Source organism: Nuphar pumila, chromosome 5, assembly GCF_984573655.1.
Source record: "Nuphar pumila chromosome 5, dmNupPumi1.hap1.1, whole genome shotgun sequence".
NCBI lineage: Eukaryota > Viridiplantae > Streptophyta > Magnoliopsida > Nymphaeales > Nymphaeaceae > Nuphar > Nuphar pumila.
In genome coordinates, this window is record NC_143253.1 from 109,503,426 (window position 1) to 109,575,514 (window position 72,089).

The 72,089-nt window shown below is 38.4% G+C and overlaps 1 protein-coding gene across 2 annotated transcripts; it reads right to left on the reverse strand.

Annotated features, from left to right (window-relative positions):
* Positions 1-20,796: 20,796 nt before the first annotated feature.
* Positions 20,797-60,280, reverse strand: LOC149838082 (protein ROS1A-like). Of its 2 annotated transcripts, XM_090006358.1 has the most exons (20): positions 60,164-60,280; positions 59,027-59,940; positions 56,568-58,937; positions 55,576-55,666; positions 54,786-55,482; positions 53,639-54,232; positions 52,686-52,765; positions 52,525-52,609; positions 52,346-52,437; positions 52,176-52,244; positions 51,930-51,966; positions 51,758-51,840; positions 48,865-49,302; positions 48,741-48,777; positions 48,583-48,640; positions 48,351-48,490; positions 48,127-48,192; positions 47,504-47,618; positions 47,356-47,394; positions 20,797-21,516 (listed from the first exon to the last, which is right to left on the reverse strand). In XM_090006358.1, the coding sequence occupies exons 2-20, from the start codon at positions 59,628-59,630 to the stop codon at positions 21,362-21,364; spliced, it is 5,850 nt and encodes a 1,949-aa protein (XP_089862484.1). In that variant the 5' UTR covers positions 59,631-59,940; positions 60,164-60,280; the 3' UTR covers positions 20,797-21,361. The 2 variants fall into 2 exon arrangements, 1 of the variants encoding a protein (XP_089862484.1); XR_016431933.1 differs by lacking the exon at positions 48,583-48,640 and having other exon boundaries at positions 21,044-21,516.
* Positions 60,281-72,089: the final 11,809 nt, after the last annotated feature.

The following is a 72,089-nucleotide window of genomic DNA, read 5'->3' on the forward strand; positions in this document are numbered from 1 at the left end:
CGAAATTCTCATATTGGTTCATATTCATAGGGTATGACTAAGTTTTTATGATGGTTGTCACTGGCCTACCACAACCCTCCTCCTTTATCCGGGCTTGGGACCGGCAGTGTATAACTAAACAGTTATACACAGGCGGAGTTTGCTCATATGTGTTATAAAGTAGTAAAAAAACTTTATATATGATTTTATCATGCTCATATGTGTTCTAAGGCAGTAAAAAAATTGTATATCTGACAGGCACCAGAGCTTATATTAAATGCAGACGAAGTTCCTCTGTCCTGAAAAAAGTTGCACAACTCATTACAGACAATGTTGGGAATGACTTCATTTAAAAAGTACTGCATTTTATCCTCAAGACGCTGACAGACACCATCCCAAGACATAGTAGGGTCATTAGGACGTTGAGAGTTGATGCTGGTGGGAGAACTCTGTGGGCTCGGACTGCAGGAGGCAACGACTGGTGTGGTGTTCATGTTACTCCCAAACCCGAACACACGAATGTCATGCAATACATTCAAATTGTTTCAAATCATTCACATCAAGTATTTCAATACATTCAAATAATTCAAATCAAGTATTGCAATACATTCAAATCATTCAAATTATACACATCAAGTATTGCAGTAATACATTCAAAATATTCAAATCATTCACATCATGTATTGTAATAATACATTCAAAACATTCAAATCAAGTATTGCAATAATACATTCAAAACATTCACATCAAGTATTGCAATGATTTGGACATGATATGTTATTTTCTTGATCCTTGAAATACAACATATAGTGATTTGGACAAGCATCTATCTTTTTATATCTCATATCTAAAGCGTTGACCATAACTTTCGCACGATAGAAATTTTGTGACAATTTATCATCTTTGGGCAACATACTCTTCACAATCATGCACAAACGGTCAAAACATGATTGACTCAAATTATACTCAGACTTCAAATTTATTAGTTGAAGAACTGCAGACAAGATAGTGTTACTCTTGCAACCGTTCCAAAGTGGCTCATCAGCATCTCTAAGTAAATCATAAAATCTACTAGTTGTATCGTTTGATGTTTCTTCATCTACTACAGTTCTTACATCACTAGAACCCAAAGCAGAACCGAGTTCTGTTCCTGCGGCATCAAATATCAAAGCCATATATGGATTATCGTGCATCATATTCATTTGTGCATCAAAATTGTTTTTAAATTCTTCTCCATGAAACATCCAATTTTGATAATCACTCACAAAACCCTTCCTGTATAGGTGATGTCTAACGTCATTGGTTTTACAAATCGATTTTTCTTATAAATCTTGCAGGGACACCTAATCCGACCTGTGAGATCCACTGTACTGACACTTGCAGTTGCAAATTCAATAAAACTTTCAACACCATCCATATATTCATGCGATTACTCATTGTCAACTATCCTACAGTACATTCATTTACGGTTTGCAGTCATTTTGTCGTATGATGTTACAAAATGTATCCTAACCAGTTAAAAGAGAACCATTAGAATGCTATGATGAAGAAAATATCAAATTTATCATGTAATATATGATATCATACAATCACAAGAATTATGATGATGCATTGATAACTTAATATTTTCATGTGCAAACTATTCATAACATGATACATTAATTTGAAGCATACTTTCATTATACAATTTCATATGGAAGTCATAATTAAATTGAAAGTAACTACATGCAAGCATGGATACAATCACATCAAACATTGCAATACATGAAAATCATTCATATAAAAAAATATCAAACATGTACCTGCAGCAAACACACTTCAATATCTAGCTAACACTACAAGAAAATTGTTAATTAGCGACGGAAATTAGCGACGGATTTTTCCCGTCGCTACTTAGCGACAGATTAGCTAGAGATAGAATCTGTCGCTAATTTGCGATGAATTAGCGAGGAAACGACTTTTATCGCTAATCTGTCGCTACTTAGCGACGGATTAGCGACTGCATGTTTTTGTCGCTACTTTTGATTACAAGAACACCATTTTAGCGACGGATTTAGAGAGGGAACTCTGTCGTCGCTAATCCGTCGCTAATTAGCGACGGCTTAGCGACAGAATATATTCCATCGCTTTTTTGGTATTTGGGTTTCGCGACGGCTTAGCGACGGAATTTTTCCGTCGCTAAGCCGTCGCTAAATGTCGCGTAAATCCCTAATCCCATCCCTCTTTCTCTTTTCCCTGTTTCGCTGTATTGCTCCCTCCCGCCGCCCGTCGGCTCTCGCCACCGTCCGGCCACCGCCGCTCGCCAGCCGCCGCTCCCCGTCCACCGCTCGCCAGTCGGCGCTCGCCAGCTGCCGCTCCCCGTCAACCTCCCGCCACCGTCCGGCGAAGCGCAGGTAATATTCTTCTTCTTCTTCTTCTTCTTCTTCTTCTTCTAAACGCAGGGGGTACGCCCCTTCCCTGCCGGAAACGGAGGGGGTTTAACCCCCTGCCGTGCTTTCCGGCAGGGGGGGTCGACCCCCTGCGTTTCCGGCAAGGGGGGTCGACCCCCTGTCGGAAAGGCATGGGGGGTCGACCCCCTGCCGGAAACGCATGGGGGGTCGACCCCCCTGCCGTAAAGGCACGGCAGGGGGTCAACCCCCCATGCCGGAACTGCCTTTCCGGCAGGGGGTTTAACCCCCTTCCCTGCCGGAAAGGCAGGGGGTTTAACCCCCTGCCGTGCTTTCCGGCAGGGGGGTCGACCCCCTGCGTTATGCTGCCTAAGTGACTTGTCAAAAAAAAAAAAATCTGTTTTTGAATGCCTATGCTGCCTATATGAATCGTTTGAAAAATAAAATCTGTAGTAGGAATAACATGCTGCCGATGTGTATTGCTTTTGAAAAAAACAATCTGTTATGAGATATATTATGCTGTCTATGTGAATTGATTTCAAAAAAATCTGTTTTTTAATGCATATGCTGCCTATGTAAATCAGTTTGAAAAAAAAATCTTTAGTAGGAATACTATGTTGCCTATGTGTTTGTTTTTAGAAAAAAAATTTGTTATGAGATACCTACGTTGCCTATGTGATCTGTTTTGAAAAGAATTTTTGTTATGGATACCTATGCTGCCCATGTGATCTCTTTTTAAAAAAAAAAAAAGTTATTATGTGATCCCTATGTTGTCCATGTGATTAGCTTGAAAAAAAATTTGTAATATGTGTATATAAGATGTCCATATGGTTTTAAGTGTAGTTTGCATATATGTTGTCCATATGGATTTTAAGTTGAAATTTTTTTTGTAATGTATATATACAAGTTGTCCATGTTGTTCAATTTGTTAGTTTGTTAATGTCTACTGGTAGTTAGTTTTACTTCAATTTGTTTTCTTGAAATCTGGTTAGTTAGAGTATTTCAATCTATTAGTCTTTTATAATTATATTTTTCTTAGATAGATTGGTATTTAATGTTCTCACAATCAGTTAGTTAGATTAGGGCTATTTGAATTCTTTATGATAGTGGTGGTTAAACGGAGTTCACATCTTTTCTAGTAAACTAATTGATTGATTTACTATTCCTTTGCTAAGTAGTTCAGATTAGAAATTGTCTATGACTTTATGTTAGTCGACTGGTTCAACATGTTATAGCTGGTTTGTTAAATTAGCATCTTCTAGTTAGATTTGGCTTAACATATATACTATTTTTCTTTTCTCTTCTTTCAATTAGTTAGAGTTGTTTTAATTTGTTTTAATTTTTTTAGTTAGTGTTTCATCTTGTTTCATGATTAGTTAGTTTGTTACTTAATTTGTTTTGTTTTTGTGCAGATTTTTCAACGGAACCAACTCGTGCTCGGCCACCTGTGGTAAGTAAATGACAAAAACAATGCAAATCGGGTAAATACCCGTGGTGAGTAAGTGATGCAAACGTATCACATGTTATTTAATTTATTGAATGCAGCACTTTATTGTTCACACACTCACTTAGTTGTTGATATCTAGGACTGCTTTGTTGGAGTTCGGAGATCATGCTGAGCATGATTTTAATGTAGAAATATGGAAGTGTTCTTATTTTTGGAGTACGGAGTCCATGCTAAGCATGGTAGTAGTTAGTGAGATATTGAAGTGTGTTTGCTGCAGGTACATGTTTGCCATTTATTTGATATGAATGATTATGATGTATTGCAATGTTTGATGTAATTGTATCAATGTTTGCATGTAGTTACTTTCAATTTGATTTTGACTTCCATGTGAAATTTTATAATAAAAGCATGCTTCAAATGATTGTATCATGTCATTAATAGTTTGCACATGAAAATATTAAGTTATCAATGCATGCATCAAAATTCTTGTTATTGTTTGACATAGTATATTGCATGATAAATTTGATATTTTCTTCATCGTCGCATTCTGATTCTTTTTTTCTTAATTCGTTGGGATACTATTCGTAACATCATACGACAGAATGACTGCAAACCGTGAATGGATGTACCGTAGGATAGTGGACAATGAGTTATCGCATGAATATATGGATGGTGTCGATAGTTTTATTGAATTTGCAACGGCGAGTGTCAGTACGGTAGATCTCACAGGTCGGATTAGGTGTCCCTGCAAGATTTGTAAGAATAATCGATTTGTAGAACCTCATGGCGTTAGACATCACCTATACAGGAAGGGTTTTGTGAGTGATTATCAGAACTGGGCGTTTCATGGAGAAGAATTTAGAAACGATTTTGATGCACGGGTGAATGTGGTGCACGATAATCCATATACGAATTTGATATTTGATGCTGCAGGAACAAATGTGGGTTCTGCTATGAGTTCTAGTGATGTAAGAACTGGCGTAGATGAAGAATCACCAAACGATGCAGCTAGTAGATTTTATGATTTACTTAAAGATGCTGATGAGCCACTTTGGAACGGTTGTGAGAGTCACACTATCTTGTCTGCAGTTCTTCAACTAATGAATTTGAAGTCCGAGTATAATTTGAGTCAATCATGTTTTGACCGTTTGTGCATGATTGTGAAGAGTATGTTGCCTAAAGATGAGAAATTGCCACAAAATTTCTATCGTGCGAAAGTTATGGTCAACGCTCTAGGTATGGGTTACAAAAAGATTGATGTTTGTCCAAATCACTGCATGTTGTATTTCAAGGAGCAGGAAAACGACATATCATGCCCGTCATGTGGGCATCCTCGGTTCAAGCCAAAGACAAAAGGCAATGGTAGCACGAGATCAAAGGAAGTTTCATACAAGTCGCTCCGCTACTTTCCTATCACTCCTAGATTGCAGCGATTGTATATGTCTTCAAAGACAGCTAAACACATGAGATGGCATGCAAATAAAGTTCGACACGATGAAAACAAGATCACGCATCCTGTTGACGCTGAAGCTTGGAAGCACTTTGATCGTACTCATCAGAACTTCGCAATGGAAGTGCGAAATGTTAGACTCGGTCTATGTACAGATGGATTTAATCCATTTGGGGGTAGATCAGCTCCATACTCATGCTGGCCAGTATTTGTAACTCCATACAACCTTCCACCAAGCTTGTGTATGAAACGTCCAAATCTTTTCTTGTCTCTGTTGATCCCTGGTCCGACCTCACCTGGCCAAAATCTTGATGTATATCTAAGGCCATTGATTGATGAATTAAAAGTACTGTGGGATGACGGTGTTACCACGTATGATGCCCACAAAAAACAAAATTTCAACATGAAGGCCGCTGTTCTATGGACAATCAGTGACTTCCCTGCATATGGTATGTTATCTGGTTGGAGCACACATGGGAGGTTGGCTTGTCCGTACTGCATGGAGGATTCCAAAGCTTTTAGATTGAGGCATGGAAGGAAGCTTTGCTGGTTTGATTGCCATCGTCGATTTCTACCCAGCGATCATCCGTTCCGACGTCAAAAGAATGCATTTACAGCAGGCACAACTGAAATGGAAGGTCCATCCTCAAGATTGTCTGGCATAGAGATTTTAAGAAGATTGCGATACTTTCCAGATGTATTAACAGATGCCCGCAGTCCTACACCCTTCCGTGGATTTGGGAAGGAACACAATTGGACAAAAAAATCTATTTTTTGGGAACTACCGTATTGGCCGACCCTATTGATACTACATAATTTGGATGTGATGCATGTAGAGAAAAATGTGTTTGATAATGTGTTCAATACAGTAATGAATATTAAAGGAAAAACGAAGGATAATCCGAAGGCCCGTATGGATTTAAAATTAATATGTAAAAGACCAGAATTGGAACTCAAAGAGTATAATGGCAAAGTACTGAAACCAAAGGCGAAGTACGTGCTCGGACCTGATCAAATAAAACATGTATGTCAATGGTTGAGACAACTGAGATTTCCAGATGGATATGTCTCTAACATTGCTCGGGCTGTGAAGATTGACGATGGACAGTTATATGGGTTGAAGAGCCATGATTGTCATATCTTTATGCAACGATTGATACCCCTAGCATTCCATGATATGTTAGACAAACCTATATGGGGGGTATTGTCTGAGTTGAGCGGATTTTTCAGAACATTGTGCGCATCGGAGGTCATTGTATCAGATGTAAAGAATCTCGAGGACTCTGTCATCACCACTGTTTGTCTGTTAGAAAAGATATTTACGCCAGCATTTTTCGATGTTATGGAACATTTGATCATACATTTGCCATATGAACTAAGGGTTGGTGGCCCTGTGCAATATCGATGGATGTACCCATTTGAAAGGTATATGTTTTTTTATATTTGTCTCTTTAATGACAGATATTTAAAATTTGAAATGTATATTCTTGTCAGATGCATGTTCGACCTAAAAAAAAGGTTCGTAATAAAGCAAGAGTAGAAGGCTCTATTTGTGAGGCGTACACTTTAGAAGAGATTTCAAATTTCTCATCTATGTACTTCGAACCTCATATTTCAACACGTTACACATGCCCGCCCCGTAACGATGATGGAGAACAAGTAACTGTAGCTGACAAGCTGTCGATATTTCAACGACTTGGGCATGCATTTGGTAGTTGCCGATCAAGGCTATTGACAGATCGAGAGCAAGATGCAGCACACATCTATATTCTTTTTAATTGTTCAGCGATCGACCCATACATCGAGTAAGTATATGTATATGCAACTCAATTATAAATCCTTTTATGTTCTATATGTGGATACATGGCTCGGTAATATAAGTATTTGTGGTTTGCAGACGATTTGATCTGGAGTTGAAAAGCAAAGTTTCACATCTCACTAATGCAGAAGTACAAAAAGAACGTGAAACTAAGTTTGTGGAGTGGTTGAAACAGTTGGTAAAGAAGCTAACATAAATTTTGTACTTATAAACAACACTAAGTTACTTAATTGATCGTGATCACAATAATTGTTTATGTCTGTGCGTAGGTTCGCCATGGTGATGTTAAAGATCAAGGAATATGTGATTTAGAAAATGGTCCGACCAAAGTTGTGCAATGCTACAACGGGTATATCGTAAATGGTTATCGATTCCATACAAAAGACTACGGTATAAACAAATCAACGATAAATAGTGGCGTGTGTGTCAAGGGTAGCAGCTACGGTGAAAATGAACATGATTACTACGGTGTTATAGAGGAAATAATGGAGTTGACTTACTTAGGCATGAATAACAGGGTTACGGTATTCAAGTGTCATTGGTTTGATCCAACTGCAACAAGACTCGACAAAGCTTCAGGCATTGTGGAGGTGAATCATAAATCCAGGTTTGGAACATATGAACCATTCATATTAGCCTCGCAAGCTCAACAAGTTTATTATACTTCATATCCGAGTATAAAAAAGTCAGATAGAAATGAATGGTGGGCAGTTTGCAAGGTGAAATCCAAACTATACCCCGAGTATGATCAGTTACAAGAAGATGAGTTAGCTGAAGACAGTGATTACTATCAATCAGATGATGTCTGTGACTTCGCTTATGGTCACGATGTTGCGCATGATATGCATGTCATATCTCCATTGGCTGATGAAACATTCATAGAGGAATGTGATCCAAATGATGTACCAAGTGGATGGGCAAACAATGAAGAAGAAGAAGAAGAAGAAGAAGAAGAAGAAGAAGAAAGTCAAACTAGTGACGAGGAAGAATTCTCAAGCTAGTGAGCAAAATCTTATACTAGAAACCTCTATTTAAATGCATTGTAATACTTGATGTGAGTTGTATTGCAATACTTGGTGTGAATGATTAAAAATTTTATTTCAATGTATTGTAATACTTGATACGAATGATTCGAATGCATTGTAATACTTGATGTGAATGATTTCAATTATCTGAATGTATTATAATTTATGCAATTAACGAATGATTTGAATTAGTGCAATACTTGATGTCAATGATTTGAATTATTTGAATGCATTGCAATGCTTGATGTGAATGACTTGAATGCATTGTAATACTTGATGTGAATTATTTGAATGTATTGTATGACATATGTTATTTGTTAGAATATGGTTCGTGGAGGTTATATTAGTCGCTCATCCAGTAGTTGTCAGGCTCAGCCTTCATCTTAACGGGCTCCTGTGATAGGTATATCATATAACTAATTGGATGCTTGATTAGTTCAAATGCGCATTCTGAGAACTTGGTGTGTATTTTTTTACAGATGATGTTGCGCCTGTACACGACCCACCTACACCAGTTGATCGCACAAGTCAACAACCAACACAGGAAACAGGGTCTTCACAGGCTGGCACAAGAAGACTCATTCGAATAGTGTATATCGATAATCGACCGTAAGTATTTTGTTTTCAATTATTGCATATCTTTTAAATATTTTATATTGATATTTACTGTGTAACAATTCATGTGCAGCACGAGGTTTGAGCCACAAGAAGTAGTACGGGAGATTAGGAATTCACTTCTTCAACATCTACCAGGACCAGTTGCTCAATGGAAAGAGTACCCAAAGGAGGTATTAGACAGATTGTGGTCCTCATTCATGGTATACAGTTGTTCCTCATAGTTAATGTGTTTCATATTTAATTTATTTAAGCAATGTCTACTAACTTTCTGAAAATATTTGTAGGCTTCGAATCGCTTTGCAACTACGGTGGAAGAAAATGATGCAAGGAAGGTGTGGCAGAAGGTGGCTGCCAATCGATTTGCAGACATGCTGCACACTATGAAGACTGCAGCAAAAAAAGCATCTGGCGTAGTAGATGATCCATTATTGTGGAAGGGCCATGGTCCTATTACTATCAGGAGAGATTACTGGGATGAAATGTGCGATATGTGGGCGGAAGATGCATTTAAAAATCGCTCTGCGAAGGCTTCACAAAATTGATCGAAGATGCCCGAAGCCCATCTACACACAGGTGGATCTAAGACATTTGGGAGCCACCTAAAGAAAATGGTAACTCATCAATATATAATATTAATTTTATAAGTATAGTTGCAAATTTGTGTACTAAATCTTTTGTCATTTAACTTCGCAGGAAGCAGAAAAAGGAGGCAGTGTACCATATAAGGATGTGTTTGTAGAAACACATAAACGGAAGACCACGGGAGTCTTCGTATCAGAGAAGGCGAGAACGACAACGGTATGTATTAATTCTATTAATAATCATTGCAATATATATGCAAGTCATCATAATGTTATCATTAATTATTAATGAATACTTTAAACATTATTTTGTAGGAGGCATATGAGCAACAAATGGTAGAGCGATATGGTGAAGACGCTACTCAGCATCCATCATTTGATCCTACAGCATGGGTGACTGCAGCAGGTGAACCCAAAAAAGGTCGCGTGTTCGGGTTTGGGAGTAATATGAACACTTCACCAGTTATTGGTTCTTCCAGTTACGGCTCACCAACTTCTTGCGCCGACATAAGCTCCAAGCAGCCGACTATTCTTTCCGGTGATGATGTACGCGAGATCATTAATGAATCACTGAATAACTACTTCCAATACACCGTCGCCCCCTTTCTCCGAAATGAGATCAAGGCCGCTGTTCAGGATAGGGGATCTTCGATTCCAGGTCCCTCTCAGGTATAATCACATATATAGTTTTTTTGACTATCTTAAAGCACATCTGAGCATGGTAGAATCACATATAGAGTTTTTCTAGATGCCTTAGAACACATATGAACATGCTATAATCACATATTCAATTTTTTTACTGCCTTAGCACACATATGAGCATGATAGAATCACATATAAAGTTGCTTTGCCTGCCTTAGAGCACATATGAGCATGCTATATTCACATATTCAATTTTTTTACTGCCTTAGCACACATACGAGCATGATCGAATCACATATATAGTTTTTTGCCTGCCTTAAAGCACATCTGAGCATGGTAGAATCACATATAGAGTTTTTTTATATGCCTTAGAACACATATGAACATGCTATAATCACATATTCAATTTTTTGACTGCCTTAGCACACATATGAGCATGATAGAATCACATATATATATATATATATATATTTAACTTTTTGTCTGTCTTAGAGCACATATGAGCATGATAGAATCACATATAAAGTTTTTTTGATTGCATTAGAACACATATGAGCATGCTATAATCACATATTCAGTTTTTTGACTGCCTAAGAACACATATGAGCATATTATAATCACATATTCTGTTTTTTGACTGCCTTAGCACACATATGAGCATGCTATAATAACATATAGAGTTTTTTAACTGCCTTAGAACACATATGAACATGTTATATATCATTTATGATAGAATCACATATAAAATTTTTGGCTTTGCCTGCCTTAGAGCACATATGAGTATGCTATATTCACATATTCAATTTTTTTACTGCCTTAGCACACATACGAGCATGATCGAATCACATATATAGTTTTTTGCCTGCCTTAAAGCACATCTGAGCATGGTAGAATCACATATAGAGTTTTTTTAGATGCCTTAGAACACATATGAACATGCTATAATCACATATTCAATTTTTTGACTGCCTTAGCACACATATGAGCATGATAGAATCACATATAGAGTTTTTTTATTGCCTTAGATCACACATGAGCACATGATAGAATCACATATAGTGTGTAATTTATTTCATTATATTTTGTTTATCAATACTGACTGTTCTTTTCTTGTGTAGGCTGCTAGCGATAATCAGGGTAGTGGAGCTGAAGGGACAGATAAAGACAATGAACAAGAAGATGCACAAAATCTTGGCGATGATTAGAGGACTTTGTTGAAGAAGTTCTATTTTTTTTATTTTTCCTAATTGTAATTGTTGAATTGTAAATAATTAAACTTCTTAGTTTTAAGGTGGAACGATTAATTATTATAGATACTTGTTATATGAATTTTTTTGTGTGGTTTGTTTTTTATTTACAGGAAATATAAATTGTACAGGAAATATAAATTGTACAGTTCTCCGTAATTAATTTTTAAATAAAATTTTTTTGATTTTTTTTCGTTTTTGCGACGGATTAGCGACGGATGATTCCGTCGCTATTCATATTAATCTAGCGACGGCTTAGCGATGGAATTAAATCCGTCGCCACGCCGTGGTCGCCGTTTAGTACCGGCGGATTGGCGACGGAATATAGCGCTCGTTATTCCGTCGCAATTAGCGACGGACTTGGCGACGGAATTATTCCGTCGCCAGTTAGCGTCGAAATATTCGCGACGTAAGCATATTGTCGCCGCGTTGTCGCTAATCCGTCGCTAACATGGTTAGCGACGGATTAGCGACGGAAGGTGGTCGTCGCTAATCTACTGCTTTGTTGTAGTGTAACTACTATCATGCCTAGCATGAAATCAGTACTCAAAAAATAAGAGCACTTCTATTCTCGTACATTAAAATCATGCTCAGCATGATCTTCAAACTCCAACAAAGCAGTCCTAGATATTAACAACTAAGTGAGTGTGTGAACAATAAAGTGTTGCATCTAATAAATTAAATAACATGTGATGCACTTGCATCACTTACTCACCACAGATATTTATCTGATTTGCATTATTTTTGTCACTTACTTAATACGGGTGGCGGGGTACAAGCGAGTTCCGTTGAGAAATTTGCAAGAGACACTGTGTTAAAATGAAGTCACTCCCTACAGAAAAAAAAAACAAGGCAAGGTCGCCCCCTTGCCGGAAAAGCAGGGGGCAACCCCCTGCCCAAATAAAAAAATGAGGCACGGGGGCGACCCTCTGCCGAAAAAAAAAAACATGCAGGGGTCGCCTCCCCTGCTGGAAAAAAAAAGTGGCAACAAGGCAGGAGGGTCGACCCCCTACCTGAAAAAAAAATGAGTGGCAAGAGGTTGGCCCCCTGCCGGAAAAGCAGGGGGGCGACCCCCTGCTCGAATAAAACAACGAGGCACGGGGGTCGACCCCCTGCCCGAATAATTAAACAACGAGGCAGGGGGTCGACCCCCTGCCGGAAAAAACAAAACGGGACAGGGGTTGCCCCACTGCCGAAAAAAACAAACAAGGCAGAGGGCGACCCACTGCCCGAATAAAAAAATGAGGCAGGGGGGGCGACCCCCTGCTGAAAAAAAAAAACATGCAGGGGTCGCCCTCCTGCCAAAAAAAAAAGTGGCAACGAGGCAGGGGGGTCGACCCCCTACCGAAAAAAAACGAGTGGCAAGAGGGCGACCCCCTACCCGAATAAAACAATGAGGCAGGGGGGTCGACCCCCTGCCCGAATAATTAAACAACGAGGCAGGGGGATCGACCCCCTGCCGAAAAAAATAAAACGCGACAGGGGGTCCCCCCCCCCCTTGCTGAAAAAAACAAACGAGGCAGGAGGTCGACCCCCTGCCTGAAAAAAACAAAAAGTGGCAGGGGGTCGCCCCCTCTAGTCCAAAAAAACAAACTAGACAGGGGGTCGACCCCATGCCGAAAAAAACAAAACGCAGGGCAGACGCCCCCTGCCGCAAATAAAAAAAAACTGGGATTTACCTGCGGCGGGCGGGGGGCGACGGACGGCGAACCGCGAAGCGACGGAATGGGGAGCGACGGGTGGTGGTTGGCAGGTCGGGGAGTGCGTCGAGCAACGGAACGGAGGAAGACGGGCCGGGCGAAACGGGGGGCGACAGACGATGGTCGATAGGTCGGGGAGTGTGCCGGGCGGCGGAGGATGGCGTCGAGCAACAAAGGGTTGCATCGACCGGGTGGGAGAGACGAAACAGGAAAGAGGAAAATGGGCTCCGATTAGGGATTTACGCAAAAAGTAGCGACAGATTTGACGACGGCTTAATTCTGTCGCAACTCCATCATAAATTTATATGACCCCTTAAAGACGGAATATTTCTGTCGCTAACTTTGTCGCTAAGTAGCGACGAAAAACTATCTGTCGCTAAATTCGTCGCTAATCGTTGCGTGTGTTGCGACAAAAAAGGGTCGTTGCTAATCCGCCACTACTTAGCGACGAACCTTTTTTCGTTGCTACATCCGTCAATATTACAAATCTTAGCGACAAATAAGTTTCCGTCGCTACATCCGTCGCAAAGTGGCGACGAGAAAAATTCGCCGCTAATTGGAATTTTTCTTGTGGTGTAAGCGTTTTATTGAACTTCAAACTACATGAATAGCCCAAACCTGATCTATCTTAAATGGGGCATCCGACCCAATGTTCCCCCTCAATCACCGTAATTTAACACTATCTTGCCACTATTCATTACAATAACCAAGACCAATGGGGCTTTTTTCATAAGGAATTGGGAAACCACCCCTCAGAACAAAAGACCTATTCGCGCTGGCTAAGGCTGCTGTGCTTATGGTCCCTTGCCTTCAGCGAGTCACTCAGCTTCATCTGAGAAAAGCTTATCCTTGCTTATTTTAATGTAAAGAGCCAACACTTAAGCCACGTTTGGAAGCAAGAAAAACTTTGATAGAAAAAGAAAAAATTTCCTATGAGAAGTTTTGATATGATAACTTTTCTAAATGAAAAGATTTCTCTTGTTTGTGTATCATGAAAAAAAATCTTGGATCGTCAATGGGTGGTTTCTCTCTAGAAGAATATTTCCTATCAAAAAGTTCACTTTTTAGAAAAACTCTCTTAGCAAAAAAGTTTCTCTCGTTTGGAAGGGTCAAAAAATTCATACAGATTTTTCATTTTTGCATCACTTTTCCTACTTGTTTCTCACTTCCAAAAGTGTCCTTATGAGAATGAAAATGTGACCGCCAAGCAGTGGCGGAGCCATGGGTGGACGGTTGCCCACCCTAGGATTTTTTATCAGACCCGAGTTGGGTCTGGATCCGAGAACCCATTAGGGTTAAAATAGTAGGGTCACAGGGAAGGGCTTGCAACACCTTTCCCTGCACCGCCCTCCCTCTTCCTCCTCACCTCCCATAACGGCCATCGTCGACCGTTGTGTTACCAATGGTCGTTGACTCCCCCTTGTCCTCTCTGTTTCCTTCCTCCACTGCGATTTCTGGCGACCCGATCCCCCGTGCTAACCCCTGCCGCGACTAGCATCGGCACCTCCCGCAGGTAAACCTCTTCTCTTGTTTTCCTTTTCTCATCCGATCGGGGTCGCCGGAGGACCGACAGAGGGTCGGTGTCCTTTGCGAGAGCCTTCCCCTTCCCAACCTTCCCCTGTGATGGTTGGAGGTCTGGTGGCCTCTGCCGGAGCCTCCCTCTTCCCCTGGGGTCGTCGGAGGTCCGACAGAGCATCAGGTGTTCTCTGTCAAAGCCTTCTCCTTCCTTCGTGACGGTTGGAGGTCCGGTGGCCTCTGTCGGAGCCTCCTCCTTCTCGAAGGTCTGACAAAGGACCAAGTGTCCTCTGCCGAAACCTCCCCCTTCCCCTGGGGCCATCGGAGGTCTGACAGAGGACAGGGTGTCCTCTGCCAGAGCCTTCCCCTTCCCCTGTGAGGGTTGGAGGTCTGGCAAAGGGTCGATGGCCTCTATCAGAGCCTTCCTCTGGGGTCGTTAGAGGTCTGACAGAGGATCAGGTGTCCTCTGTCGGAGCCTTCCCCTTCCCCCATGAGGATTGGAGGTCCGATAGAAGGCCGACGGCCTCTGCAGGAGGCTCCCTCTTCTCCTGGGGTCGTCGGAGATCCAACAGAGGATTAAGTGGCCTCTGTCGAAGCCTCCACCTTTTCCTTCGGTGGTTGTCGGAGGGCCGACAAAGTCTTACTGCCTCTGTCGATCCCTCCCCACCCATCTGAGGTCGGTGGGGGTGGGGGGGGGGGGCTAGCAGAGGTCCTGACCACCTCTGCCAGGCCTCCTCTGCCCGTTTTGTATCTCCCACAAGACGGGGAGGGTTCTACCCCTGTTCTCGTGCCTGTCGGCAGGGGGCTTTGCCCCCTGTCTCTTTTATCTTTCCGATAGGACAAGGGGGCTCACCTCTGTCCTCAAGCCTGCCGGTAGGGGGCTTTGCTCCCTGCCCTTTGATCTTTCCGGCAGGACAGGGGACTCCACCCCCTATTGTTTTGATCGTAGTCACGGACAAAGCCCCTATAGTCATGTGCTGAATGCTTTTCTTATGTGGTTTTCTTAAAACGTGCAGAAATCGAGTTTGAACTTACTTGATATTACTCCATATGAGGTAAACTTATTATTTCATGTAAGAGGAAGATCCAAAGATCATATCGAGTTTGGATTTTAGAGAATTTTATGATACCTTCTCTAGAATTTTACTTTCACTTGATGATTGAGAGCTTTAGATTCAGTTCATATCATGTTGTTGATACTCATTACTTAATTACAAAACATACTTTGATACTTAGCTTCATAGAAGATTGTCATTTTCATTTTGCTCGATCCTTTTTTGCAATGAGATTTGGCTCATAGAACATTGTTGTATTTTTTTTTTTTGCATATGAATGGACAAGTTTATAATGAAAAGGCCAATCTTTGATAAATCTTCTGTAACTCGAGAAGGAGAACCAAGTCAGAAAATAAGAAAAACAGAAGTTGATGAATAAGAGTTACCTGCAAACCCTGCACTTCGTCCTTTTATTTCTAGTTATTATCCTAATATCCAAGATAATGTTCATAGAGCATATATGATCTGAGGTCCTTGTCAACTTCGAGATTGTATGTTTCAACTAAACCATAAAAAATGAAGGTTCATTCCAGCTTGGTATGATGAGTATAAAGATTGGTTGGAGTATAGTACAAGTAAGCATAAAGCATATTTTTTGCAGTGTTATCTTTTCAAGCCAAAAAGCACAGAGAAGATTAGTGCAGAGGCATTCATATATGAAGGATTTGATAACTGGAAAGACAATAAGAGGTTTGATAAACATGTTGGAAGCTCTAACAGTTTTCACAATTTAGCACGAATGAAGTGTCAAAATTTGATGCGACACAAATAACATATTGATGCTATACTTTATAAACAAAGTGTTCGACTGAAAGATGAATATAGATTCCGCCTTTGGGCAACTGTTAATGCAATCAGATACTTGTTAAGTCAAGGATTGACATTTCGAGGGCATGATAAAGCTGAAGAATCTCTTAATAGAGAAAATTTTATTGAGTTATTGAAGATATTTGCAATGATTAATGTTGACAAAAAATAAAGTTGTATTGAAAAAGTGCTCCAGAAAATAACAAATTGATATCTCCTGATATACAAAAGGATATTGTCAAGGCTATTTTTATACAAACCACAAATGCTATTACCATGAAACTTGGAGATACTTTTTTTTCTATTTTACTTGATGATTCTCATGATGTGTCAACTAAAGAACAAATGGCTATTGTTTTACAGTTTGTTAATGAAAAAGGTCGAGTCGTTGAGCAATTTCTTACTCTTGTGTATGTTTTTGAAACAAATTCTATGTCACCCAAACAGGCAGTTGAAGAAGCATTTTGTAAGAATAAATTAAGCATATCAAGTTTGCGTGAACAGGGTTATGATGGAGCAAGTAATATGAGAGGGGAGTTTAATGGATTGAAAAGTCTTATATTATATGAAAATACATCTGCATATTATATTCATTGTTTTGCACATCAACTTCAATTGGCATTAGTTGGTGTTGCTAAAAAAAATCATTGCTTGATGTACTTTTCAATATATTAGGCATGTTGTCAACTTTTTTCTCCACTTCATGCAAGAGATCTGAGCTTATTCGAGAAGCATAATTTATGCGAATTGTTGAAGCACTTGCATTGGGTGAACTTGAAACAGGATGAGGTTTAAATCAATAATTAAGTTTCAAAGGACCTGGTGATACTTGGTGGGGTTCTCATTACGATGCTTTAGTTAATTTACTCAGTATGCATTCTTCTGTTATTCAAGAGTTAGATTTCATTGCAGAAGATACATATTCAGAAAAAAGTTCAGATGCAATTATTTTATATTATCAGTTGCAAGATTTTGAATTTGTTTTTTGCTTACATTTGATGTGTAAGCTTTTGGAATAACTGATGACCTTTTACAAACACTTCAGCGAAAAGATCAAGACATTGTGAATGCTATGAGTTTAGTCACTACATCAAAACAGTGCCTTTAAGGTTTAAGAGACAATGGATGTGACTCTCTCATAAATAAAGTGTCCATATTTGGTAAAAGATTTGATATTTTGATTCCTGATCTAGGGGACTCATATACACCTCAAGGACGACCAAGACGTAAGGTTGAAAAGATCACCATATTGCATCATTATCGTATTGATGTATTTTATGCTATTATTGATTTGCAACTTCAAGAGTTGAATGATTGTTTCACTGAAGCAAATACAAAGCTTTTCCTTTCAATGGCATGCTTGAGTCCAAAGAATTCTTTTTCTGCTTTTGATAAAGATAAGTTGATTCGTCTTGCTGAGCTTTACCCTAAGGACCTTTCTAGAGTAAACATAATTAGACTTGAAAATCAATTGGATATATATATTGCAGAAATGAAAAACAGTTATCAGTTTTCAAGTTTAAAATCTTTAGCAAAGCTAGCAGAGATGATGGTAGCAACTTAAAAGCACATTATATTTTCTCATGTGTATCTATTGATTAAGTTGGCATTAACTTTGCCAGTTGCAACAACAAGTGTTGAAAGAGCATTTTCAGCTATGAACAATATCAAAAGTCGTCTACGTAATAGAATGAGAGATGAATGGATCAATGATGTTTTGGTTACTTACATAGAGAAGGAGACATTCAATACCAACAGTGATGATGCAATTATGAATTGTTTTCAAAATATGAAAAATAGAAGATGTCAGTTGTAATTTCATGAATTTAGTTGTTTGTATTTCTTAAGTGAACAATCTTTATTTTAGTTTAAAAGTACAATTTAAAGTTTTATCTTATTATGTTCATAAATTTAGTTGTTTGTGTTTGTAACAATTGTTATTTTAATTCAAAGGCTTATTAAAGTTTTATCTCTCCACGAACGACCAACAAAAGATTTCTGGCTCCGCCACTGGTCCAAATAAATGGATCATCCTTCAAGACCATAGCATTGTCCCCGAGACTCAAAGTTTGCCCACCCAACGAAAAACTTATGACTGTGCCACTGCCGCCAAGGCCCTTTCCACTGCGCGAAACCTCTTAGAGCTTGACTCCTTGATTACTAAAAATAGGCGGTCCTTCGCCATATCATATTGAATATAATTGATCGTCTCTAATGTGAAAACTATACATTTTTCCTTGGGACCTATGAGTGCTTTTGACGCATCATGGTATAAGGATTGGAGATCCTCATATCTCTAGTCTGCCTCCTCTCGAATTAGAGATTGGAGGAGCTTAGATGTTTGAGCTGTTGGGGAGATCTTCAATCTTCAGGCAAGCCAGTTGGAAATGTGTAGAGCCCACTAAGGCTGGCTAGCAAATTGAACAAACCGAACATATGGTGCTCAAGCTCGGCTCGTGCGTTATTGTGATGTGCTGAATCAAGGTCGAGTTAAATGAGGCAAGTTCAAACTCACCCCTTAAAAAACAAGGGAAAGCTAATTCAAAAAAACAGAAACTGGACTCCAAAACCTACAAAGCCAAGTCTAAACAAGCTCATGTACAAAAAATTGTTTCAAAATTGTAAGCAATAAGTAGGGATGTCAATGGATCAGATATATGTGATACCCGACTGATTCCAAATCTGATTAGTCGGATTTAGTCAATAAAACTAAATCCGATTAGTAATCAGATTCAGATTCAGTTTAAGCTTTCACAACTGAATTCGAAGGATATCGTATTTTGACAGATATCCAAATTTGCTTACATGTATTTTTTTCAATTTGGTGTCTGAGTCCGATTAGCCAATATCCAATTACTCAAGTTTGACATTGGCTACATCGGACCGAATCTAAATTGTTTATATCCCTAGCAATAGGATTTAAATTCTAAACTTATTGGTTGAAAGTGAACACCTGAACCATCCATATTCTATGATAACAAATTATATATAATACATAAGCATAGGTCCTAGCCTCAGAGTTTTACGCTGCCGGCACGACGGCCGTAGGTATGGCAGGCTGAACTAACATGGTCAGGTAACGTTGGTCCACTTGAATATTCGGGATGATTCACGACTCCGAACTGAACCATAGTGAGGCCACGCGTGTTTTTATCAAGTGAGATGTGAGGTGGAGATTGAGCATAATGGACGGTTTTTGACTTATCGCTCCTTTCCTCATTCATGCACTGCAAAGCAATAGATGCACGAGATTTGTGGGGGGCGGCATCATCAACACAATCTGGACCGTCCATCCGTGCCGTATTTATTCCTTCCCGAGGGGCGAGCCAAGCGGTGAGAAATGGAAACTTGAAATCAGTTACAATAAAAAGGGCGGGAGGCGAAGGCTGGCCATCCTTCAGCCTCGCAAAAAAAAAAAAAGGCCGAGAAGGATGGCCATTGGCCAGTGCGGTGGACGTTGAAGGATGGAGGAATTCATTTCCTTCCCCGGTCGGGGAAGAACGAAGAGAACAATATCAAGCAACGCACCGGAATTCATCATCGTGCGTATGTAGCACATTTTTAATTCATGGAGTCCTCTAGTTTGATGCAAGAGAAGTCCCCTCTCCCTGCACTTCCTCTTATAACTGTCGGTTGCTCTTTTTTACTATCAGAGATCTTGTACACTTCCTCTGATTTGGAGTCGACCGGGATTGCTCTCGATTGGCGCATGGGGGTTGCCGTTGCCTTATCACGGTTGGGGCACAGAAGGCTGGGTGGTCCTGTCCTCAACCAGGAGTTTTAACTTGCAGGGAGGCGGGCCCATTAAGTGACCTGGTTCTCGGCGAGAGTTTTCCTTGGTTGTAAAAAAAAAAGAAAAAAGAAAAACTATAAAGGATGGGTTTCGTCGTATGGATTTCCAACAGGGTGGTGAGCGCAAATTTGGCATTGGATAGAGGCGTTTGCAAGAAGGGCGACATCACAACGGAAACTGGGGCACGAATGTGAGTCCTTTTTCATGTCATTCATGCAAAGAAAGATAGTCTATTACCTAAAGACATAATGGTTAATGGTAGTTAAGCCCGTTTTCTTAAGTTGCTCAGGCCTCTACAATCTTATACGTTTTTCATTTATTATGTCAACACTGCCAATTGCGTTGATTCGTGGAGAAATTTATGTTGGCCAATTGCCCACATATTCCTAGCATGTTTTTTGTGATGATAAAACAAGCTTAGCATGCCTTTGATATAGTTTTTGGACGAGAAGCCAATCACTCTTAGCATGCTTTTCCGCTTCCTGATATTCATGCATAATTTGGAGTTTGTATGTCATGCTAACCTGAACAGTACTATCACGATTTGGTGCAGAAGCAATAGAATCTGTATAAATCATTGGAACTCTTACTTTTGGTTGCAATTTAGTCACAATACTATATAATAAACATGTCATGCTGCTAGAAGACGGTAAAAAATAACACTGTTCGCCTATTAGTAATTTTATGTTAAGTTTTTTTTTTTGTTGGTTAACCTCATGCGGAGTTACAGGTGCAACTAAAAAGAGTCAATTCATTGATCACAACATCAAAACATTCAGCCTCCAAGCAACTTCTTCAAAAACTCACATTTCATAACTCCTGTTTTGTCCGACAAACAAGAGTTTTGCAATTTGAACCCATAGGCCATAGCGATAGGGAAGAGGAGACAGTGTTGCCACAGCTACATTGCATGCTTATTTTTATAAGAGCAAGAACCTGCTTACCAGAAACAACAGGTACATCTTTGGCATGAAGACGAGAACAATATGGAAAGAAACTCATCTGATTTATTCTTCTGTTTGTACAAATGATGCTCTCACAATGTCACCTACGGGATACACTGTCTCGCACTTGTTAAATGCCTGCGAAACCCATTCACTGAGTTGGACTATGAATGCTCTTTACAGAGCGTGCGCTTAAATAATGAACAATATACAAACCCCCATGTTCCATGGGCCAGGTGGTTGAATGGGTAAATATTAATTGGGCTTTTGGTGAACCCTTTAGTTGGAGTGTGTTGTAAACCTGACAGCTTTGTTTGCCAGAATGCCTATTATTGGCAAACATTTTGCTTGTTCAATATGTCATCCCAATTTTGTTCTGCTGCTTATCTAAATCTCTTGCTGTCACCTTCTTGTTTCCGGTTTGCTTACTTGCTGGGAAGTGTAACCTGGCCATTAGAGGACGTGGTGCCCGGGTTTTCTGGTCGAATCCTCTCACGCACACAAATCCTGCAGAATGAACTTGCCACGTGAGACTTCAAACAGAAAATGAATGCATAGAGTGGTTGTCCATCATCTGGCCATCCGGTGTTAGGTTTACGTCTTCATAAACCAACATGGCCTCTTTTTGTTTTATTTATTTATTCGAGCTATCTTTTTTAACAACAAAAGTTCCTTTTTGTATGTACATTAGTGCCAACCAATTCAAAAGTTAATTGTTTTTCAGCAGTCTCTCCCATGAATTCTGGAGAGGGGCAATGAACCTGTAAAAATATTGTGGTACTTTGCCATTCAACCATTAGAAAAAAAATGTTGGCTGCCAAAAATATGTACCAAGAAAAAATTATTGATGTATGTGATTTTTGAATGAAGTTGATCCCATCATGCACATTTATATGTGTAAATCTATCCCTATTATCATTCTCATTGTGGTGGATTGCTGCTTGGCTAATTAATTTTGTTTCCCACTCTTTGTTTAGACAGCATTATGTCCCCATTGAATTGTTCTAGGATAGTCTTCAACTGTTTGTATCTTGGCTTCAAAACATTCTTTCAATATTTGGTCAGTGTTGTGCTAAAAGTTGATTATGATATAATTTAATATCCGACCTGTTTCATTCTTGATTTCTAGATTGAATGAATGAGTTTTAACTGGCTTACTTTGATGTGGGTAAGACTGAGCTAGTGTTTATTTTCTTGGATAGGAAAGCTGGAGACAACACTTGATCAAATACTAGATCATGATGTAAAAGGGACAGTTTCATCCTACACTAGTTGATTTGCATGAGTTAGGTTTGGCTTTTCTTGTACATGTACATTGTAGAACACTAGAGGGCATTGCGGAGATTGTATTCAGTCTTTTGAGTTTTAATAAAAGTAAAAAGGGGTTATCTGATGCCCTAAACTTTGTCCTTTGCTCTTCTTTTCTTCCTTTTATTCCCTCTTACTTTATTTTTCTCCTATTTTTTCTGCTGCAGGTACTCAAAAAAGTTGTTCAAGATGTATATTCAGCATTCTTGAGCTGGTATCAAAGCCATATGGGTTTTTGAGCTGAGGTAGGGTTGACTTGCTGCCATGTGACGTTAGCTGGTGAAGTCATGCCTAGCCTGAGGGAAGAGTATTAACATTGGTTATGTTTGCTTATGCTTAAATAATAGGATTTTTTGGGATTTGTTATATTTCCCCCCTTTTTATAAAGATTTGGTGAAACATAAATTTTGCATTGAATATCCTACTACTAGACCAGATTTGGTTCTCTCAAGGTTTTGAGATTGTAAACAGTTTATGCCTAGGTATTAGGGCTGGAGATGGTGTTGTTTACTTGATAGACTGTATGGAAATCAAGTGGTATAAGAAAGTTGGTGGAGCGGTCATGTTTGAATGAGTTACAAGCTTTTTGGTGATGACAACACCTAAATGAAGGTGGAGAAGTGCTGGTTGTGTGAGAAGGGTCCTAAAGTGAGTTGTGAGGGCCTAGGGCATGCGTGAATGTGCTCCAAGGTAGGAGAGACCAATGTTGTAATTATGGCATTGAAGCTCCTATAAGAAGGGCTGACAATACGGGTGTATCGTACCATATTGTATTGTATCCTAAGATATGGAAAAACCCCATTTTAAAAATCACAAAAAATAAAAAAAACATAAAAAATCAGGGGAAAAAATCAAATTTAAGCATTATGATTTATGAACAACTAAACATGCACATGCATTATTATAACATGTGAAACGATATTGTAATAAACTAACAACTAACAAAACAAATGGTTTACTATTAAAAAGTCACATTAGATAACAAACAAAAGGAAAAAGTTGAGTAAACAAACTATAACAATCATATAATACAAAAATAAAATGAAATTTAATTCAAAAAATAAAAAATATGACCACAAAGAGAAATAAAACATATTTAAGTAGTCAAACTACAATATCAAGTAAACTTAATTATGAAATAAATTGAGCATCAATAAATATGTAACAATTATCAAATAAAAAAGCTATAATTATGATGTATCCATTACATATATCAAAAGAGTATGAAATTAAACATTAAAAAGTAAAAAAAAAATGTCATTTCTAAGTAATAAGCATTAAAAAATGAAGTTTCATAATGTCTTTCATTAATTAGTTTCACATATACAATAAGCACAAGAGTTGAATTATGTGTGCTCTTCCATAATAATACTTCTCTTTTTTTTTTGTCTTCACTAATCACAATAAATTAAGAAGAAATTTCCATTTTTTTTCTTGTTCATATAGCATATGAAATAAGTGAATATAACTAATAAAGTCTTATTTATGTAAAAAGTTCATTAAAAGTGAAAAGGATCCAAAATAAATTACTTGAAAAATTTCAACAAAAAAGTGAAAAGGTAACCGTATCTTACACTATGGCATGTATCATACAATACAATATGATACGATCTGATGCAGACTGATAATCGTAAATTTTCTGATACAGGGGAAATATCGTATTAGTTCTCCTACTGATACATCGATAGAGCATACCGTATCATACAATATGATACTATATTGACCAACACTAGGAGAGGCTAGTAAAAGTTGAATGTCTAGTTGTCCACTACTAATGCTTCTAAGAAGTCCATTGTGTCAATGGAAAATATATCAAGTGTGTCAAAACCCTTAAATGGAGGATCACCCACTCTAGCTTTGAGATCATCAATGCCATGACCATGGTTCCACTCTGTTAAGATATCAATTAAAAGAAGAAAGCTTGGTTATATTGGTAAGAAAGTGAAAAATATCTGATGAAAAGGGTCGTATTCAATCCATAATACCATTGATTGGGACATTTATGAGTTTTGAGACAACAAAAGAAATGAGATGTTGCTTTTGATGCATATTCAAAAAGGTCAAATGTGGCTAATAAATGTGACGAGAATAGGATAATGAGATGCAGGCAAAGTGGTCAACCATTAATTGTGTACTACAAGGAGCTTAAGAAGCTATTGGAGCAACCAAGCCACTATGATAGAGTGAAGTGTTCACATAGTGTTAAGGAGCATAGGGAGGAATTAGAAGAGCAAAAGGTGTTTGATTTCTTGTGTGAGATGGATAGTGATTATGAACATGTTAAGTCAAACATCATAGGAAGAGAGGAGCTACCATCCCTCAGGGCTGTGTATACCTTTCGTCAAAGGAAGGAAGTCTAGAAGAATTTAATGATATCTAATGAGCCAAATATGTAGAGATCCTCTTTCCTTGGTGATTATACCTCTTTTAGAATGCCAATTGAGAGAGACAAAGGAAGAGGGTGAGCACGTGTGCGAGGGAAGCATAGCAAAGGTTAACTTGGTATGGATGAGAAAGATAATTAAGTACACTAATTGCAGAAAGAATTGACTTGCTAGAGACCAATGCTAGAATGTAGTAAGATGGACAAGTGGTAGAGAAAATCTTGCATATTAACACTTTTACAAGGACCTCAAGTCACATGAAGGATATTCATGGAGATGAGATTATGACCTCAAAAAGAAAATAGAAGGGTTCGAGTTGAAAAGCATATCATGTCATGCGCAACAAGTTATTAATATCTTTGTACAACTAGCCTTTAGTGCATGGGTCATTGATTCAAGTACTACAAGTTGCATGTCTGATATGAGATATTTATTCATTAATTATGATGCTTCTAATTTAAATAAAAACTTGAAATTGGCTGATGAATCTCTCTCTGCATTTCTTGGGAAGGAACTGTTTACACTTTACACCCATTATTTTTCATATCACTTTATTTTCATATTGCAAAGTTATTAGTAAATCTTTTGTTAGTTAGTTTCATAACCAAAGATCCCAGTTGTTCAGTAACCTTTTATCCTTTTTATTTTGTATTTCAAGACTTGACAACAGGAAAAGTCTTTGTCTGTGGACATGCGGACAAGAAATTGTAAGACACCTCAGAAATTAATTTACTAGTAGTCATCGCATGTCATCTAATTAAGGTTCATCATGTTGTTGCATTTGAGGATGGGGCATTTGTTACTATTCGAAATGCAAGTTTTGGACCCCGATGTAGTGAAGACTACAAGTGGTCAAGTTATACATTGCAACACTTGAGAGTGAAATAGTAAAAAGTATTTTGTCTAGTTAGTCAATCTATGAGTTAACATCCTTTAAACTGATCCATTATGATGTATACGATCCAACCCAAGTGGCGTCCACTTGAAGACTACAAGTGGTCAAGTTATACATTGCAACACTTGAGAGTGAAATAGTAAAAATTATTTTGCCTAGTTAGTCAATCTATGAGTTAACATCCTTTAAACTGATCCATCATGTTGTATACGATCCAACCCAAGTGGCATCCATTTTTTGTTATAAGTATTTTGGATTTTTTATAGATAACTTTTCTAGAATGATTGTAGTTTACATGTCTAAGTCAAGATGTGTTCCATCTTCCCTGTTTAGCACCGTGCATCATTAAATATTCTTCGTTTCTACAATTATAGAAAATATCTCTCTCAACGATTACAAAACTATTTTCGTGAACATGGTATTGAGTCTTAAATTGTCGTAAACCCCTCAGTAGAATGGGGAGGCAAAAAGAAAGAATAGATGCTTATTGAAGGTGACTAGATCCTTAATGTTTGAAATGAGTGTCCTTGATATTGGCTTTGAAGGTGTTCTTATTGCAGCTACCTACTCAATAAAATGCTGTCAGATATGCTCAAAGGAGAATCTCCTTTTAGTTTATTGAAACCCTAAGAACCTCACTTTTATGTCACACTCAGTATCTTTGAATGTGTTTGTCTTGTCCACTTCCTCCTACATATAAGGGAAAGCTTGATTAAGATGCTAGGAAATGCATTTTCGTTGGTTATTCTCCATCTTAAAAAGGGTACAATTGTTATGATCCTATAACCAAGAGGAGGCTTCTCTATGGATTTGAGATTTTTTGAGGATACATGTTACTTTAATTTAAAAAGAGGAAAGGGAGATTCTTTAGATGGGAATGGAAGTGAGCACAAGGGAACCATGTTTACCTAGGGTTCCTTTTGAGGGTTTGCCAACTAGTAATGAACTAATGATATTCCTAGACCTGAGACCACTAGGATTTACTCTATAGGAGGGATAAATGTTTCAGGCTTTTAATGTCCATGATGGAAAAGATACATGACTCGCGTATCTTGGAAGATGTACAAGTGGAATAACCTAAAATTCCTTCTCCTGAAGATGATAACCTAGATCTTCATATAATCATTTGGAAGGCAAAAAGGTATTGTGTTACTTATTGTTGTATAACTTTGTTTCTTATTAGTCTATATTTCAGTCCTATAAGGCCCGGATTACTAATTGTGTCACGATTTCAATTTCTTAAGAATTCAGAGGAGGATATATAAGTTTTTCACTAGAGGGAGACTATGATTAGTGAAATAGATTCTCTGGAAAAGAATCAAATTTGGGACCTAACATCATTTCCCTCCAGAAAGAAGGTTATTGGGTGCAAATGGGTATAAACACTGAAATTTAAGCCATATAGAACCATAGGATGATATAAAGCTAGGTTGATTATAAAGGGATACACACAAACATATGGGGTTAATTATTAAGAGACCTGTGCACCAGTAGTCAATTGAACTGTATAGGTAATTCTTGTTGTTGCCACTCATGAATCATGGCAATTATACCAATAGACATGAAAAAAATGCCTTCTCGCATGGGGATCTTCAAAAGGAATTATGCATGGTTCTTCCACTGGGTTTTCTACCAAGGATTGGACAAAATATGGTATCAAATTGTTCATAACCTTTTTTGTGAAAAGGGTGCACCATATTAGCATTCTTATTCTATATGTGGATATAGTGGTAACAAGTGATGATAAGGTAGAAATCACAATGTTGAAACATTACTTCAAGCAAATGTTTGACATTAAAGGTTTGAGGTCATTAAGGTACTTTTTGGAACTTAAATGTGAACGTCTTAAAAAGGGATAGTTATCTCCCAAAGTATGTGCTATACACCTTCTGAAGGAAACTGGCATGTTAGAGTATAAGCCCAAAGATACTTCTATGGAGCAAAACCACACAATTTGTCAAATGAAGAACCATATGAATATGAAGTTAGATATCAAAGACTCATTGGGAAATTGATATATTTCATCATCAGAAGGCTTAACATTTTGTATGCTAAAAGGTCTCTTTTGGGTGGGCATTGTTTGCACCTATGTTGTTCGTGATGCACCCAATTATATCTATATCTATATATCTATATATATATATATTTGTGTGTGTGTGTAGGGTAATATGTGAACTAGTTATGTTATTTGGACACTGACACGGGTGTTGATGTCGGACATGGATGCGAAGTATCAGACACAACAAGTGTTAAAAACCTAGACACTTGGACATGGCTATATATATAAGAAGAGAAAAGATAGATGAAAAAAAAGCCCAAAAAGAATGTGTTAAATCAAATATAAAATGTACATCTCATTTCATTTGATTTTGATCATTGATAATTTTCATGAACATAAATATGTCCTAGATAGGACACTCTGTGTCCAAGATATCTAAACATATCCTAAACTAGACACTGTCTAAGACATTTAAGAGTGTTCTGGACATTGGACACCCATCTCCAAGACACCTTAAAAGTGTCTTAAGTTGAATACTTTGTGTCCATGACACCTAAAAGTGTCCTAAACTGGATGCTTTGTGTTCAAGGCATTGGACATTCCATTGCTTGAATTGGACACTTTGTATTTATAAGTTTGAAACTATATTATAAACTGGACACTTCGTGTCCAAGTATCATACACCAGATGCCATAAAATAGATAGTTCGTCTCAAAGTGTTGGACACATTGTGTCCCTAAGTCGGACATGTGACACTTGTGTCCATTTTTTGGACACTTGCACTTCAAAAAACTTCCGTGTCTAAGGCGTGTCCGACATTGACATCTTGGGGTGCTTAAAAGTGTCCGTGTAACATAATTAACTAGAAATATGTGAACCAGAGTATGAGCCAGGTGTTTCCGATGTTTTTTTTTTTACAAAACCGACCGTGCAGATGTGTTTGGCACGGTCCATTTGCTATGAACTGACTGTTGGGTTATCGATTTTCAACCAAAAAAAATATGAATTCTGGATGCTTGAATATTTACGAAAATTCCGAGTCATTGATTTTCAAGCCTTAAAAGATCCTGCTTATGTGTTGTAATCCAATGATAAGTGTTAAATATATGTGTATATGTCCACATATATATATATTACATAGTACATATATATAAAATATACACACACAAACACACACACATATATATATATATATATATATATATATATATATATATATATCTGTGTGTGTGTCTTCTTTTGTAATAAGTAATGCCTTCTAGGGGCATTTTTTGTACTTTTGCATGTAACAGGTACTGCCCATTAGGGGCAGATTTGTAATTTGTAATTTTTCTTTTTTGTTGTAAGGGCTTTATGGTCATTAGACCATATAGCTGTTGGGGCCTCCACAACAACTATTTTTGTAGCCGTTGGGAGCTCCCCAACTGCTATAATGGGCTTCCTGTAGCCCTTTTATCTTGTCTATATAAGAGACATCTTGTCCCCTTTTATGTAAGCTTCAATTGAGCAATTTATAACATAATAAAATCATATTTTTTATATTTTTGTGTTATGCCCATTAGTGGCTTGTGAGCTCTTGAGTGTTTGTTCTAGCCTTTAGTGGCTTATGTGCACTATCCCATAGTGGATTTGTGTGCGCACACCTGTCTCTTTCTATTTCATTACATGGTATCAAAGCCAATAAGCTCTTGATTCTATTGGTGGCCCTACGTGGTGATCGAGCTTCGTCTTAGAGAATGTGCCAAAGCTTTGAATCTTCATCAACTCTCTTTCTTTCTTGCCTCCAATTCTCTCTTGTTCATCATGGAAAATGAGTTTGTGTTCGTCATGCCCATCAAATTAAATGGCTCAAACCATCGTACTCGGGCCTCTACTATGTAAAATCACATTCTATCAAAAGACCTCATCAAGTACATCAAGGGAGATTGTCCGGAGCCTCAACTTTCATTCACAAAGATCGTGGATGGAAATGTGAAGTTCCTTGAGGAAGACAAAAAGTTTATAGCCACTCTTGAATTCGAAAGAAGACAAATGGAGTGACAGATGGACAAGGATCGTAAATAGTGTAGATGCTTTCATTCTTGATAGTGTGGCTCAATTCAAAGTGGCCAAGGAAGCATGGAAAATTTTGAGAGACATGTACACTATGAAGGACATGGCTCATTGGTGGAATCTCCACAAAATAATGATGTCCTTTAAGCAAGGTGACAAAACCATCCGAGATTACTACAACGAAATGGCTCTCCTATAGAGGGAACTTGCTATTTTTGAGCCAAAATAAGAGACAATCGGAGATCTCCGCCTTAGACAAGAACAACTAAAAATAAAACAAACTTTCATGTTCCTTAATGGTTTAAGGCTCGAATTTGAAGGCGTAAAAATGATGTTACTCCATAAATCCAAAATTCCTTCTCTCCACCAGTCTCCTATTGAGTTAAGTATGGAGGAAGGAAGATTGAAAGAGAAAGAAGACAAAGTTGGTGACATTGTTCTTGCCGCCTTTAAACCCAGTGCCTTAACCAAGACATGATTTCCACATACATTTTTGGAAAACAAAAGAATGGAGGATCTAGAAGGATCATTTGTCACTTTTGCAATGAGCTGAGACATAAAATCGGCTTGTCCCAAGTTGAAGAAGCTGGCTTCCATTGGAGACTCTTCCAAGACAAGCAATGATACTAACAAAGGAGGAGACCTCAAAGATATTTCTATTGCTCAATTGGCCGCCGCTCTACATCAATATTTGAAGACATCCACTTTCACCTTGTGTGCTGTCGTCTCGTTATCTTCTCCTCCACATATGTCACTTTGGATTCTCGACTCGGGTGCTTCTTTTCATATATCACTTAATGTTTCTTTTCTATCTAATTGTCACACCAATATAGATTTCTCAAGTGTTTCTACCGCTGATAGTACTTCTTTAGAAATCACAAGTATTGGAGATTTCAAAATTTTCTTTGTTTTAAAAGTTAGAGTTATTCTTAAATTGAATTTAAACTTACTATTTGTTTCTCAAAATTTTGACCATGGGTATGGAATCTTGTTCTCATCTAAAGGTTGTTTTGTGGAAGATTACCAATTAGGGAAGCTCATTAGGGAAGACCATAGAAAAGAAGATTTATACTACATGGACTATTTGTGTATTCAAAGAAATTCTTTTTGTAGCTATGCCAAGAAAAGGATATATAAAAACTTGGCATAGAAGACTAGGTCATTCAAGTGTATCTAAACATTCTCTTTTTTCTTTTTTGAAAAAAATTTGTAACGAGAAAGAATTTGTATGCAAAGACTGTGTTCTTGGAAAAATGGAAACTCATCCTTTTTATTTTAGATCTTATAAAACCAAGAAATCTTTTGAATTGGTGCACTCGGATGTATAGGTACCTGCTTCGGTCAGGTCTAAAGAAGGATTCTCCTATTATGTCATATTTATTGATGACTATACTAGGTATACTTGGATTTATTTCCTTTAGGCAAAAATAAAAAACATTCTCTTGTTTTAAAGAATTTCATAACTTAATTAAAAATTAATTTCAAACTAACATACAAATCTTTCGTTCGGATTCGGGAGTTGAACCGGTTGCTTTCACCGCGGTCTATTTGAAAAATAGGATGCCATCTTCCGCTTTGAAAAACATTTCTCCGTTAGAAAAACTTTTTGGAATTGAACCAAATTTTAAAATGCTAAGCGACTTTGGTTTTAAGTGTTTTGTGCTTTGTGAAAGAAATGATAAATTGTCTCTTAAGGCTATTGAATGTGTCTGTCTTGGTTATGAGGAAAATCAAAATAGTTATAGGTGTTATGATTTAAAAGATAAAAAACTCTATATTTCAAAAAATGTAGCATTTCTTGAAAAATAAAATGGTTTTAAAAGTGATATAACTAATAAAGATAATGACTATTCTTTCTTGTTTTATTTGTTGCCTAAGGAAGTGAATAAATCATCTAATATTGATGATGATTACATCACTAATGAATCAAGTAGCATTGATGGTGATTGTAATCATGATAGTGGTATTAATTCTCCTAACATGGTTGGTACTAAAGACAACATTAACAAGACCAGTGGTATTCGAGAGCTTAAGGTCTATTCCCGGTGTAATCTTGAGGAACATCCATATGCACTAGTCTCTAGATAAATTCATGCAAAATCAATCTATAGATGTAATAAATCACTCCATAAATGATACAAACCATTTAAGACCGAATCATATATCTAGAGCTCTTAGTAGATTCAAGTCATATGAGTCTTTTTTTCGTAAATATAAAGTTAGTCTATTAGCCATTCATGCCCTCTACATTCAAAGGATTCAAAGACTACTCTCATTGGGTAAAAGCTATGCTGGTTGAGTTAGATGCCCTCCGTAGAGCCAAAACATGAGAAATTGTGAACCTTCTCTTAGAGAAGAAACCTATAGGATATAGATGAGTATTCAAAGTTACAAAGTGATGAAACTTTAGAAAGATATAAAGCTAGGTCGGTATCCAAGGGGTATGCTCAGTGATATAAAATTGACTATAAAGAATCATTTGTACCTATAGCTAGAATGATCAGTGTTAGGACTCTTATAACGGTAGTCTTAATTAAGAAATGGCCAATTTACCAATTAGATGTAAAAAATATTTTTCTTAATGGGGATCTCAATGAAGAAGTATACATGGATCCTCCGGTAGGATTTGACATTGAAAGGGATAAGCTTTTTAAATTTAAAAAAGCTTTTTATGGTCTTAAAGAGGTCTCAAAGGCTTGGTATGATCGTTTTAGTACAGTTATTATTGACAATGAATTTGTTTCTTGTTATACTCAATGCTTTCTTTATTAGGAATGCAAGAACATGTATAATTGCTTTATTATTATATGTTGATGATATGATTATGACTAAAAGTGATATAAAGGGTATTGATGAGGTTAAATTTTTTTTTAAATGAATCTTTGATATGTCTGACCTTGGGTTTCTGAAGTATTTTTTAGGTATCGAGGTTGTGTACTCTCCAAGAGGATATGTACTTTCTCAAATGAAATTGGCTTCTAACATAATTACTAACGGGTGAAAAGGCAATGGATACTCTCGAAGTTCTCAATATCAAGATGAGAGTCAATGATGGCACTCCATTAGAGGATCCCACTCCCTTTCGCCAACTAATTGGGTCTCACATATTTATCTATTACTCAACCTGACATAGCCCATGCAGTTCACAATGCAAGCCAATTTCAACATGCGTCCACTTCAGTCCATATGGTAGTTGTTATGCGAATCATCAAACATTTGAGTGGCATTATAACTGAAAGAATTTTCTTATCCTATTCCTTATCTCTTGATTTAATTGCTTATATTGATTCTGATTGGGGAGACAGTCCTAATGATCGTATTTTCAATCCAGGTTATTGCATATTTCTTGGCGATTCACTTATATCTTGGAGGTGTAAGAAGCAACAAAAGGTGTTTCTACTCCACTGAAGCCAAGTATCAGGCAATGACAACTACCATGACAAAGATTGTTTGGCTAAAAAGTCTATTGAAGGATATGGGTGTTATTATCTCCACTCTGTCAAAAATGTATTGCGACAACAAGAGCACTATCTACATTACTAACAATCACATATTCCATGAACGAACAAAGCATATAGAGATGGATTGTCATTACGTTCGGGAGAAGTTTCTACGGGGCATTATTGAACTCCCTTATGCCACATCCGAATATCAAATCATGGACTTCTTCACTAAGGCTTTATTGGCGCCTCATTTTTTGTTTCTCCTTGACAAACTTTCGATGATCTCACTGTCTGTTTAAGGGGGGGTGTTAAATATGTATGTGTATATATATAGTGTTTCCTCTTTTGTAATAAGTAATGCCTTCTAGGGGCACTTTTATACTTTTGCATGTGTAATAGGTAATGCCCATTAGGGGCAAAATTGTTATTTTTTATTTTTCTTTATTGTTTTTTATTTTTTGTTCTAAGGGCTTTATGGTCATTAGACCATATAGCTGTTGGGGCCTCCCCAACAATTATATTTTTAGCCATTGGGAGCTCCTCGACAACTATAATGGGTCATTAGACATATAGCTGTTGAGGCCTCCCCAATAACTATATTTCTAGCTGTTGGGAGCTCCCCAACAGCTATACTGGGCTTCCTTTATCGCTTGTCTCTTGTCTATATAAGGGACATCTTGTCCCTTGTTATGTTTCACTTAAACATTTTATTGTTAAAAATGTAATCCTTATGTACGTATATATTAGTATATATATGTAGAGAGATATGTATACATATATATTATATATAGATATGTATACGTATCTTTATATATATACTAATATATGTATTTATTTTAGTCATAATACCCGAAAAAGAGTATTTTTGTAATTTCCCATTTTACTCATATTCCACTTAGGAATTCTTTTTTACTTTTTTATCTTTTTTTATTTTTCTTTCTTTATTTTCTTTTGTGGTTTTTGTGCCACATTAGGAGGCTCCCCAAAAGAGTCGTTGGGGAGCCCCCAACGGTCACAATTGTGACCGTTAGGGGCTCCCAACGACTCCTTTGGGAGCCCCCAAGGTGGCTCCCTTTTGAGGTGTATATATAGGGGTGTTCCCCCTTGTAATTTTTATTAAGGCTTGAGTGACTCAAGCTCCTCTTTTTCATTTAATATATTGTTACATGCATGTTTGCATTATTTTACGCCTTTGTGCGTATTTGTTCAAGTGTGGTTTGAGTGCATTTGTGCACATCTTTTGTGAAGTATTAATGCTTGTATGCGTATTGTCTCTTTGTAGACATTTTTATATGGTATCAGAGTTTGGTCAAAGATTGAAGATCGTGTGATTCTTAGTTTTTTGGGTACCTCGAAAAATGTGCCTTTGACTTCTTGGAGATTGGAGTGGGGGCCTCTCTTCCTTCAATATTTTAGAAGTTTCCTACATCAAGTAAGACCTAAAATCTTATTGCGGTACGCGATTTTTTCTCTATTCTCTTCTCTTTAATGGGCGAAAAAGACTCCTATTTCTCTCTTGGCTTCAACTCAAACTATCATGTTTGGGCCGGGAACATGAAAGCTTACATAAAAAGTAAAGGTCTTTGGGGATACGTTCTTGGTTCTATACTGGAACCCGAACCAAAGATTACTTTGGTAGAGAAAGGTGAAATTAAAATTCTCGAAGGAGAAGAAAGAAGTAGAGCGCTTGAAGAATATTTCAAGAAACATGAAGAATGAGAAATGAAAAATTTCATGATTCTTTCTTAGATTTTTTTATCGGTTGAAACTAAGATTAATGCCAATATTATTAAATTCAAGAAAGCATTGGAAGCTTGACATTATCTTGAGAAAATGTACACGTCAAGAGACTTGTCTCACAAGTACTATCTCCAAAAGAGGGTTTTGACCCTTCAATAAAATGAAATGTTTATAAGGAAATATTTTACAGAATTATCATCCATATGGGATGAACTCGTCATGCTTTAGCCTAAATAGAGTGGAGAAGGCATTGAGCTTAGATACAAACAATTGGAAGATGGCCATTTTTTTAATGTTTTGAATGGGCTTAGACCCGAGTTCGAGCAAATTCGGTCCGCTCTTCTCTCCTCTTTTGTTTCCCCCTCGCTTGAAGATGTCATTACAAAGCTTAGTGGAGAGGAAACACGTATGAATAGTTGCAAAAACAATCTGAGTGTTCTTGCAACTTCAACTAATGAAGAAAGTGATGCCGTTAATGCTGTTTCAAGACCGAGGAACAATGTTCGAACTTGTAAGCCTCTTCACTTCAAAAATCAAAATCAAGGATCAAGGAGGAAGAAAGGACTACAACAAAATTGTGTGCCATTTTTGTAAGGAACCCCGACACATCAAACTTGTTTGCCCAAAATGGAAGAAGTTGCTTGCCATGGCCACCACATCTCAAAAGAAAGAAAATGTGACTTCATCGAATGAAGCTCTTTCTTTACATCAGATCATGGAGGCGCTTCAACCACTTCTTAAGGGAGCTGTTTCTGGAGCTGCTACATCTACCTACTCTTCTCCTGGTAAGACCTCTAGGCTCTTAGATTCGGGTGCTTCTTTTCATATGTCCCTCAACATATGTTCTTTATCCGATTTTTTAAAGAATTCATCACTATGGATGTGATATAAAATGCTCATCTGATAAATGTTGGATACAGGATTGTCGATCCGAGAAATTGATTGGGGAAGACTCTAGAAAAGGGGATCTTTACTATGTGGACTTTCTTCAAATTCCAAAAGATTCCTTTTGTAATGTGCTGCATCACAAAGACATTAATGTATGGCACAAAAGACTTGGCCAACCCAATGTCAAAAAAATTTTGTATCTTCCGTTTGCCAAACACTTATGTAAAAAAAAATTTGTTTGTAATGATTGCACACTTGAAAAAATGAGAAGTTTGCCATATTATCAAAGATCCATGTTTACTACAAAACCTTTTAAACTTATTCATTTAGATGTTTGGGAACCAACACCCATTATTTCAAAATGAGGGTTCTCCTATTATGTGATATTTGTGGATGATTTCTCTAGATTTACTTGGCTATATTTCCTCAAATATAAACACGAGGTTTTTGCAACATTTAAATCTTATCATATGATGATTAAGAATCAATTTGACGAACATTTAAAAATTCTTTGAACAAATTCTTGGGGAGAATATGTTTCAAATAATTTTAAAAGTTATCTTGAGAAATATGAGATAATTCATCAAAAATCCTGTCCCAAAACACCCAACAAAATAGATTGGCCGAAAGGAAACATAGACACATTATTGAGACAACAAGAACCCTGCTCATTTTCCAAAACATCCCAAAAAGATTTTGGTCCGAAGCTGCCCTTGCATCCTTCTATCTTATCAACCGTCTTCCATCCAAAAACTTAGGTAAAATTTCACCATTTGAAATTTTGTATAAAAAAGATCCTGATTATAGTAGGTTAAGGGTTTTTGGGTGCAAATGTTTTATTTTGATAGATAAAAATGATAAACTTTTTCCTAAAGTCATTCTATGTGCCTTCCTTGGGTATTCCGAGACTCAAAAAGGATTTCAGTGCTACGATATCAAGAATGATAAGTTATATTGTCTAGAAATGTAAGTTTTCTAAAAAATGTTAGTGGGTTTGAAAAATCTGAATCTCATGAGGAAAATATGGATTATTCTTTTTTATTTGATCTTTTGTCAAAGGATGATGACATCAGTGATGGGGAATCCACACCAAGTGAAAATGAAGTAGAAGAGAATGTCAATCCTCCTCAGCCTTTTATCTATCATGAGGCTAATGATAGATCTTCTAAGGAACTTGTTGTATACAGACATAGAGACCAAAGCAGTTTCAAAAGTGCTATAGAAAAATATAGTGAGCCTAGTGAAACATTTACTTTGGGTGAAAGTTCTCAAAGAATTGAAAGAGATAGGAGACCTCCTTCTAGATTCATATCATATGACTCATTTTCTCCCAAACACATAGCTTGCCTTAGTGCCATACACTCATACGTTGAGCCCAAAAATTTTGAACAAGCCAAAAAGATGAATGAATGGGTAGAAGCCATGAAAAATGAACTAAGAGCTCTTAGGAAAGCTAGAACATGAGAATTTCAGGATCTTCCTAAAGGAAAGAAAAGTATAGGAGGTAGGTGGGTTTTTAAAGTCAAGACCAAAAGTGATGGAACTCTTGAAAGATATAAGGCGCGTCTAGTTGCTAAAGGATATGACAAGAATATGGGGTAGACTATGATGAAACGTTTGCTCCAGTTGCTCGAATGGTTACATTTAGATGTCTTATTACCATCGCCTTAATTAAAAAACGAAACATTTATCAAATGGACATTAAAAATGCTTTCTTAAATGGAGATTTAAATGGAGAAGTTTATATGACTGCTCCTCCTGGAATGGATTGTCCTAATGGTAAAGTTCTCTATTTACGAAAAGCTCTTTATCGTCTAAAACAAGCTCCCAAAGCTTGGTATGACCGATTTAACAACTTAATGATAGAAAATAGATTTGTCTCATGCTATACTGACACTGCTTTATTTGTAAAGAAATCTAATGCAAGAATTATAATCTTGCTGCTATATGTTGATGATATGTTAATTACATGTGATGATATCAAGGGAATTAAAAAAATTAAGTCTGTGCTAATTGAAAATTTTGAAATGTCAGACTTAGGTTTTCTGACATACTTTCTAGGCATTGAAGCTGCTTTCGCTCATAGAAGATATTTTTTATCACAAACTAAGTTTGCTTATGAGATAATTGACAGGTCAAGCATTATTGATGACAAAATTTGTGAAACACCCGAAGTTGTTGGATCCAAGATGAGGATCGATGATGTGATTATTTTGGATAATCCTACTCCTTACAGACAGCTGGTTGGGTCATTGATGTATCTTAGCATCACAAGACTTGATATATCTCATGCAGTTCACATTGCAAGTCAATTCCAACATGCTCCTACATCGGTTCACATGAGTGCAATCCTTCGAATCATCCGATATATAAAGGGAACATCAAATAAGGGAGTATTTCTTTCTTCATCCTCTGAATTAAATTTAATTGCGTATACTGACTCTGATTGAAGAGGTGACCCTAATAATCGTCATTCCACCACTGGTTTATGTATCTTTTTAGGTGAATTGCTGGTCTCTTGGAGGTGTAAGAAGCAACAGAATGTCTCTTTGTCCTCCACCGAAGCTGAATATAGAGCCATATCATCCACAACCATGAAAATAATATGGATTCGGCGTCTGCTAGAAGATATGAGAGTTCATATTCTGGAACCGACAAAGTTATGTTTAGACAATAAGAGTGCGATATACATTGCCAAAAATTATACCTTTCATGAGCGCACGAAGCACATAGAGATGGACTGCCACTATGTTCGGAAAAAATATTTAAAAAGAATCATCGATCTACTATATGTGACATCAGAGTATCAACTAGCGTAGGCGCTTTGCTCCCCTCGTTTTCATTTTCTTTTGGGCAAACTTGTGGTTCTCACACCGTAAGTTTGAGGGGGGGGGGTGTTAAAAATGCAATCCTTATGTACGTATATATTAGTATATATATATGTATCTTTATATATATATATATGCTAATATATATATATATATATTTATTTATTTATTTATTTTAGCCATAATACCTAAAAAGGGTATTTCTGTAATTTCCCATTTTATGCAATATTCCACTTAAGAATATGATTGTAATTCTTTTTTATTTTTTATCTTTTTTTTATTTTCCTTTCTTTATTTTCTTTTGTGGTTTTCGTGCCACATTGGGAGGCTCCCCAAAAGAGTCGTTGGGGAGCCCCCTATGAAAATCTCTACAAAAAGAGATTGTGTAACACCACAATACAAGAAATACAAAGAGTGCACAAAGGCACAAAGGAGAACACTCACAAGTGCACAAATGCACGGATACACATGCACAAAAGCATGAAACAAAATGAACTTCAATTCATAAGTTCCCAAAAGGGGCTTTACAAAAGCATTGTTATTGCATATGCACTCACAAAAAAGGATGAGTTTACAAGGGCCACTAAGGCCTATTTATAATGCAAAAAGAAGCCACAGGGTGCAGCTCAATATGACTGTTGGAGCTGCACCCAACGGTTGTGACTGTTGGGGCAGCTCCAACAGCTATATGGAGTTGTCCCTTTCACAACAGTCAAAAAGAAAAAGTGTAAAAAGAAAAAGGTGTAAAAGGCAAAAGTAAATAAAAAAAGAAAAAGTAAAAATATTAGCCCATTAGGGTGCCTGACACATATTGAGTAAAAGGACTGAAATACCCCTGATGGATATTTCAGTTTACAGTTAAAAGAGACATAATATTTTAACACTCCCCCTCAAACTTAGGGTGTCACGACCGAAAGTTTGCCAAGAAGGAAGTTAAATCTTGGAGAACACAACGCCTTGGTGAAGAAGTCTGCAGTTGATATTCTGATGTAACATAAGGAAGGTCAATGGTTTTTCTTAAATATTCTTCACGAACATAGTGACAGTCCATCTCGATATGCTTCGTGCACTCATGAAATGTGTGATTTTTGGCAATGTAGATTGCACTTTTATTATCACAACATAATTTTGTGGGCCCTTGAACTTGAATATTCATATCTTCCAACAAGTTGCGAATCCAAACAATCTCCATGGTAGTAGATGCCATGGCTCTATACTCAACTTCGGTGGATGAAAGCGATACTTTTTGCTGCTTCTTGCATATCCAAGAGATTAATGATTCACCTAAAAAAATACAGAAACCAGTGGTGGAGTGACGGTTATTTGTGTCACCTCCCCAATCAGAGTCAGTATAAGCAATTAAACTTAATTCAGACGTAGAAGATAGAAATACTCCCTTGTTTACTGTACCCTTTATGTATCTGATGATGCGAAGGATGGCGCTCATATGGACTGTAGTAGGTGCATGTTGAAATTGACTAGTAACATGTACTGCATGAGAAATATCAGGCCTGGTAATGCTGAGATACGTTAGGGATCCAACCAGTTGCCGGTAAGGTGTGGGATCTTTTAGGAGAATCCCATCATCAATCTTCATCTTTGAACCTACTATTTCAGGAGTTTCGCAGACCTTGTCATCTGTGATTCCTGATCTATCAAGAATCTCACAAGCAAGTTTAGTTTGAGACAAAAAATAGCCTCTCTGAGAATAGGAAACTTCAATTCCCCAAAAATATATCAGAAATCTTAAGTCTGACATTTCAAATCTTGAAGTCAAAATAGATTTAATGCTCTTGATTCCTTTGATATCATCACCTGTTATTAACATATCATCAACATATAACAATAATATAACAATCCCGACATCAGATTTCTTAACAAACAATGCAGTGTCAGTATAGCATGAAGTGAAACCATTTTCAGTCATTACATTGTTAAACCTATCGTAGAATGCCATTGTGGATGAAATGGAAAAGTGCTACTGGAGTGCTGTGCGATCGTAGAATGCCATTGCGGTTGAAGGGAAAGTTTTATAGGACGACTATTAGACCTGCTTTACTATATGGTACGGAATGTTGGGCTGCCAAGAGACATCATATTCAAAAAATGAGTGTAGCTGAGATGCGGATGCTTAGATGGATGTGTGGAAATACAATAAAAGATAAGATTCAGAACGAAGAGATACGTAAGAAGGTAGGTGTTGCACCCATTGAAAATAAGATGCGAGAGAATCGTTTACGGTGGTTTGGACATATTCGGCGAAGGCCTAATGATGCTCCAGTTAGAAGGTTGGAGAAATGGGAAAATATATTAGTTAAAAGAGGTTGGGGTAGGCCTAGGAAGACTTGGATGGAGATGATAGGAAAGGATATGAATGCTTTGAACCTCACCGAGGACATGGCGTTGGATAGAAATGATTGGAGGAAAAGGATTCATGTGGAAGACCCAAAATGAATTTCTTTTTTGGTTCATATCGCTGACCCCAATTGTTTTGGGATGAAGGCGTAGTTGTTGTTGTTGTTGTACATTGTTAAACCTATCGTGCCAAGCCTTGGGTGCTTGTTTCAGTCCATAAAGAGCTTTACGAAGACGAAGAACTTTATTTTTAGGGATTTCCATACCAGGTGGAGCATCCATGTAAACTTCTTCATTAAGATCTCCATTTAAAAATGCATTTTTGACATCCATTTGGTAAATATTCCATTTTCGAATTGAAGCAATGGTGATAAGACATCTGACAGTAACCATACGAGCTACTGGAGCAAATGTCTCTTCATAGTCAATCCCATATTCTTGACTGTACCCTTTAGCTACAAGACGAGCCTTATACCTTTCAAGAGAACCATCACTCTTAGTCTTGACCTTGAACACCCATCGACATCCTATGGTTTTCTTGCCATTGGGAAGAGATTGAAATTCCCAAGTGTTAGCTTTCTTAAGAGCTTTGAGTTCACTCTCCATGGCTTCTCTCCATTCAGTACATTGTTTGGCTTCTCCAAAAATTTTTGGTTCAAAATAAGAGTGAATGACACTCAAACAAGCTCGATATTTAGGAGAGAAAGAATCAAAAGATACGAATCTAGAGGGAGTCCTTCTAGTTCTTTCAGTTCTCCTAGGATGAGAATCATGAGTGGAAATAGTCTCACTAAGTTCACTATATAGTTCATTAGCACTCCTAAAGGTGCTTCTATCTCTATGAGAATAAGTGATGGGTTCTCTAGATACATTTTCTTCTTGAGGGGTAGAAGGGTTAAAGTTATTGTTGATCACAACCATTTCATTTTCACTATTATATGTTGATTCATCATCACTAGAGATATCATCATCCTTAGATAAAAGGTCAAAATGAAAGGAGTAATCGACATTTTCTAAATGAGATTCATTTTTTTCAAAACCACTATCATTTTCCAAAAAAGTTACATTCCTTGAAACATATAATTTATCATTCTTAGAGTCATAACATCAAAATCCTTTTTGAGTTTCCGAATAGCCAAGGAAAGCACAAGGAATGACTTTTGGTGAGAGTTTATCATTTTTATCGGTAAGAACAAAGCACTTACAACCAAAAACTCTCAACCTATTATAATCAGGTTCTTTTTCATATAGAATCTCAAAGGCAGAAATTTTATCTAAATTTTTGGATGAAAGTCGGTTGATAAGATAGACAGAAGCAAGAGCCGCTTCGGCCCAAAAATTTTTAGGAATATTTTGGGAAATGAGAAGGGTTCTAATGGTTTCAATGATATGCCTATGCTTTCTTTCGGCCAAACCATTTTGTTGTGGGGTCTTAGGACACGATCTTTGATGGACAATGCCACAATCCTCAAGATATTTCTTAAACTCATTAGAGAGATATTCACCTCCAGAATCGGTCCTAAATATCTTTAAATTACTATTAAATTGATTTTTGATCATCATATGATATGTTTTAAAACATGAAAAAACTTCATGCTTATGTTTGAGAAAATATATCCAACAATATCGTGAAAAATCATCCACAAAAATCACATAGTAAGCAAAACCACCTTTGGATATGACAGGTGCCGGTCCCCAAACATCTGAGTGAATAATTTTAAAAGGTTTAGTACTAAACATAGTTCTTGGTTTAAAAGGTATACTTCTCATTTTTCCAAGAATACAATCATTACAAGAGAAAGTATTTTTACAAATTTTTTTAACAAAATGTAGATAGGATAACTTGGTAATGTTGGGATGACCAAGTCTCTTGTGCCAAACATTTATGTCTTTATGTTGGGCTACATTACAAAAGGTGTTTTTAGGAATTTGAAGAAAGTCCAAATAATACAAGTCTCCATTCCTAGAGCCTTCCCCAATCAATCTCCCGGACCGGTGATCCTGTATTAAACATTTATTAGATGAGAATTGAATGTTACACCCAAGGTCCGTGAGTTGAGAAACAAAAAGCAAGTTTAAATTTAATTTTGGTATAAGTCTAATTTTTGGAATAAAGAAGTTTTGGGTTTTAAAATTTCCAATTCCTTTAATTTCGAGAGAAGTACCATCCGCGGTCGAAACAAAAGAAGGTGACACATTTTTAGAATACTCGGAAAGAGATGAAATGTTTGAGGTCATATGAAAGGATGCACCCAAATCTAAGAGCCAAGAAGTTTTACCTGGAGGAGAAGAGGTGGATACGGCGGCACCGAAAATAGCTTCCTTTAGAAGAGGTTGAAGAGCCTCTACAATTTGATTGAGAGATAGAGCTTCTTTTGAAGATTCCTCTTTGGATGGTTGAGATGTAGTTTCCATTGCTAGAAGTTTCTTCCATTTTGGGCAAACCGGTTTGATATGACCCGATTCTTTGCAAAAGTGACACGAGATTTTGCTATAATCTCTTCTTCCTCCTTGATTACCTTGATTTTGATTCTTAAAATGAGGAGGTCTATATGTTCTTAAATTGTTACCGGGTCTAGAAACGACATTAACACCATCATATTCTTCTTGATTTGTGGACATTGCAAGCACACTAGGATTTTGCTTGCTAATGCCCATACGGGTTTCCTTTCCACTTAATTTAGTTAAGACATCTTCAAGAGAGGAAGAGGTAAAAGAGGATAGGAGAGAAGATCTTATTTGCTCAAACTCGGGCCTTAGCCCATTCAAAAAATTGAAGAATCGGTCTTCTTCTAATTGCTTATGACGAAGCTCTATAGCTTCTCCACTCCACTTGGGTTCAAGCATGGCAAGCTCATCCCAAATTGAAGAGAGTTCCATAAAATACTCTCTTATAGACATATCACCTTGAACAAGAGTTAATGCTCTCTTTTGAAGATAATACTTATCGGACAAGTCCCTAGAAGTATACATCTTCTCAAGATACTCCTAGGCTTGAGAAGCCTTTTTAAACTTTATAATGTTGGCATTAATCCTTGTCTCAACGGAAGAGAAAATCCAAGACAAGATCTTGAAATTCTTCATTTCCCATTCCTCATGTTTCCTACTATATTCCTCAAAAGCATTAGTTCTTTCATCTCCCTCAAGGATTTTGATTTCCCCTTCTTTAACCAAAGTAATTTTAGGCTCTGGTTCTGGAATCGAGCCTTGAATGTAACCCCAAAGCCCTTTCCCTTTGATGTGAGCTTCCATATTTCCGGCCCACACGTGATAATTTGAGCCATTTAGCTTGAAACCAAGAGAAAAATGGGAGTCTTTCTCACCCATTAGAGAGGAAAGAAGAAAGAAAAGAATACGTACCACAATAAGATTTTAAATCTTTCTTGTCGTAGTAATCTTCTAAAATATTGAATGAAGAAGAGTCTCCACTCCAATCACCAAAAAGTTGAAGGCACGTTTTCCGAGGCACTTGATATTGAGAAGAATCACACCAATTTCTTTCTTCAAACAACCTTGCTTTGATACCATGTGAAAATCTCTACAAAAAGAGATTGTGTGTAACACCACAATACAAGAAATACAAAGAGTGCACAAAGGCACAAAGGAGAACACTCACAAGTGCACAAATGCACGGATACACATCCACAAAAGCATGAAACAAAATGAACTTCAATTCATAAGTTCCCAAGAGGGGCTTTACAAAAGCATTGTTATTGCATATGCACTCACAAAAAAGGATGAGTTTACAAGGGCCACTAAGGCCTATTTATAATGCAAAAAGAAGCCACAGGGTGCAGCTCCAACAGTCATATGACTGTTGGAGCTGCACCCAACGGTCACATTTGTGACTGTTGGGGCAGCTCCAACAGCTATATGGAGCTGTCCCTTTCACAGCAGTCAAAAAGAAAAAAAGTGTAAAAAGAAAAAGGTGCAAAGGCAAAAGTAAATAAAAAAAGAAAAAGTAAAAATGTTAGCCCATTAGGGTGACCGACACCTATTGAGTAAAAGGACTGAAATACCCCTGATGGGTATTTCAGTTTACAGTTAAAAGAGACATAATATTTTAACACCCCCAACGGTCACAATTGTGACCGTTGGGGCTCCCAACCGCTCCTTTGGGAGCCCCCAAGGTGGCTCCCTTTTGAGGTGTATATATAGGGGTGTTCCCCCTTGTAATTTCTATTAAGGCTTTGAGTGACTCAAGCTCCTTTTTTTCATTCAATATATTGTTACATGCATTTCTGCATGTTTGCATTATTTTATGCCTTTGTGCGTATTTGTTCAAGTGTGGTTTGAGTGCATTTGTGCAAATCTTTTGTGAAGTATTAATGCTTGTATGTGTATTGTCTCTTCGTAGACATTTTTACATTTATAACATAATAAAATCATATTTTTTATGTTTTTGTGTTATGCCCATTAGTGGCTTCAGGCTTCTGAGCTCGAGTGTTGGTTCTATCCTTTAGTGGCTTAAGTGCACCATCCCATAGCGGATTTGTGCATGCATTTCTCTCTTTCTACTTCATTATACCAAGAGCATGTAGATCCTATTTGTACAATGAAATTTAAGAAATGAAAAACAAAAAATCATGAAAATCTTGGTTAATTATCCGGTTTACTTATTTCTAATTAACATAATCTATTGGCCCTATATATATACACACACACACACGAAAGGGGATAACGTCGAACCCCTTTCGTTGGACGAAAATCGGACGCACCTTGTGTCCAAGTGTATTCTAAAAATACATTTAGCGGTGGTCTTTGACCGCTGCTAAAGATGCTGGCAGAAAAATGGTCTTTAGTGGCGGTCACAACCGCCACTAAAGACCTCGTCACCGCAAAAAAATTGGCACAAACAGCATCCGACTTATGTCAAACGAGATGGGTGTTCGACGATACACCCGTCTCTCTCTCTCTCTCTCTATATATATATATATATATATATATATATATAGTTGAAAAGGTTATCGTTTCAGGTGTTTTTTATTTAATCTGAACATGTAATATGTTTATTGTACCTTGTCTATTATATAAATATGCTTTGAATTGAATTATTAGTTGGAAAAACATGATTTTTTTTATGATGGAGCGATACTGAGTGGTTTTTGGATATATTTACTGTTAAGACAAAAAAATCATATTTTCACTAAATGAACTATAGCGATTGCATTTGTAGGGTCTGATTTACAAAACGTCATTGACAATTATAACCTTTTGAACCAGCTACTAGGACTACTGGGACTAAGGGTGTGCATAAAGCTGGGCTGCCCACAGGCCTCTCATGGCCCAGCCTTTTGAGTTACAACATTGCTCGGACCAGGCTTAGGCCTTTGTTGCCCATCAATGGGTCATTCGATCCGGTCAAAAATAGGCATGGGTAGGGCCGCTTGTGTTTTTCCCTTCCAAAAAACAAGGCAAGCCCATTTACTGCCCATGACCTAGTCTCCTTGGGTAGAGCCTGGGCCAGGGTTTTAACATTAAACATACCTGTCAATGCACCAGTCAGTCCAAAAAAACTTAGCCCGGCTGGGTTGGCCCACTGCCCATCCCTAATTACTAATTAGGACTTAACGGGTTAAGTTGAGAAAACTATTCTGTCATTGTGCTTGAACAACAGCCACATATATCGGCGATATTTTCAAAGTATCATGATATTATCGTTGTAAATTCAGCAAACAGTAATATAGGTAAAATATCGCCAATTTGATAATACCATGATGTTATCACGAGAATATCACAATATTCTCGTGATATTATCAATTAGTTTTGCTGTTTTTATTTATTTTTTACATTTTAAATATGTTTTTCTTCTTTCTTTTACGTTTTTTACTTATTTCTTTTATTATTTATGTAGTTTTGTCTAAACATGATATTTTCTTATTTTTGTTATTTTTTATATATTTTAATCCCCGAGATTTTCCCGAGATTTATCACCAAACCTATAATACCGTGAGAAATAACCTCACCGAGATATAGCCGATACTGATATTTGTGACTATGGTTTGAATTACACGAAGAGTTCATGGTTGAGTTCTGACATCTTGTAATATAGCATAAACTAATGATACCTAATAGACCCGTGAAATTGTTTTTGGCTTTTTTCCCGTTTTGCGATGTTCTTTTCTTTCATTAAAAATATATGTGGACATGCATAACCGATATCTTATACTCCTCTAAGCTAGATTGTGCTTGAACTTTATGAAGAGTCCATGGTTTTGAGTTTTGACATCTTGTAGATGTAACACGAATTAATGATGCTTACTAGATGCATGAAATTGCATTTAAAAATCGTTCCCCCCCCCCCCCCCCTTGTGTGTTGTCTTATTTTATTAAGATAGCTATGCATTGTGGCATCGTGACTGGTTACTGAAGATCACTGCTATTTAATGGTGAGCGTTTGCATGAATGCTATAACATTTATGCTTCCACCAATAAGCAGGAAAAAATATCATACCTCTCCAGAAGCAGTATTGAATTCCCTCGGTTGTCAGACCTTGCCAAGATATCCATGTTTAACAGATGTTAGATTATTATCACAGAGAATAATCAAAAGGTTAGCCTTGTGTAGAAAACATGCCAATATTTATTTCCATGACTTTTACCTCTAAAAATTGTTGTAACTGATGTTCCAAAATAAACTGTCCTCCTTGGTAGATTCCATATCAGTTTTCTTGGTACAGCAATGGGGTTTAAACTAGATTCATGATCCGCAAATACCTGTATGAGGGAGAATTTCAATTTTGTCAAGTCTGTTGATGTGGCTTCCAATACATGAAAAAATTGGTTGAGAGAATGTAGAAAATCTGTTCAAAAGGCAAAACTAGCTGCACACACACACACACAGCACCATAGAGATGCACACTCCTAAACCTGTGCACACAGACATCCAGACATGCTTCATCCTTCTGTACAAAATGTTGAGGTGACAGCATATTATGCTCTTTTCTGTTGTTGAACATCAATCAATCAAAAAATTGCAAACCAAAGGCAAAGTCATTTTCATATTTTGTGATGTTGGCTCCATTAGCAGCTCTACAGATCAGTCTTCTCTAGCATGTCTGCTATGGGGCCTCTTTATGTGTGTGCTCATCTATTTTTTTTTTTCAAGTCTCATGAACAATGATTATCACTTTAACAAGTATGAGCTTTCTTAGGTCCTGATGATCATCATGCTATCTAATTATGTTTGTCAGGGATTTACTTTTGAAGGTGGATGGGATTTTACCTCATTTACTTGGAAGTAAGTACCATTGAGTGGAAAACTTCCTCTCATAGCAGTTCTACAAGGAATCTGTACATTCAACATTTGTTGCCAGTATGTTAGACAAAAAGTATAGCATTACGGTTTTTAACAGCAAACCGTAATTACTTGTCCATAGTATCAGTACACATGCACAAAAGAGACCTAGAAGTGGATGTTTATCATTTCCAGTATTAGCTGTTACCCACCAGTAGTGTGCCTCTGACTATTTGAGAATTCGTCTCACGAATAGCATTGCATGAAAAGCATGTCTGCTTATCACACAGTCCATCTGAAGATTGGAAATCACAGCATGCCGTCGGTGCTTCAATGGATTCTGCAGTCTCACCTGATATGTGTTATAATAGATAAGCATTAGCCTATGATGATAAAATGGCCATGTGAATTATAGGTAAGTATCAATGGTCATTGTTTGATCACCTGGAGTCCATATAGCAAGAAGATAGAAGCATGGGTCATCTGGTTCTCGTTTATCCAACTGCATTTTTATGAGCATTTTGATGAATTAAGCCAGAAATTTGAAGATGTAAAGGAACAAAATAAGAGCCAAATGTTATATTCAGGGAGATTTAGCTCACCCCATGGAGAAGAGGGTGATCATCTGGAAGTTCGTAGCTGCAGCAGAAGAGAATAGGATTGATGTAATGCAAAGCATGTGGAGAAAGATGCCATTACATCTATTCAACAATGGGTCTAACTTACACTTGGTGCTCTGTTCGCAGCCTGCTCACATTTTTCAGCTTGGGTGTTGGGATTGAAGCAGCCCCAGGTGTCAAAGCAACCAAGGCCTTTGACATATCCGAGTCTTGTAGATCCATGTTCTTGTCTTGCATATAATTTTTTATATTCAATGTAAGCTCAGCAAGGTTGAGTTTGATTGTGGGAATCTCATCAGGATCGTCATAATTAAAGTCCTCAATCGCGCTTTCGGAGCTTTCAACATATTCAGGCTCTGGTGTTGCTGGTTCTTCAATGATTGGTTCACAGGTATTGATGCTTGAATGTTTTTGTGTTGGTGGGCATTCAATTGGTGGAGGTAATGCAGGGATGACAGCCTTTCTCTGTTCTTGCTCAGCCATGATAGGTACAGATAAACTTACTAAACTTTTCTCCTCCGGGGCTGGGAGAGAAAGCCTTGCACTGCAACATATTGTGCTGTTAACATCATTGATTTATCTACTAAATGTCATCCAGAAAGTAAGGCTACAAGTACTAAAATGGAATACTGTAAGGTGAGTGTTGAATGCTTAAATACTTTGAAAAAAAAAGAGAACACCAAGGTGCTGCTAATGTCTACAGTTTATGTATACATCAAGTTATTTTGCTCCTGACAAGTTTTCAAATGTTAAGCTGCATCACAAGAACATCACCAAGTTGAAGGGACGTCTCGAGTTCAAAAGCCACCAACCTCAAAACTTTCTAGTCAACATGTACCAGCCAATAGGAAGACTCCAAGTGAAGATGAACCCGATCAATTAGTGGGACAAACCTAGGGAGACAGGGCTGGGAAAGATATCAGTTCCTCGTTGGAACCTTTTTCCTTTCAGATTCAAGGTGCAAATCCAAAAACCAAAAGGCTTATCGCACTACCGGTAGAACACCCATGGGGTCCACACCCTATGCTCTAGTTTTTGGCGGCCCTTGGAAATGCAGTTACCCTCGTTAAGAGTAGCAATTCAAGGGTGTGCATCCCTTGCTGCAAAGCTGAAGCTGGGTGTACTCCCTGGTGGGCAAAGGGGGGAACTCAGGTTTTTGCACCAGCTTGTGAATGAGTGAGGCGGTTTTCCTCGATTATCCCCCCCCAAAAATATAGTTCAACTGCATCAAAGAAAGTCCAACCCTGCCATCCCCCCAACACTGAGAATGTGTAGGCACCTTTTTTTTTTGGTTGGGTGTGTTGGGAGGTATCATTTTATAATGAGCTTAATTGCAGAATACCTATGTACAATAAGCCTAGCTTATTTATTTGTACTTTTAATATGGTATAGTAGATTCTGTTAACACACCATCAAGGCATTAATTCCAGTCGATTCCAAAGCATGTTCTGTTGACCATTGGAGTAAAGACGCAGCAGGCAGCTTTAGGTCCTTGTAAACTTTAGTATAAGCTTTGTGTTTTGCTTTATTTGCTAGAGTTTGCTAATCCTATCCCAGATAACTCAGAGCAAGGATTTATTTTTTTTTCGATGAAAGGCCGAGGATTTAATTTGGGAAATTGAAGTTTTGAGTTCCAAATGGTAATGATATATATACATATATGCAGTCTACTGTTTACTGTCTGTACAATCTAGTTGAAAAATCATAGGTGCAAGTTGTATCTAAGCAATCTGACCTCATAGATGTGTTCAACATGGTTTATTTGCTAGGAATCACACCTTTATCATATTTTTTTTTTATGTAAAAATATGTTTTTTTGAGTCATGAAATTTTGAGATATTGTAGGCCATTGATTTGTGAAGCCCTTGAGAAACTTGCTTACATGTGGACAAACTATTTGAAAAAAAAAACGTGTTCTACTAGATTGTATGTACAATTGACTGTGTAAAAACATACATTGAAAAACTTACTCTATTGGCAAAACCAGGAGATTTTTGTATGCATTTGCTTTTGTCAAATAAAAAATGGTCTATTTTGCAGTTTCAGACCTTGTTTACCTCAAAATTGGGATTGATATGAAAAATCAGATAAACTGTTGAAATGGAGAACCAGATCTTGAGTAAGGCTAAAAGAGTCTAGTACTTTTTGCAAGCTGATGAAATGGTTTTGGACCTATGTCACATAGGTGCGGGTGCGGATGCGGGTACGGGTGCGGCGATGCGGTACTTTAAAAAAACTTGGGTGCGGGGAGGGTATATATATATAATTTTTAACAGATTTAAGTTAACACTACGTGTATGTGTGTGCATTTATGTATTTTTATATATAATATAGATAAAAATAGACTTGATTAGGGTTTAACTGAATCTACTTTTGGATAGAAATGGACATCAGTGTGGTAGACTTCACCTAACACAAAGGAAATTGTGTCCAAGGGTCGCACCCGCCTGGGTGCGGGTGTGCCCTGTTAGAAGAGTCCGTGTGACATAGTTTGGGACTTAAACTAGCAAAATTAATGAATTTTTGCTTGTCGTGACCAACTGTTCTACATCTAATAAACTTTTAATCTTTAAACTCCCAGATTTCTGTGGCGCATGGCAAATTGGTTGTGTTCTATTATGTCTGATGGTGGTTCACTATAGTTGTGTTGCACACTTCAAACATGACTAAATTCTTTAGTGCTGCAAATTTGCAAGTTGTTTCTCCAACTGCCCATCATATGCATCATTTTCCTGTTAAAAGAATGATGCCATGTAATGGCTTTTACACTTTAATTATTGTACTGTGCACGGTCTATTGCTGTTTGTTATATTTTTGATGGTGAATCTATCAGTTATTTCTTGTACTTGAAGGAATACATTTTGCTATACTTGAGTATTTTGACCCATGCAACTAATATTGGTGCACTGATCAGAGATGCGTGTAAGTGTAGAATAGTTTGAATTTGTTTTTTACACGATGAGGTGTGTTGCGGGTGAGGGTACAACACACTCACTAACCTTGCAAATGCACTTGCAAAATGTTTGCACTCTCCTCGCATAGGGCACGCATTACAGTTTGGTCTGCTCTTTGTACAGAAGACCTGCACCAGCAGTCACAGTCACTTTATCAAGCAGTGATTTATAGATCTATTTGCATGAAAATGCATACTTGATGATTACACAACCATACCTTCCCGAAGGTTATTAGCTGATAATGGAGTTCATACCTGCATTAGTATATGAAAATTAGAGAGCAACTGGCATATATGAATTCTTTAAAAAAAGGAAAAACTGGCATATATGAAAGTTGAAACAAAGTAGCAGTTTGAAATCCAGGAAATAGTGAACACAATTTGCTTTTTCTGGGAGCCATATGCTACTAATTCTATTTAGACATTACAAACATGTATGACTAGCAGTTATGTTCTGCAATTACAATGTCCGTTGGTCAAGTTTGCACAGCCTTGGCCAAAGATATTTCTGAATGGTTTCCTGCACCGGGTACCTTGCACATGTGAAAGTAAAACAAAAGATTATCCAAGTGGCCAAATTTATACTTTAAGAAGGTTCCATTGTCAGGATTATGTGAAGACAAAAAGTTCTTACAGTTCCAGTAGATGCAGTTGAAGGGACTCTGGTAGTGGCTGCAGTGGTACCCACCCAAGTCGAACACATATCCGACCAACATTTGTATCAACCTTGTCAAAGAGAACAAATTAGATTGTAGGACCTATTTTATTTGGTATGCTGTCGCAATTAATTAAGGTATGTGGATTGTGTTTTACAGGAAATGCAAGTTGGTGAAGCGTCAATAAGCGTACACACTCAACACTTTTGAGTCCCAATCCATTTATGCTCAACAAGAAATCCCTGCATGTGAGGATAAGGAACAGAATTATGCTCTGGTACATGAGGGGTAAGGGGTGAATTATATTTACTTTCTTACTTTGCCTTGTCAGGAGGAGCAAGTCTTAGCCACTCCAGGTCTATGCTCTCATGATCTTCAACCAGTCTGTCAAGGAATTCCTGCACGGGTAACCATTGTAGCTAGTCAATGATGCAGAAGCTTTTTCCATAAGGAGGTGATTTTTCCATTTTTTTGTTAACCAATTCAAGATTCTGAAGAAAATGTGTACTATGTTATTGGAGGTTATACTCCTTAATGCCTGGAAGACGGTCATCATTTGGGTATAATGTCAGTTCCAGCATAACATCTTTGCATCTGATTCAAGATCATTTGGTTGCACTGATGGATGCTCATTGTGATGCTTTATGTATGTTTGATCTATGCCTTGTAACAATACCATGTTTTTTCAGATTGAAACTGAATTTGTCATGCAAACACCTCGTGCAAGAGACTTCTATGCAGGTCCCAAGCTTGGATGCAAGATGGCTCGTATCAGTTAGGGAGTTGGCTGTAAAACATTGCCAAATAGCAAAAGACGAAGCCGATCAATGTAGGTGCTATGAGCATTGATGATAGTTATTCTGATGTGTAGCTTTTGGCCTTGGTGCTTGATTTGGGTGCATGTACTCCTTTTGTCAATGTGGAGTCTAGATGGTTCCTGCTGTGTCATCACCTAGGGTAGCGTATCCTTTCTAGGCCTATAATGAGTATTTTCAAGAGAACACCTAGCTTTAGCTAAAGAAAAGTTTATCTATTTCTGTTTTCTTTTTCATTATTTTTAGCAATTTCATTTATTCCAATCCATTAGTCTACATGGATGTCGGCAAACTACAAGCATTGGTTGATTTCAAAGCTACTGGGTCTCATACAGAGGATGGTTAAAGCTGTCTATCAACTCAAAAACCATAAAAGGCTCTTTCACAGCTTAAGCTTAACGGAAAAATGAAACACTAAATCTCGAATCGCTGAAAAGTTGGTGTTCTAAAGGGTACCTGTATTCGTGCAGCTAGCATGTTGTTCATTCCTCGTTCTTTGATTGTTTGTGCTATTTCATTAACATCTGCACGCCTCACTGCTTCCCAGTCCAGTGAATCATTTTTATCGGGACTTCTTCCTTGAGTGCCAAATTCCTTCAGCACCTGCCTCCTCAAGGGATCCCATTTCTCCTTTCTATTAAGTGTGTCACCTTTCCCTTTGTTTGACTTGAAAATCTTTCTGCTTGATATGTTTCCATTTCCGGCAGTTTTGTCTTTTGAACTCACTTCCAACTGGTTTTCCATTGGTTTCTGGTTATCCACTGGTACTGTGTGCTCTAAGGAATCCACATTGGCCCTCTCTTTTGATTTACTGGGTGAATGTTTACCAGCTTGTTCCACCATGCAATTTGCTTCCCATAGCTCCCTGGGTTTACTTGGCTTGAAAGTTTGATGACTTTTAACTGGCAAATCTGTTGCTCTGGCTTCGTCTGGGAAACTGAGAGTGCACAATGTTGTGACGTAGGATGTTGCTTCTGCTGATGAACTCTTGGTGATACCGTTTGTGATGATGCTATTGCATAGTTCAACTGAAGGCCCTGCTCTTGAGCCCTGCAAGGATTTAGTTGGTTTTCAGTTACAACTTATGTTGCGTTCGTGTTTTAATGGAATTAGTTGTGCCAGTGGAACTGTAGGCTCTGTACACATCCCTTTTTGCGACTTTTTTCTTTTCTCTCATGGTCAAGCATAGTACCCTCTGGGATTTCAGAAGCAATCAAATTCAAGGAATACTTAGGGTGTGTTTGATAGCCTAGAATCTGAGTTCTGAGGGAATCTTAGATGCACAGATCTCTGGCCTGACCCCTCCCCATCGGGATGGAGATTCTTGTATTTTGGGCTGTTAGGAGGATCTCAAAACCACTGTTTGAGATCTCTCATTTGCAAGGCCTTCTGATCTGCCTTGGGTCCCACATCAGATCAGACTGGTATTCAAACGCCCCTTAATTTCCCCTACCATTATCTAAGAGCACTCTGGCTTAATTCCAGTGTAAAGAGTCTGATTACACTCGGTACCTCCCAGAAACTTTCACGGGTATGAATTCTAGTGCTTGTGTTGTGTATGATGGAAAAGAATTGAATGCAAGCATGAAGTATTCCTACTTACATTATCCAGGTTGGTTCTGAAGTTTTCATGTAGCAGCATGTCAGATGCTTTTCCAACTTTATGTTCATGTGACAAGTTAAGGCACCCGGTTGCATATAAATCTTTGAAAATCGGTGATCCTGCCATGCACAAAAGCTCTGAGAATGATAGCTGCTGAAAAGAATCTTGTTCACCTTTGTTGATAAGTTCCTCTACCAAAGGGGTGGATTCTGGACTTGATGCAATTTGGTCAGTAGCCTGGATAGTAGAGTCAGTTGAATTTTGAGAGGAAATTACAGAAAAGGATAGCAAATTCCCATCTTCATATTCTGCTGATCTTCCCTCACTCTCAGCACTGGATGGGAAGTACTTGATGCTGCCAGATGAGTCTTGAAGTGTTTTGCTATCAATAGAATTTATGACCTTTGTGTGGTTTTCTTTTGTGCCTGCTGCATTACTTCCACAAGATTCAGTTCTGTTATTCATATCCAGAAGAATTGATTCTTCATGTTCAGAATCTTGAATCTTCAAGGAAATGCAATCACGCTCAGGATTGTCTCTAGAGGGTGATTTATCCAAGCAGGTAACTGTTTCATGCAAATTTCTAGTGAAGAAGTCTTGTGCCTGAGCAGATGTCACGATTTCATTCCTGCTAGGAGTTGCACACTCTCTCTTTTCCTTCAGGGCAAAATGTGCTGCAAGAGCCATGAAGGCAGAACTGCAAAAACATTGAGAATATTAAGGATTAGCATTTATTTTCACTTGCCATGCTATGGGCTTCCAGGAGATGATCTTAAAGTAGCCAATACACCTTGAGAGATGGTCTGAAACATTCTGTGTAAGAAACACACCAACAACTGAGTCCACTACAGATCCTTTCCACTGGGAGAAACGCCTGTCACCTGCAAAAGCATATAATCATCTTTATAGTCGCAATGTATGCAAAAGTTATGAAGCTTCTGGTCTAAAGATATATATATATATATATATATATATATATAAATATATATATATATATATATTATAAATTTGATTTTCAATGATAGGATGATAAACTGCAATGATTCTGTGCTAGTCCCAAGGCAGGGTCCTATATGTTAACCTGGCTTTGGAATGGTGCCAGAAGCACTAATTCTATTTTGATTTTCAGCTTTTGGAGTTTTTATTTGTGGAAGTTAGCTTGTGTACAAGTTTGTCTGTAGGTAAATTCTAGTATTTATGTGGATATCCAGCCAGTTAAGAGCATTGGTATGCAAATTGCACATTGTGATCTATGTTATAACCAATTAAATTTGATGAAATCACTGGAGCTTGTTAACATTGGCATCTGTTACTGAACTTTTCTGCTAGTTTATTATCTTTTTCACTTTCTGTAGGAGCTAAAGCTAAATATCTCTGGTTGTTTGCTTCAAGAACTGAATAGCCTGCTCTTAAGTATTGCACCACTGCAAAGGGACTGCTGGAAACATGAATGTCTCAGTAGGCAGATTTAAAGGAATATGTGGAAGATGCATGCTGAGGAGCTGAAGTTTGTTTAATGTGAATGGATGATCAAGATACTATAGTTCAGTCAAGTCCAGTTGTTAGTTTGAATGTTTGGGGGGTGTTTCTTCTAGAAGATTAGCACATAAAAGGTCACTTTGTGTGTGTGTGTGTGTGTGTGTGTGTGCGTGAGAGAGAGAGAGAGAGAGAGAGAGAGAGAGAGAGAGAGAGAGAGAGAGAGAGAGAGAGAGAGTTCCTGTGCATGGTTATGCATTACCATCTACCGACAATTAGCAATAAAGGAGCACAATCGTTGAGTACCTTGTATGAGGTGCATTCGAGCTATAAATGAATCTACTCTTCCACGAAATACTCTTCTTTCCTCTTCCCACCACTTCTCTTTATTGGCATCTGTTCCATCTATTCCCTCACTGGTTCCATTTCCCATCAGAAGCTTCCATACCTTGTTTGTTTCTTCATCCAGGTCCACTTTTGGTCGTGGGCGCCGCTTCTTCAGAGGTTCAAAAGTTCCAGCATAAGGGACCATCATTCCATCTCCAACATAAGGCACTATTGCATTCTGAACTGTTGCTGTTGTGCAATCATCTTTTTTGCTGATGTCTAGGCATCTCAGCCTCTGAATTATTTCATCTGTAGGATGCGTAATTGATACAGCTCGTGATGGGGGCTTGGGGGGCAAATTTTCTTGCAAATTGCTGCTGCTATGACAGTCATGAATGGAGTCCATAGCTGGTATTGCCAGACTCCCTGGTTTCCTTACAAGATTACTGCTTGATACTGCTTGGGAACCTTGACCCTGATAAATGCAAGTTTCATGTTCATCCAGAGTAGTGGAAGGTGCAGACTGCATGGCACGAGAAATCCGTTTTCTTGTACGCTTCGTAGTTGATTTTTGGGCAAGCCTGTCTGCAAGCAGGGCTTCCTGGCAGGCTTGAGGTCTGTAGCCATTGTTTTCTTGTGTACAACCTGGCATTGGGCTATGACCAGAAGAGAAAAGAGTGCTAAGATGAGGAATGCGATTTGGTGCTTTCTTTGGACCTCGTTTTCTCTTTCCTTCTTTATAGACAAGCATATCCTTGCATTCTAGCACATTGTGAATGCCAAAGCATTTTTCCCCGGGATAGCTCTGTTTTGCATAATTGTGCTGTTTCTCGCTCTCTAGCAAAGGGAATTCATGATGTATGCATTCATTCGGTTCTGTTACTATTTGCTTTCCCCCTGTACTACCAGACTGTGAGAGCAATGCCTCATGACAGGTTTCTATTGAGAGATGATTTGTATTGACACTCCTAGCACAATCATCTTTGGAAGTTCTGGTAGAAAACCCATATGGTTGGAGTTCCTCAGGACTCGTTTCCATATTCTGGTTCCCGAATCTTTCTTGGAATATATGTCTTCTGTAACTGTTACTCTTTAATTGACTCTGCCTCACGTGCTCCTCAAGCAACTCCAAAAGAGACCCTGTATGTCTCGCATAGAGATGTGCCTGAACCGGATCCATGGGAAACTTTGGGCTAATTTCAGGTCCAACATCAGCTAATGGTCCTTGTAGATTGGTCTCCACATTACCAGAGCATGTAGCAGGTGCTTGGCTACTGCTCTCCAATGTGGTTGACATGATTCTTTCATCCTTCTGACTGGCATTGTAGACAGCTATAAGATTAGGTCCCATCATGCCCGCAGGAATGTGATTGTACACCATGGTTGCTAAAAGTTCCTGATGTTTTTCATTAATACTTCGATTCTCTATACTGTTTCTCTTTTGAGAAACGTTCTTTGGATTTTCCATCGACAAGGCTTTTCTCTTTAGCGGAGAAGGCGTGTAAGGATTCTCAGGTATTGCAGGTTGTGAATCCAATACGTGATTCAAGGAATAATTGAGATCAAATATGATAGGTTCTGTGGAGTTTTCTGCAGTCAATTTTTCTCTTTCCACAGGGTGTTGATGCACTGGACCAAATTTATCAGATTCTGGTTGCACACAAGCATGGCCATTGCATGCTTCAGCATCAGTATCAAAATTCAGCGACCGTTTGCATGAAGCGATCCTAGTAGCATTGAGGGGCAAACAATCAGATTCTCTTGTGTCTACTGAACCGGAAATTGGAGGTTTGCTTTTCCTTCTACCCGTAGATATCCGCCTCTTCCTTTCTACAGGAGTTCCATCTGGTGTCTGCTTCACTTGCTCTTTCTTTGGAGTTCTCTTGGGCTTGCCCTCCCTAACCACCTTAGGTCTTATCTTCTTTCTCTTGGGTTTCTGTGGTGGTGTCTTATTCAGGTTTATGCCATCAGCATCAACCTTTCCAGTGTCAATATTCTCCTCCGCTGGTGAATGTGTGACGCTCTGCTGAGAATCTACCGGCCACTTAAGACCTTGTTGCTTAACACCAAGTTCGTTTTGGTTATCAACATTAGAGATCTTTGATGGTATTGCATTATCCTGCTGCCTTTCCTGATGAAGCCTCTCATCTGTGAAGAGATCACCGGGTGTACAGAGATAGACAGGTGCAACTGCTCCGCTGTCTACTACTCTCTCTTTCCTTAAAGTCTTCTCTGGTGTTACAGGGGCTACAGGAGAACACAGTGCTTTGCTTGTGCTCAAATTAGCTGCTCTCTCGGATGGAGATTGGATACCATATACCACAGTCTTGTAAGGAACAGGAAAACCATCTGCAAAAAGAACAAACAAATTTTCAGTATGTACCAAACTAGACATTAAGGGGAAACAGAAACAGGGGTTTCATGGATTGAATGCTCACGTTGGGTTATCTGTGATGAGTAACCGTTGTTCCACTTATTTGTCGCAGGAAAGCATCTCTGCTGCGACAAACTGTCGCACAGAAAACGGGACATGACCGGAAACGAATGCGGGACATTGCTACGGTGCCACCCACTGCTGCTTTGAGGGTGGGGTGTTGCGGGCAACGACGGCTGCGTGGAATTGCTGCTGATTTGTGTCACAACAGAACCTGAATCTCTGAAGCTATAGGTATCATTGCCTCCATGAGAGTCCCCCCTGAACACTGCTGCGGCTGCATTTCCGTAGACCTGCCTCTGCCAATTGGCACCATCCACCGGAAGATTAAGGAGCTGATCCTGATAACTTGTCATCGCGGAGGATCCTGAATAAGAAGACTCTGCCGGACCAGCATTCTGCAGAGAGACCCCCGGATTGTAGAGGGAAGCAGAAATTCCCAGGCTTTTGAGCCAGGACAATTGGCCATCACCTTCAGATGTCTGCGGCCTTGCCGGAACAGGCTTCACGGGCGTTGCCGGAACCCAGATGCCCTGTAAATTCAAAGCCGGGAACCCATTGGTCCCATTTTCTTCCAAGAAGGGCAGGCTTCCTCCTCCAAGGTCCATCACCAAACCGAAGAACTGGTCTGTTGCCAAAGTTCAGATCTTTCCAGCATCTAATCTTGCTGGCAGATCCTCAAATCGCACAATCTCCTTCAAAATCACAATCTTTTTTCATTTCTTTTTTTCTTCTTCCCACCCACCGTTCTTCACACCTCTCACCTGAAAATTCTCAACTTGGTTTCTCAAAAACCGTCATTATGCTCTTTTCCTCCTTTTCCGGTAGCCAATGTGAACAAATATCCAGGAGGGGAGAGATAAAAGGCGAGATATCACACCCAAGGGTTGACTATCCCCCTCTCTAACCAACAGATCTCTACCAAAACCCCCCAAAAATTGAGAGATCCACAAGTTAAGATCCAAAAAAAGGCCCGAAAACTCAACCACTTCCCCAAACAAAACTCAAAAAGCTAAGCTCAGCAGCTCTTGAAATGGTGGGAATAGAAAAAGCAACTAAATTCTCGGAGTGATTTTTAGTCAAACAGCCAAAACGTGAAAAACCATGCTAACACACAGAGAGAGAGAAAGACAGTACATACCTCTTAGAGACAATGCAGGCTGAGAAATTTGAGATGGGTTCATACTATGTGGGGTGTGAGACTCGTGCAGAGTCGTCTTCTCCTCCTCAACAACCTTGTGTGAGAAAGGGAACACAAAAGAGAGAGAGAGAGAGAGAGAGAGAGAGAGAGAGAGAGAGGAACAGTAGTTGTCCTTTTACCGTCAGATGCTGTAATCTTTCTGTTTTTTCCCCTTTAAACTTTCACCACCCTATTCAACAAAATATTTAATACGATTACAAGTTAATTAGTGCATTGATAACGGGAAGATTATCGTTAAAAAAGAAGAGAGAATCCTCAGAGTTTTGACACCTAAAAACCTGACGAAACCCCAAGCCCGTGCGTTGCCTTGACCATTCAGAACTCTCTTGACACTTGGCACGTGCACTGAGCGTCCTTAAACAGAGTCCCAACCGTACCGGTTATAAGCTAAACATCAAGGCGTTGGAACTTGGAAGACCTCCTTTATATATAAATTTTTCTTTTTAAATATTGTAATGAATAACGATGACGGTCATAAATCTCACTTTCTCTCTCTAAAGTCCACCTGATGAATCTAGGTTAGAGGCCAAATCTGGCAAATTGGTTCGATGAGATTGGTATTTGGTAGCATGATCCAGAGATTAGTTGGCGATCTGTTGGAGTCAAATGGGGGATTTGTTGATAGGGGATTGAGATTTTAAGTGCATGCTATAGAGTTATTAGAGAGGTAATAAGAGAATCTTCAGCCTCAGATTTGTGCCTTAATCTCTAGGTGGAGGAGCTGGATTGACAGAAACACCTTTAATCACTTGCTAATTAACCATCATTAGTTGGATATCTTCCTTTTGTGTTTTCCCCTTGTTATTATTAGTTCTGGGCTGTGTAGTACCAAATAACTTTCCCTCCTTCCGCTGGGTAACAGAATTGTCACCCACATGCGGAAGTTGTCTTTTCATGAGGGCACAGTTTTCGTGAGTGAGGTTCCGTTTTCTCTAATCATGAGGGCGGATGAGGTGCATTCACATTGCACAACGAAAGTGTACTGCTTCACCTGGCTGCCCTTTATCTCTGAGTACAACTTGTCGGTTGCGGGGCCCAACAGTGACAAAAAGACGTTGGGATCAAGTCAGAAGCACATCTGATGGATTGATTGGATGCCGTTCATCCATGTGATGGATCACAACCCAAACAACATGATTGGATAGTTTACCTCTTAAACGGGTCCCACAAAAAATTTCAGAACCATTCATGCTGTAGATGGATGATATCTAATGTACAAAAAATTAACATCTGAAAAATTAATAAATGGCTGTTGGGGTTTGAACGGCATCCAAGGCAATTATGGCCTCAATAATAAACAAGAGAGGGTCAGGTCAAGGCTCACTTGTGTCAGTGGTCCCTAAAATGCCATACCTATGGCCGTGCTGGCAACCTAAAACTCTAAGGTTACATCCCCGTCCTCATAACCTATGCTAGGCATTGGCTTGCGCAGAAAAAAAGACACCCATAAGATTCGAACCTTGACTGCCTGTTTAACAGCCAACCCCCTTAGGGCCACCAATAGAGTGATTGCTTATATTTAATATGGACCTCACAAAAAAATGCCAGTCGTACGTGAATCATGACATCTACAGATCAACGATTGAAAATCATCGTCGATGGATGCATTCGTCACATGGATGAAGGGCATCTAAAGGACCACTGACCGTACTATCACCAGGGTTCCATAACCTGATACTCTCTCATGTTAAACCCCTTTTCTGATGCCCGTCAAAAGGGTTTACAGAAGGCATCTGAAAATGAGGTGTAACCCATCTAAGGAATGGGCATTTCACCCATGGTGGTTTGGATGTTGCTCATCTCAATATAAACGGCATCTATACAAATCTTACCAGTGGTTGCTTCCCCATCCAATCTCCAATTTGGTTTAAAATGGAGTGTTTTCTAACAGCAGCTTACGTGCCACTAGAAATTTACACTAACTTCAATAGCGATTCTATCTGGAGTTCCCGGTAAGGAGATTTAGTTGCACTGGACTTAGCTTGCTATCAATGTCCCGGTAGCGTAAAACTCTGTGGGCACACTCCTCACTCCCAGGGGCGTAGCTAGGATTCATGTGATGGGGGGGGGGGGGGCAAACAGGGCTGTAGCAAAAAAACAAATTTTGGTGTGATAGTCTGGGGTTCGGGGGCAGCGCCCCAAAAAAATTTTTTTTGAGATAAAAAAAAAATGGCTACAATTATTAATAAAAATTTATTTCATATGGACAAATCAAACTATCTGCTGCAGTCTTTTTCAACCTCATTGGAAGTTCTTAAACATTATCTAATGGCAATATATAACACTAGTGCGATAATTTGAAGTTCATAACAATGCATAAATTTTATTTATGACAAAATAAATCAAAATACAAAAGTGCCGCACCCATGTGACATGTGACAAAGATGAGGAGAGAAAACTCTTGGTTATTGATTTATGTTTCATAGTTGCTGAATTTTATTTGTTATTAATGTTTCATAGTTGCTGGAAATTCTTGCTTTTCTCATTTCCTTTTTCTTTTCCTCAATTTTTCATAGAAGATCATTTCTATATAATTAAACTTTTTTCAACCTAAGGACCATCTTGCAGAAGAATAAAAGCTGAAAAGATTGCCAGAGATTTCTGCAACATGATGGCTTCTGCAAAATTGTAAACTATTCTAGCATGATTGCAAAGCATAAAGAGATAACCCTTACAAGATCATTGCACACATGTAAGCACACAGAAAATGTACTCTAAAATAGACAAGCATAATGAATATTGTATCTAGATTTGTAGCAAACTATCTAGATTTCATAGGAAATACTTAATTAACATCAGAGAAATCACAACCATTGACACCTCATATGATTGTGTCATCACAAGTGTAGATCCTTTTGTAGTCAGAATTATCGTTGCTTGACTGTACCAAATTCTTATAATAGATCAAAATTATTGTTGTTTGATTGAAACAAATTCTGCAAAGAATGATTGTTAAGCAAGTCTGACTTGCATCTCCAATTTTATAATTTGTTTTTTCTTTGTAGATAATTTATGTTTCCATTAGCTTCAACATTTAACACAACTTGGTCCTTAAGATCTCTTTCATACTCGATCTCCTTGTTCTTCTCATCAATGTTTTTCTGCAGAACAACTGAATAACTAGGTATGCAACTGCAGTGCCACCACAAGGGTATTTCTTTTTGTGATTCTAAGAGCTCCTGCAAATGGATAACAAGGTCATCCACTAAATATATATGTCTATTTGTGGACAGTATTGTTATAGATTTTATTGTTATTTGTGTATATTCTTTAATGTTTTCACTATAATCTTTTATTATTTTCACTTTTCTTATTTTGCATAAGTCATAGCCCCAGTAATGTTACTTTTACCGGTGACATTTTTTCTCTCCTCATCAGGGCTGGGCTAGGACTGGTTTTTTCTTTTTTTAACTGGGCTGGGAGGCCGGACTTGATTCTAAGGCGACCCATCTCCCCAGCTCCGCCTATGACTGTGACTACCACACTGAATTCAGCAAAACCGAATCAAGCAATTAAAGAAATAATACAAAAAATCTCTAAGCGATTGCAAACAAACTACATGATAGAAAACAGCAACCTCAATAATCAGAAAAGGGTTAGCCACAAAGTTGCTTGGGTATCTAGAATCGGTCACAGACGCACAAGTGAACACCGGATTTGCGAAACCAAAACCATGAACTCAAACGTTGTATCAAGAAATATGATAAATGGTTTCTTGGCATTATTAGGGCATCCGACTTGATTCCAAGGCGACCCATCTCGTCAAACACCGCCAGAAACTCTTCTGGCATTCCCCGACGAGCAAGATGCACGATTTTGACGCTAATGATGGTCGAATCGATCGAAGAACGGCCTTGTTTATGCATCAGATCTCAAACTCTGCTGGCCATCTCGGCGTTGATCGGCGAGAAAGAGAGATGGGCACACCAGTCGAGGCGTTTTCCATCACTGTTCTTTTCGTAACGGGAGGGGGTGGAACAATAATAACTCACATATATGAAAGTGGCTGACGATGTTCTGCACCTTCATCGCATCTAATGTTTGCTAAAAATCTTGTTCTAAGCGTCTTTTTGGTCCATACCTTAAACACACGATTGACGCTGGACAAATGCTATCTTACAGTCAGCATCTTGCGCAAAACGAGAGCAGATAAATCACTTTTAGAAAAATGATTTGGCATCACCAACGGGGCCTGTGTCTCAATGCATGTCTTCTTCTGGTGGGTTGCAGGTTCAAAACCCAGTGGTACGTTGAGTAATAACTGATGGGGTCTGACTAACTTGCCTTTAAAAAAAAAGAATTGGCATCCTCACCGTCTACGATGTACTCATGAGGTCCGTGTGGGTTGAAGCTCGTGCTGACATCGTGGCCATCCGATTTGCATTTTAAAAAGCTTAAAAGTCAACAAAACCACGTGGCATTCATCCAAAATGCAAACAGACGGCCACGATGTCTGCATGAGCAAAAACGCTCATTTTCAGCATGACCTGATCTGCTTCCAAATAGGAAAATAGGTAGAAAACTAGACTCTTGTATAACTGCTGCTGTTAGGAATTGAGGGCAGATCAGTTGCAGTCACATTGCACATTTTGAGTGTGAAGATGGAGGGCTGATAAGCTGCAGCGGCATACTTGATTTGACATCTTAGGAATCCTCTCATATCCGATGTGATTTGGAGAACGAAATTGATCAAGTTGTGCAGAAACCTATTTTGGTTGAATACTTCCAAGAATCAATATAAGTTTGATAAGGATGTGGGACGGCCAATGTTATCAGTATCGGCATCGTCCCCCTGTATCGTGTGGCCAACGATTCAGATGAATCCACCTATACTGATACTCAAGTGAATAGTTCTGAATGATAAAAAATAATTTACAAATATTATGTGTCAATCAGAATTAAAATAATATTAAAAACAATTTTAAGTATGTTTTTAGATTTATTAAAAACTAATCAATTCAAAGGTGAAGCGTATCGATTTTCTGCGAGTCCGAATAAAGTGCAATTACATAGCACACAATTTATGCATTGATCACCCTACATCAGGCCTTAGGCCCTACAATGTTGGGATAAACCACCGTGAGTGGTGGTGGTTACCCACGATGTGGATAGCTTCACACCTGAAGTTGTTATTTTCGATAAAACTCGCACAGAATCAGGGAGAACAGTTACGCAAACCGTTCTCACTCTGTGCCTATAAAAGGGGTATCATGAGCAACCCCCATATACAAAGAAATATGGTGAAACACAGTGTAAAAAATGAAAAAAACAAGAAAGAATCAGGTGTCGTATCCCTTACATTTCCATTCGTGGTTTCTTCATTCGGTGAGGGAACAAATCCTGCTCACCGACTGCATTCAGCAACATGCGCTCGTGGAGGGCAGCAGTCCGGCAGAGGAGAAGCTTTCCCCTGCTCCAGCCACCACCAGCAGCTTCCCCTATTCCAGCCACAACCAGCCATCGATCTCGGTTCAACGATGGCGGCTTCAGGTATGCTGCTGCCTCTGCATTTTTTTACACAGTTTACTGTTTCTGTTATTTATGCGCAGGCTACCCGATTCACCCAATAATGGGTTATGGGCCCACCACGCTTCCGCTGTGCCTATGCCCGTGAGACCGAAGTTTTTCCGGCAGGCTTGTCGGCTGATGTCCACCTGGCAAACCCCTTTTTCCCTTATTGTCGACCTTGATAGGGTCAACTTTTTGGGGGGGCTAAAAGGGAGTAATACCTCCAGTGGGTCCAGGCCGACGATCCGTAGCCATTCCTTTTGGTGATGCCGGTTGTGTCACCGTTTTCTTCCTAAAAATGCAAAAAAAATCTTACCTCCGTTTTTGGGCGTTCAGTGAGGAAGGACATCACCAGCTATTTTCCTTCTTCTCCATCAGGGCGCTGCAGAGCCATCGGAGCCGTCGTCGGTGACTGTCGAGTCACTGAACCTCTGCATTTTTTGCTGCGGTTGCTGTCGCCCCACCCTCGAAAGCCAGTGACCATTATTGGGCCAGTGATGGTGGTTGCTGCCACCTCCTTGCCGTCGGGGTCGCCGACGATCTGACGTACATCATCACCAAAAAAAATAGGATGCTTGGAGCTAATGTCGACGGGAAAAGTCTGTGAGTCGTGACTGGAGGAAGCAACGAGAGGTGAGGTGTTGATATTACTCTCAAACCCTAACACACGACCTTTTTGGGTTCACCTGCTGCAGTCACCTATGCTGCAGGAACAAATGATGGATGCTGAGTAGAGTCATCGCCATATCGCTCTACCATCTATTGCTCATATGTCTCCTACAAAATAATGTTTACAGTATGCATTAATAATTAAGAATGACAATATTTATGATAACTTGTATATTACAATGATTATTAATAAAATAAATACATGCCGTTGTCGTTCTCGCCTTCTCTGATACGAAGTCTCCCGTGGTCTTCCGTTTATGTGTTTCAACAAACACATCCTTGTATGGTACAATGCCTCATTTTTCTGCTTCTTGCGAAGTTAAATGATAAAAGATTTAGTTAACATGTTTGCAACAATACTTATAAAATTGACAATATATATTGATGAGTTACCATTTTCTTCAGATGGCTCCCAAAAGTCTTAGATCCACCTGTGTGTAAATGGGTTTCAAGCATTTTTCGCTCGATTTTGTGCAGCCTTCGCAGAGCAATTTCGAAATGCATCTCCCGTCCACTTGTCGCACATTCCCTCCCAATAATCTCTCCTGATAGTCATAGGGTCATGACCCTTCCACTGTAGTGGATCATCTATTCTGCCAGATGCTTTTTTTGCTGCAATCTTGATATTGTGCACCATGTCTACAAATCGATTGACAACCACCCTTTGTCATACCTTCCTTGTATCATGTTCCTCCATCGTAGTCACGAAGCGATTCAAATCCTATATATTTTCAGAAAGTTAGTAGACATGACTATAACAAAAAATTAAATATGAAATACATTAACTATAATAAACAACTGTATACCGTGAATGAGGACCACAATCTGTCTATCACCTCTTTTGGATACTCTTTCCATTGAGCGACCGGTCCTAGTAGATATTGAAGAAGTGAATTCCTAATCTCGCATACTACTTCTTGTGGCTCAAATCTCGTGCTGCACATGAATTGGTACACAATAAATATCAATATAAAAAATTTATAAGATATGCAATAAGTGAAAATGAAATACTTACGATCGATTATCGATATACACTATTTGAATGAGTCTTCTTGTGCTAGACTGAGAAGACTCTGTATCCTGTGTTGGCTCCTGACTTGTATGATCAACTGGTGTAGGTGGGTCATGTACAAGAGAAATATCATCTGTAAAAAAAATACGTTAGAAATTCTCAGAATGCGTATTTCAACTAATCAAGCATCAAATTAGTTAAATGATATACCTATCACAGGAGCCCGTGAAGATAAAGGCTGGGCCTGGCTACTACTGGATTAACGACCACTGTAAGCTCCACGAACAATATTCTAACAAATAAAAAATATCATACAATACATTCAAATTGTTTCAAATTATTCACATCAATGCAATATATTTAAATACATTCAAATAATTCAAATCAAGTATTGCAATACATTCAGATCATTGGAATACCTGCAAATCATTTACATCATTGCAATACATTCAAATCATTCACATCAAGTATTGCAATACATTCAAATCATTCGCATCAAGTATTACAATACATTCAAATAATTCAAATCATTGGAATACCTGCAAATCATTCACATCATTGCAATACATTCAAATCATTCACATCAAGTATTGCAATACATTCAAATCATTCACATCAAGTATTACAATACATTTAAATAATTCAAATTATTCACATCAAGTATTGCAATGCATTCAAATAAAGGTTTGTATTACGAGATTTTGCTCACTAGCTTGAGAATTCTTTCTCATCACTTGTTTGACTTTCATATTCTTCTTCTTCTTCTTCTTCATCTTCTTCTTCATTGTTTGCCCATCCACTTTGTCGTATGATGTTACGAATAGTATCCTAACCAGTTAAAAGAGAATCATCAAAATGTTATGATGAAGAAAATATCAAATTTATCATGCAATATATGATGTCATATAATCACAAGAATTATGATGCGTGCATTGATAACTTAATATTTTCATGTGCAACCTATTTATAAAACGATACATTCACTTGAAGCATGCTTTCATTATACAATTTCACATGTAAGTAATAAACAAATTGAAAGTAACTACATGCAAGCATGGATACAATCACATTCAACATTGCAATACATCAAAAACATTCATATAAAAAAAATGTCAAACATGTACCTGCAACAAACACACTCCAATATTCTGCTAACTACTATCATGCCTAACATAGAATCTGTATTCCAAAAATAAGAACACTTCTATTCTCATACATTTAAATCATGCTCAACATGATCTCCAAACTCCAACAAATCAGTCCTAGATATCAACAACTAAGTGAGTATGTGAACAATATAGTGTTGCATCCAATAAATTAAATAACACGTGATGCACTTACATCACGTATTCACCACGGGTATTCACCCAATTTGCATTGATTTTGTAAGTTATTTACCACGGGTGGCGGGGCACAAACGGGATCCGTTGAGAAATCTGCAAGAGACAATGTGTTAAAATGAAGTCACCCTCTGCTGAAATGAAAAAATCTTGCATTGGCCTTTTATCTAAAAAATGCGGCCCTTCCAGAAGTCGGGTTTTGGTGCACGTATTAGCTCTAGCTTTACTAGAGTTATCCGAGTAGTAGGAACCATCAAACAAACTATAACTGATTTAATGAGTCATTCGTAGTTTCACAAAACGATGCAGTATGACCTGCCAAACCGCATGTCAAGCCCTCTGGCAAGATGCACAAGGAACCTTGTAGTTGAGCTGTCAGCACCGAGTAGGGACACGATTCCGCTACAACAAAGGAAAAACAAACACAGAGATCCCAAAAAGCACATGCCGTGCACACGGGCATGAGCACGATGGAGGCGTTGAGAAGCCGAGAACCCAAGCACCTACTGGGAAATTAGGAGGGCGACCCCATGCCGGAAAACCAGGGGGGGCGACCCTCTACCGGAAACATAGGGGGGCGACCCCCCTGCCGGAAAAACCAAAGAGGCAGGGGGCGCCCCCCATCCGAAAAAGCATTGGGGCGCCCCCATGCCAGAAAAGTAGGGGGGCGACCCCCTGCCGGAAAAGAAGGGGGGTGACCCCCCTGCCGAAAAAACCAAAGAGACAGGGGGCGCCCCCCTACGGGAAAAGCAGGGGGGCGACCCTGTGCCGAAAAACCAAGGGGGAGACCCCCTGTCGGAAAAACCAAAGAGGCAGGGGGTGCCCCCCATTCGAAAAAGCATTGGGGCGCCCCCCTGCCGGAAAAAGCGAATTTAATATCGATTACCTGAGCGTCGCCAGGCGTCTGACGGGAAGCGACGGGAGGCTGACAGGGAGCGTCGGCCGACGAGCGGGATAGGGCAGCTGGAGGGAGAGGGCGGTGGGCAAGAGCAGCGAAACAGAAAAGAGAAAGAGGTCTCTGATTAGAGATTTACGCGACATTTAGCGACAACCTAATTCCGTCGCAAAGCCGTCGTAAATTTACATAACTAGTTAGCGACAAAAATATTTCATCGCTAACTGCGTTGCTAGATAGCAACGACAGACTATCCCTCGCCAAATACGTCGCTAAATATCGCGGTTATTATGACAAAACCTTTCGTCGCTAAGCCGTCGCTAATTTACGACGGATTGTGCGACGAAAGAAATTCCATCACTATTTTTGTAAATATTACGAATTTTAGCGACGAATTTGTTTCGCTTGCTAATCCATCACTAATTAGCAATGGAAAAATTCTATCGCAAACGTCCGTCGCTAATTCCCTATTTTCTTGTAGTGGTTGACCCGTACCGACCCATGATATCAATTCGGGTTGGATCCGAATACAGATCTTCGGATCTCAGATTCTGAATCTGAAAATCAATCTCTGGATCAGATCTGGGTAGGCCGGACCCGGTTCTTTTAGTGGTAGATCCATAATCTGGTTAAAACTGGATTATACGGTTCTGGATTCGTCAACTTGATAGAACCAGATCCGAATGGTCTATAACATAGCCCGAACTGACTCAGCCGGTTCGGCCTATTTCTGAACCAATCCAGGTCTCTCTGAAACCAATTCTCGAATAATTGAGACTGGTTCACTGTAGCAGAGACTGGTTCAGAGTGTTACAGACCCGCTTCAGTGTATTCTAAACCGATTCAGAGCTTGTTTTGACCGGTTTATTCAGTTTTGGAACTGGTTCAGGGGTCATTTGACCGGTTTATTCAATTTTGAGACCGGTTTGGGGGTCATTTGACCGATTCATTCAGTTTTGGAACCGGTTTGGGGGTCATTTGACCGGTTCTTTGCATTTTGAGACCGCTTTGGGGGGTCCTTTTGACCAGTTCTTTGCATTTTGAGACCGGTTCAAGGGATTATGTCACTGGTTCAGAGGTTTTATAGTCATTTCATAAGGATTGAGAACCAATTCAATAAATTGGTGACCGATTCAAGCTTTCATTTCATCGGTTTACCATTTTTTTGATATGGATATTGATTTTTTCTTTGGTCTATGGGCATAAGCATTAAGTTACAACATGTTTAAAGTGTTATTTTATTATTTTATGAATATTAAATATTGACATTAAGGATAGTTAGATGATTTAGTGTATTCATGTTACCAAAATAACTGAATACATGTATATTGTCGAAAAAAAATTAGTATTATCATACAGCTATAGCCAATATAAACATTATACTTAGATTCGTGAAACGATAAATGACCCAAATGAAGTTTTATCGTGTTTAAAATTTAAGTAGGGTAAAATAAGGTAAATGTGTCGAGATATATCACACGTGTATCCAAAGGTACCTTGTGTTAATGATTTAACTTCATAAGAACCTCAGTTTTATCAAATATGGTCGGTAGGCGAAGTGGTTTTGCGTGTTGGAGCTCTTACCAAAGTAAGGTTTCAATGACCCCCTACACTCGCCTGAAAATAAGCATATTAAGGGACTTTATTTATTTACTTTTTATATTAAGTTTTGTTTCGTATAAATGTCTTTTGATACATGTCTTTTGTCATGCAGTTTCTAGTCCTGTGATTTTAGATGGCTCTAGCTGTATTCCCTTTCTAGATAGATCAAACTTTAGTGATTGAAAATATACTGTTCTTTTTACATTAGGGTATATGAGTTTAGATCTGACCATAAGGATAGATGGACCCGTTGCCCTGACTGATCAAAGCACGACTGATCAAAAGAGTGCTTTTAAGAAGTGAGAGCATTTGAATAGGCTCAGCCTGTTGCTTCTGCAATCTAAGGTGGCTAAGAATATTCAAAGTGCCATCCCACAATGCAGGATAGTGAGAAAATTCCTGAGTGCTATTGAAGCACAATTTGTGAGTTCAAATAAAGCCAGAGCCAGTACCCTAATGTCAAAGCTCATATCTATGAAATATACTGGAGGGGGAAACATTCACCAGCATATTTTGGAGATGAGAAACATAGCGTCCTAGCTGAATGACATAAAGCTGAGCATTTTTTATTCTTTCCTAGTGCATTTAGTTCTAGCGTCTTTACCCTTGGAGTACAAACCTTTCAAAATCTCTTACAACACACATAATGATGAATGGACATTTAATGAACTTATGCCCAAGTGTGTTGAAGACGAATAGAGATTGAAAGGAGAGAAGGTGCAGAGTACACATATAGCTTCTCATGCACCCAATATAGGACCGAAGAAGAATGCATTCAAGAGAAATGCTAGGAAGAAGACAGCAGGGGATAAGACATCCCAAGGCAAGCAATCTGACTCT

What these genes read in the sequence shown, in the direction of transcription:
- LOC149838082 (XM_090006358.1), bottom strand. Translation starts at nt 59,630, where the DNA reads ATGGACCTTGGAGGAGGAAGCCTGCCCTTCTTGGAAGAAAATGGGACC. An exon ending in CAACTGCATCTACTGGAACT is followed by an intron (nt 52,245 to 52,345) that starts GTAAGAACTTTT and finishes CACATGTGCAAG; the next exon opens with GTACCCGGTGCAGGAAACCA. An exon ending in ATCACCCTCTTCTCCATGGG is followed by an intron (nt 48,641 to 48,740) that starts GTGAGCTAAATC and finishes ATAAAAATGCAG; the next exon opens with TTGGATAAACGAGAACCAGA.